General features: G+C 39.9%; 1 pseudogene; it reads right to left on the bottom strand.

Annotated features, from left to right (window-relative positions):
* Positions 1-16,617: 16,617 nt before the first annotated feature.
* Positions 16,618-49,595, bottom strand: LOC114301535 (histone-lysine N-methyltransferase, H3 lysine-9 specific SUVH5-like; annotated as a pseudogene).
* Between the last annotated feature and the right edge of the window lie 22,494 nt (positions 49,596-72,089).

Here is a 72,089-nt window from a genome sequence, read left to right as displayed (position 1 = left end):
ACTGTTGTCTCGGTTTACACCAATGGTAGAGTAGTTCAAGACATCATGTTCACTAATCAGCCAGTAAACCCGATCGTCTTTCACAAGGGAAGGTTCAAAGTCAAAAGCTACCTATCCTGTGCAGGATATTTTCAGTTTTGTACTCTCAGTGTCTGCATGTTGTTGCATTTTTTCGTTTTCAATTTCATTCATGTGGGGGATTGTTAGAGAAATGGATTTCACCATTAATTTCCGGTAAATTTGAGCTTTTATTAATATAGGTCCCACACCTCGATTTGGATGGGTCCAAGTGGCAACACGTTCCTTGCCATGTGGTGAACAAGAATATATACTCAGGTGGTCGAAACCATTTACGAGTGAATGAGAAATTGATACCGTAGTAAGCCTCATAAACATGGAATGTTTTGTGTGGTTCCCTTGAGTTGGTATCTAAAACCTTGTCCCACATAGGAAACTTAGGATAGTTTCAAAGTGTTTATAAGCTCTAAGTTGGAGACCTTGGGTTGGGCCCCAAGGGGTACCCAAGTTTTGTAGGAGGAGGAGTTATGGACAAACCCAAATCCATCACCACACGCGCGCGCCGCCGCCGCCGTCCGTCCGGCCGGGTCGGGGCGGGGCGGGCGCGGGTGTGGGTATGGGTCTAACCCGTCCTTTATTTTTACTCCGAAATTATTTGAATTTTTCCAAATAATTTTCAGCGGGAAAAGGAAGTATAAAACTGAAAGTTTGAATTTAAATTTTTCGGTTTCTCCTTCTCCAACAGTTGCGTCTCAACCTTGTGACGGTTCTTTCCAATGGGCATCTATTCCGGTTTAGGCACTTCCCTGCCTATATATATATCAATCCTCCATTCCAGATAAAAGATATATATATAGTTTTTCCCGTAACCAGTCTTCTCCTTTTTTTCCCTGTTTCATACATTCTTCATTTTGTATCTGGTGTGAGTTCGAAATACCACAGCCTGGTTCGCTGTACAATCAGTTTGCAGTGCTGCATCTGTTTGGGGTGATTGTTGAATCCTGGAGACAGGACGTCCGTAATTCTCAAGCACCTAGGAGAGGACGAATTTCTGTCTTAAAGACACAGTGTCCAAACACTGGCCTCAATCACAACATTTGATTTAAGTTTGATTCTGAAGAAAGTTGTAAGTGTTCACTAAGTCTTGTGTTTATTCATTATCTGTTTTGTTATTCTATTAAGATTATCTGTTCTGTTTTATTATTCTGTTAAATTAACTATTATTGAACTAATTTTTGGATAACATACTTTTCATAAATATTATTTTCTGTTATCGCTAATGAAAGTAAATATGAAGGATTAGAGTTTCACATGGGAATAATAGTAAGAAACATTTTTTTTAGTCTTGCATGTGATTCATGGTGGATACAAAGTGTGTTTTTCACAAACTAATGAACTTCCAGCAAAACAGATTTTTAGTCCGTTTTGAATAAACCCTAAACAAACTCATGAGAACACTTTCATAAAATCTGAAACTACTGGAGTTAGTTTAACATGTTTTCATGGTGCTAGAATGTTGAAGAAAATTATTTGACAACGTTTCATGGCTTGAATATATTTTTAACTTCATTGCTGTTTGGAGGCAACAGCAATGCTGACTTTACCAGGACACTGTTTATTCCACAGAATGAATTTTCAAGTGATTCAAATCGGCAAAGTTATATTTTAAGTTACCTTTCAAACGCCGCTATTTTCATAATTTTTTTATTAAGTATTGAGGGAGAAACGCCAATGTTTCCAAAATGTGACAGAATCTGTCCAGTTTTCTTATAAAAATTATTTGACCATCTTTGACTGGTTTTCAGTCTTCACAATATTCTGGAAATATGTTCTAAACTCAAAAAAAATGCAAACCGTTCTGACCATGCCTCTTTTTGACACTGTTTGAGGCCCCTTTTTATTTTTTGAACACAGAACACCTGTGCTGGAGGTTAATGTAACTCACTGTCCCAGAAAATTAGTTTTCTTCCAAATTTTTGTTCTCCATTTTAAAATCGTTTTTAGCCCTGGTATTCTCTTGAAATATTCTCCTAACTGGATGAACTAGCACTAGTTAAAATTTTATAATGGTTGAACTTCATTTGGTATGGCTTTCATATTTTTTTTGTCTGACCATACAGTGCTGATAGAAGAAGTGTATTAATTCTTAAGAAATCTTAGTGATGATTCCTAAGACATTCTATCACATTTATTTTGGTTGCCATATATGATTGTGTTGTGCTATATAAACCTTATATCACTGTGGTTATCAAGCTAAAACTCGCACATGCAAAAAAAGAAAAAAAGAAAAAAAAAGTGAATTCGACGAAGTAAACAAACATGAAATTGAACCGATGATATATTAAAAATTTAAAAGTGATGGGGTAAGCCCGGTTTAGAAGTTTGCGCCAGTGAGTTGCGAACCCTAACATGGCACGGGAAGGTATTTCAGCTCTTATCGGTGTAGGCAATATAAGGTTGGTGGTGTTGGTGTCACATCATAGACCGTTCCCTTGGGGCAAACCGTGATGTCACGACTCGGGTATGTAACCCCGGTGCGTGGGCATCATTGGAAGTTATAGCAAGTAACATTTGAATATTTGACAAGGGGGAGCCAGAATTGCCCATGGCCATTGCTTAGCGGTTGAGTGGAAATAGTGCTCCGCGGGGAGTTACTTAAATTTTTCTGATAAACTAAATCCATAAGAATTTAAAAAGAAAAGTGTGCATTTTCCTTATGATGAATTACTATTTCCGTTTGCCATTTTTTATTTATTTATCTATTGTTATTATTTTAACTGTTGGCATTCCTATTATGCTTATTAAATGCTACCTATTATTCTGTTACTACGCATTATTCATTAATTGTGAGTTTTATTATCGGGGTGGGTATTTTCGTGTTGTAGTATATTATTGAGCTCGTCGCTCATTGGCATTCTCGTTGCCCTGGCATTTTTTTCTAGGTACCGAAGAAAAATGTAGGAAACACCGAGGCCTTGAAAGGTGACATTCAGCCTTGGTTAGCTTGAAGAGTGCCCAAGTTCCACGAACCATTTCCTAAGTTTTCCTAGTTTTCTCTAGTTTTCTTTCATAGTTGTTTTATTTATTTTTATTGTACTAAGACTAAGTTTTAAGTTTTATTAGAATTGTAATTTGAAAACTTTCAATTTCTGGGTTGTTAATTAATGAATGTTAGTGATATTGGTGGCAACATTGATTTTAAGTTCTAAATCTTATTATGATGTCCTAAAAAATTTTTTTTTGGGGCGTCACAACATGGTATCAGAGCTCTAGGTTAGTGTCACACCACAAACTTGCTCCTGAAATTTCGGGCATGACCTAATCAGAAACAGACACTTATCCTGCTATATATAATATCCGGGGCCTGAACGGAAACGTTAATATAATAGAGTAACATGCGACACATCCATTGAGCCACTACAAATATGCCAGGATCACGACTCACAAATAGACATATAGGGAACATACATCTGAAATAAGGTACATAAATACATATACGTTTACAAGCCCAGCCCAGAAATTGGGCACATACAAAACATTTGATACAATTCAGCTTTGGCCGACATGGAGCGTGAGCCAACAAAATTTAGCAATAATGTACTAAGACACAAAAGGGCTTCTCCAAGTGCCTGGTCGTACTTAGGTTGACAAAGGTAGATGATAACGACGCTAGGACTGACCTCCAAGTTGGTTACCTACAGAATTAGACAAAAATTACAGAGTGAGACAAGCTCAGTGAATAACAGTACGTAAACAGTTTAATATTCAATTTAAATCATAATACAGAACAGTGCATACACAAAAGTGGATTCCAATTAGTTAGCCTGATGCTGTTTTATTTTCAGAACGGCCTTGGGCCTAGTTATAACAGAACGGCCTACTGGCCTAGAAATATACGGAATAGCCTTTCGGCCCAGAAATATCAGAAATGTACATAATTCTGTCAACCTTACATTGCTACCAAGTTCCAATCAATACATATGTTAATGTCGTGACTAACAGAAAACAGAATGGTAATAGCGGATATTAACGGTAAATAAATGTACATTTAGTGTACTATTACTCACAGTGTTGTTGTAGAGCGGTGGTTCCTCCTGTAGTGTGTCCTACACACATAGATAACACATATTAGTTCCTTTCTCTTTTTAAACCATTTCTTGCGTTATTACATTTCAATTGCAGGTACAATCATCAAAAGGTATCAAACACAAATTCCGAAAAGAGCTGAGGGTTAAGCACGTAATACGGAGTGAACGGGATTTCTGACCTGGGCCGCACGTGTAGCCACCCCCTCCGCACGTGCGGACATGGACTGCACGTGCAGTCCCTCTCCATCGCTCGAGCGGCCAAAAACAGTATGCTCTCCCATTTTTTTCCCTCTTCTCCGCACGTGCGGCCACGACCTCTGCACATGCGGTCTGGCCCCTGTTTGGCAGTCCGAAAATCATACAAAACCCCATGTTTGGTGATCAACAGCAAGGTCCAAATTAGATGCTTTAAATGCTAAAATATGGTGCAAAGATCATGTAATTAAGGGTACAAACACACAACCATTTGAATCATGGAAGATCAATTAATCATCACCACAACCTATGTCTCTTACATACACATATATACATATATAGCTATATATATACACATATGGGTTCCAACATGGTAATTCAAGAAACAAAATTAAGTTGACACAAGCAAGTAGTAGAATCATCTTACCAATAAATCAATACATCCAAAACCCTCATTACAACTCTAGGGTACACCATAACAAGCAATTCCTTCTCCAAATTAAAAAGAAAGGGTTGAATTTGGGAAACTTAGACTTACCTTGAACTTCACTATCTAGATCTCCCTTCAATCTCACAAGTCTCTACCTTCTTTGATGAGCTACTCCTCACAACCCATCTCTCAACTAAGTTCTTCCTCCAGGAGATATTTCAATAAGCTTCTAAGTCAAATTGATCCAAGAACTTTGATATATAGAGATATTTCTATAAGGGTGAATAAGACAAAAATTCAATCGTTTAAGCATTCCAAATTGAAATTCCACAGAAAATCCCATTATAGCTTAAAAATCATGCAGATTTCAAATGTCAAATCAATTTCAGAAAATTAAGTCTCTAAGGCGTCCAATTTCGGATTCAAACAGTTTAAGTGCAACAGATAATTTCCTTATTCAACAGATAGGAAGCCATATTTCCAAGTTTCACTTAATTCAACGTAATTTCACATAGAGTTTCACAATAAGCATTCAAAAGCACAAAATAGAGGGCTGAAAAGATACCAGAATCATGTATGAGGGTCGGGTTATTACAGTTAGAATACCTAGGGATGGCGGGAAGAGGTTTAACCTCAATTGAGGAGTAGTGTCATGTGTTAGAAAGAATAGAGTTATGTGACTCATAGTTTATGCGAGCTTTATGCTAATCATAGTAACTATCTTTGTTTGATCCTAACTGTACCTCTATCTTAACGCCAAATTTGTCAAATGCAAAATCATCACTTCTGTATCTTGATTGAACCTTTCCAATTTGGAAAAGTATTGCGTTAAGATGATCAATTGGCAAATTTTGAACCCTGATTATTTTATATTGAATGTTGTTCTCTTGAAAACCAGTTTACAGGGTGAAGAATCTTAGGTATTTCGTTTGAAATGTGTATGACCAAACGCAATTTGAATTCAAATATCTAGTTTGGTCACCAGCTCCATAATCTTAACCCTATTAAAAGTTCAAAACCATCATGTCATATGACTGTACCGTCTGTTCAAATTCCATTTGAATTCTTTTGTTAATTATGCTATTGTCATAGCCACGTCATACTCTTTATTCTCTATAACTGTGTGAATCTTGGGATTAGAGCTTGAATGATTAGAAACACCTATGAGTGTATCTTCACCGTTAGGAGGTCAAACTCGAGTAGATCTCGTATGCAAATCATGTGAACTAGAAGTCTCCTGTTTGCGTTTAACTTGTGACCTACGAGTCATGAAAATGTCAGACTTTGACGTTATCCTAGGAATGGACTGGTTATCAGCCCATAGAGCCACCATTAATTGCTATTGAAAGACGATGACTACCTACTCTTATGACGGAACACGATTCCAATTTAAGGGAGATAGACGAGATTCCCTATCACTGACACTTGGAAAGTCAAAGTGGCCCAATCACCTAGCTGGGTGACTAGCCAACTTAGTTTTGGAAGACAAGGATCGTATGGAACTAGGGCTACCTCGTGTGGTGTGAGAATATGTTGATGTATTCCTAGAGGAGTTACCAGGACTATCCCCAAAGCAAGAAGTAGACTTTACCATTGAACTACAGCCTAGTACATCATTGATCTCAATGGCACCACATCGTATGGCACTAGCTGAATTGAGAGAGCTAAAGACACAATTGCAAAAATTATTGGACAAGGAATTTATAAAGCCAAGCACATCCCCGTGTGGAGCACCAACCTTATTTGCTAAAAAGAAAGATGACACACTTAGGTTGTGCATTGATTATCGATAACTCAATAGAGTCGTCATTAAGAATCAATATCCACTACCTAGGATTGATGACCTTTTTGATCAGCTTAGAGGGGCAAAGAATTTCTCAAAGATAGACCTTAGGTCTGGGTATCACCAATTGCGTATTCGGGAAGAAGATATTCTTAAGATTGCGTTTCGAACCCGTTATGGCCACTATGAGTTCGTAGTGATGCAATTTGGCCTAACTAATGCACCAGGCGTGTTCATGAGCTTAATGAACAAAATATTCACACCGTACCTGGAGCAGTTTGTGGTAGTATTTACTGATGACATTAATTTACTCGCATGCCGAAGAGGAGGCTAAGAAACACTTAAGGATTGTACTGTAAGTTTTAAAAGAGAATCAATTGTATGCCAAGGCCAGTAAGTGTGAGTTCTGGCTAAAAGAGGTGAAATTCCTAGGTCATGTCGTCTCCAAGAATGGAAAATCAATGGACCCAACTAAAGTAGATGCAGTAACAAAAATGGAAGCAACCTAAGAACTCATTGAGATTTGTAGTTTTTTAGGATTGGCCGGTTACTATCAAAGATTCATTCAAGACTTCTAAAAATTAGCCAAACCAATGACACATTTGACTCAAAAGCGGGTTAAGTTTGAATGGAACGAGTCTTGTGAAAATTCATTCCAAGAACTCAAGAAAAGATTGATGAGTTCCCCTATTCTAATGGCACCAGAACGTGACGTTAGGTACAATGTATATTGTAATGCTTCCAAAGAAGGTCTGGAGTGCGTATTGATTCAAAATGGCAAGGATGTGGCATATGGATCAAGGCAATTAAAGAACCATGAGAAGAATTATCCCACTCATGACTTGGAGTTAGTAACCATAGTTCACGCACTCAAAATTTGGAGACAGTACTTGTTTGGTGAAAAGTTTGAGATATCCACTGATCACAAAAGTTTGAAGTATCTGTTCACCCAAAAGGACCTGAACATGCGTCAGAAATGCTAGATGGAGTTTCTCGAGGATTACCAATTTACCCTTTCCTATCATCCCGGCATGGCTAACGTGGTGGCAGATGCTCTAAGTCACAAGAATAGGGGGATTGTTGCTAGTTTAGCACTTAGGGAATGAAGTATGGTTGGAACGCTCAATGAATTTGGGGTACAAAGGGAGGTTCAAGATGAAAAGGCTTACCTTGGTGCTCAGATTGTTATGCCTAAAATTTTGAGTGAGATATTAGAATCACAAAAGTACGATCATGAGGCAGCATTCATCAAGGCACGAATGAAGTCTAGTGAAACCATGCCTGGTTGGGAAATTCACACAGATGAAAGTTTGAAATATCAAGGTTGAATGTTCGTGCCAAGCAACGACTCACTAAGAGAAAAGGTACTTAAGGAATTCCACCATTCAGTATTCGCAATACATCCAGGAGGTACTAAGATGTACCAAGACCTAAAACACTAATATTGGTGGGGCGGAATGAAAAGGGATGTAGCAAAGTTTGTGTCACTGTGCTTGACATGTCAACAAGTAAAGGCTGAACACCAAAGAGCGGCAGGGACACTTCAACCCTAACCAATCTCGGAGTGGAAATGGGAACACATAACCATGGATTTCGTGATAGGTTTGCCTCGATCACCACAAGGACATGACAGCGTGTGGTTAGTGGTGGATTGACTAACTAAGACAGCTGATTCTTACCTGTCGAATCATCAGATACGTTAGATTCACTCAGTAGATTGTTCATCAAAGAAGTGATCAGATTACACGGGGTACCAGTTAGCATCGTGTCTGATCGTGATCCTCGATTCGCTTCTCAATTTCAGCAGAGCTTGTAGAAGGCAATAGGAATGAACCTATGTTTTAGCACGACATTTCACCCGCAAACAGATGAGAAATCTGAAAGGACGATACAAACCTTGGAGGATTTTCTTTGAGCTTGCGTTATGGATTTTAAGGGAAGTTGGGAGAAACACCTACCTCTCGTTGAGTTCGATTACAGCAATGGTTTTCAGGCCAGTATTAGAATGGCACCATATGAAACACTTTATGGGCAACCTTGTCGATCATCAGTCTATTGGACTGAAGTAGGGGAAGCAACCTTGTTAAGACCAGACTTGGTTCAGGCGATCACTGAGAAGATAAAACTGATCAAACAATGATTAATCACAACCCAAAGTCGACAAAAGAGCTATGCGGATCAAAGGAGATGACCCTTAACTTTTGAGGTAGGGGATCGTGTCTTTCTCAAAGTTCGACCTCATCAAGGTACTACACGATTCGGGAAGAAACAAAAACTTGCACCTCATTATGTGGGACCAGTTGAAATTCTGAGCAAAGTAGGAGAAGTGACATACGGTTTAGCACTACCACCACAACTCGCAGTAGTGCACAATGTTTTTCACATCTTAATGTTACGAAAATATGAGCCACACCATTCCCATGTTATCAATTGGGGAGAGATTGATCTCAATGAAGATGCAAACTTTGAGGAAAGGCTTATAAAGATTATGGATCGACGAGAAAAGAACTTAAGAGGCAAAGTAATCCACTTGGTGTGGGTGTTGTGGAAGCATCGAGGAATGGAGGAGTCTACTTGGGAAAGAGAGGATGCAATACGAGCCAATTACCCTCAGTTGTTTGAAGATAAAGGTACACATTAAAATTTCGAGGATGAAATTATTTAAGGGGGATAGGTTGTGAGAACCTGAATTTTTAGACAACTAATTAGTTTGATTAATAATAATATTAAGTCAGTTAACAGTGATTATTAAATTATCGAATTATAATGTTAATAGCATCATGGTTAATACCAATATTAGATTCCTTTAAATAAAATTATTTATCTTTCTGTGAATTTTTTTTTGTATCTAAATATAGTTGTGGAAACTAAATGAGTTAAACAAATAATAACTAAGTTAGTAAGAGAATAGTAGAGAGCAAAATATCTAGTGACTAGGTTATATATATATTCAATTGATTTTTATTTTATACAAAAAAAAAAAGAAATCAAAATTTATTTTGGGCAGAGGAATTCGGCCCTAGCATGCCAATGCATGCCTTTGCTTACTGCCACACTCCATGCCTACATGCATAGATGGCAATTCCAAGCCTTTGTCAAGGCAGCCACGGTATGTAAACAAACTGTAAGCTATCCTATTAGATGATAGTTCCTAAGCTAAAAGAGAAATAAAGAAAAAATATAATAATAATAATAATTAGGCCCTCAAACTTCTATAATTAGGAGCACTATCCAGCCTTCCATTACACACACGTAACTGAGCAAAACAAAGAGAAAGAGAGGGAGAGAAAGCAAGAGGGAAATGAGAGAAGAGAGGGGAAGAAAGGCTCAACACTCAGGATTTTTTTTTTACTTCATTGAGGTAAAAAAATACTCAACCCCTATCCTCTCTTAAATGTTTTTCTTAACTAAATCTATACATTAAAAATATGTAAGAGTGTGTATTGATAATACACCAATGCTCAATGCATGTTACATTTGGATAGAATGATAATCTTATGATTATGTGATTTCTGTTCTTCTTACAAGTATGGATTAGGTGGTTTAGCTAATGATTTTGCTCCTTATGTGATCAAGTATTCTCCATTGTTGAATCAATCTTGCATGCTTATGAATTTGTGTTTACTCTTCATAAATATTATTTTCTGTTATCACTAATGAAAGTAAATATGAAGGATTAGAGTTTCACATGGGAATAATAGTAAGAAACCTTTTTTTTAGTCTTGCATGTGATTCATGGTGGATACAAAGTGTGTTTTTCGCAATCTAATGAACATCCAGCAAAACAGATTTTTAGTCCGTTTTGAATATGCCCTAAACAAACTCATGAGAACACTTTCATAAAATCTGAAACTACTGGAGTTAGTTTAACATTTTTTCATGGTGCTAGAATGTTGAAGAAAATTATTTGACAACGTTTCATGGCCTGAATATATTTTTAACTTCATTGCTGTTTGGAGGCAACAACAATGTTGACTTTACCAGGACACTGTTTATTCCACAGAATGAATTTTCAAGTGATTCAAATCGGCAAAGTTATATTTTTAAGTTACCTTTCAAACGCCTCTAGTTTCATAATTTTTTTATTAAGTATTGAGGGAGAAACGCCAATTTTTCCAAAATGTGACAGAATCTGTCCAGTTTTCTTATAAAAATTATTTGACCATCTTCGACTGGTTTTCAGTCTTCACACTATTCTGGAAATATGTTCTAAACTCAAAAAAATGAAAACCGTTCTGACCATGCCTCTTTTGGACACCGTTTGAGGCCCCTTTTTATTTTTCGAACACAGAACACCTGTGTTGGAGGTTAATGTAACTCACTGTCCCAGAAAACCAGTTTTCTTCCAAAAATTTTTTCACCATTTTAAAATCGTTTTTAGCCCTGGTATTCTTCTCAAAATATTCTTCTAACTCAATGAACTAGCACCAGTTAAAATATTATAATGGTTGAACTTCGTTTGGTATGGGTTTCATATGTTTTTGTCTGACCATACAGTGCTGATAGAAGAAGTGTATTAATTCTTAAGAAATCTTGTGATGATTCCTAAGACATTCTATCACATTTATTTTGGTTGCCATATATGATTGTGTTGTGCTATATAAACCTTATATCACTGTGGTTATCGAGCTAAAACTTGCACATGCAAAAAAAAAAAAATGTGAATTCAACGAAGTAAAGAAAGACGAAATTGAGCCAATGATACATTAAAAATTTAAAAGTGATGGGGTGAGCCCAGTTTAGAAGTTTGCGCCAGTGAGCTATGAACCCTAACATGGCACGGGAAGGTATTTTGGCTCTTATCGGTATAGGCGATATAAGGTTGGTGGTGCTGGTGTCACAACATAGATCGTTCCCTTGGGACAGACCGTGATATCACGACTCAGGTACGTAACCCTAGTGCGTGGGCATCATTGGTAGTTATAGCAAGTAACATTTGAATATTTTACCAAGGGGGAGTCAGAATTGCCCGTGGCCATTGCTTAGCGGTTGAGTGGAAATAGTGCTCTGCGGGGAGTTACTTAAATTTATCTGATAAACTAAATCCATGAGAATTTAAAAAGAAAAGTGTGCATTTTCCTTATGATGAATTACTATTTTCGTTTGCCATTATTTATTTATTTATTTATTTATCTATTGTTATTATTTTAACTGTTGGCATTCTTGCTATGCTTATTAAATGCTACTTGTTATTCTGTTACTACGTATTATTCATTAATTATGAGTAGTAACATTGGGGTGGGTATTTTCGGGTTGTAATATATTATTGAGCTCGTTGCTCATTGGCATTCTCATTGCCTGGCGTTTTATGCCAGGTACCGAAGAAAAATGAAGGAAACACCGAGGCCTTGAATGGTGACATTCAGCCTTGGTTAGCTTGAAGAGTGCCCAAGTTCCACGAACCATATCCTAAGTTTTTCTAGTTTTCTCTAGTTTTGTTTCGTAGTTGTTTTATTTATTTTTTTATTGTACTGAGACTAAGTTTTAAGTTTTATTAGAATTGTAATTTGAAAACTTTTAATTTCTGGGTTGTTAATTAATGGATGTTAGTGATATTTGTGGCAACATTGATTTTAAGTTCTAAATCTTATTATGATGTCCTAAAAAAAAAAAATTTGGGGCGTCACATAATCTTGCTAAAAACGTGTTTTTACAGGGGTTTCGAACCACCCCAAGTGTTAAATGGCCCTTAAGCCCTAGCTTTTCATTGCACTGCTCATCCTCTGGGATGAACATGGAGAGGTCTGGGTCAGACCAGGCAAACACCCATATTTTAATCCAAAATCACAACTATGCTGGGCAAACTTCTTGTTTCTCATATCTGAAAAAGAAATCGAGTTGTGAACCAAATAACTTAGAGGTCGAGCGATCGAGCTAAAATTTGTTTTACTCATATAATCGAGCTAGGACAAGGTCTGTTAGTAAGACCGAGCTAAAATCCATCCATCCGTATGTCTGAGCTACATTTCGGCTCATCCGAGCGACCGAGTTAAAATCCAGCTTGTTTGCTCAATTGAGATAGAACCCATCTCAAAAGCACGACCGAGCTAAAAACACCTCTTGTACTCAGCCAAGATAAAACACATCTTACCCGTGCGATTGAGCTAAAATCCAGCTTGTCCATGTAGCTGAGCTAAACCCAGCTCATTCATGAGACTGTGCTGCCATTCACACTTAATTTTGATTTTCCACCATGCAAAATCCTAGGAGACCAGGCACACCAACACAAGCGCTCTCAAAGACCGAGCAGTCACTACATAATTTGGCCAACACATTCTGCCAAGAAGATTACACCGGGCTATTTGGGGTGATATCGTTTCCTGGTAACACGTCGGATGCACTAGCTGAGTTCCGTAAGGAGTATGGCATTTCAGCCGACGTACACTTTGAGCTCGACAAGGAGGGAATCCTTCATTGGGGCAGACACCGTGCTATCCATCATAGAAGGAGGGCTTCACTTCTCGGTACAATCCCTGATGTGTGAGTTCTTAAGACATACCAGGCTGTGCTCCACACAAGTATCCATTATCACCTTCATAATAATCACCGAAGTTGCCGAGCTCAATCACCAGCTTGGTTTGAACCTAGGATTAGTCTAGATACTATGCCAATACACGCTTGGTTACACAAGTGATGGATTTAACTAATACTTAAAGATAAGATCGGGTAGAGAACGTTTAGTGGTTGGCACGTCGGATAAAGACCTTCACAATGACAACTTCTTCTGGGTAATCAGCAACTATGAAACTGCCGACGTGCTCGGTTGTTATATCAGTAAAGACAAGGGCTCAACAAGTAAGTCGAACTCCATAACCGATCAATCTATGTGGTCTTGTATTGTCGAGCTAACATATTTCTTTTGTAGATATCGCCGAGCTGCAAGCATTGTACCCTAATCCCAACGAAGAAGCAGTTAGCAACCATGTTGGCTTTGGCCTCCACCGTCGTCTCATTGAGCCACATAGAATCTCGCTGGGTTGGAAAAATGGCTCGCTCAACTGATTTTTCGGCCAAGTTCATGGCTGAGTTGAGCACTAAACAAGTTGCAGAGGTTGAGCCAGCTCCTACCTGACAACCGAAGTTAAACTACCAGGGCAAGGACATCCCGGCCGACGCTTCCATCAAGGGGGACAAGGTGAACCTCTTTGCCTTTGATTTGTCCAAGTCTCTGCTGCTGCGGGTTGACATGCTTGGAAATGACCACGTTCCAGACACCCAAATGGTCAAGTCCGCGGTGAAGTCCATGGTCAGGGTAAGTGTTCTTACAAAATTTGGTTAACTATTTGCTCGATTTTGCCTTCTAATCATTTTCATCTTGCAGGCGATCTAAAAGACCTAACTTGTGATGGACTGGGTTGTCAATTTTTGGTAGAAAGTGGCTGACACCACCACTCAAGGAAAGTTTTTTAAAGCTGAGCTGGGGCGAGCCAAAGCTTCACTTGAAATGGACAATGTTGACAAAGCGAAGCTCTTCGGCCAACTTGCTAGCACTGAGCAGGAGAGGGACACGGCACGCACCGAACTGGAGTAGCTGACAAAAGAAAAGGCTAAAGCCGAGAAAGGAGGTAAAGATAGGGGTTTCACAGAGACCGATGAAAGCTACATCAAGCAGGTCGAGGCCACCAAGGACATCTTCTTCTAGTCCGACTGGAAGGTGGCTTGCGAGAAACTTGGTCATGGTCATTCCACTGAGGTGTTCACCAGGCCCCTTCCACTTCCTGCTGAACTATCTGATCCTCTACGCTGAAAGTGTCTTTAATGCGTTGCAAAAGGAAGAGACTGAGGAGGTGATAAAAGTCACGCAGGCCGAACTCGGTGGGAAAGAAGCGGTTGTGGTGGTCGAGCAGAAGGGGGCTACTACTGGAGATGACTTTGTCGATTTGTCTCTCCTTGTTTAACTATTGTATTTTTCTCTTTTTTTTTTTAGCACTGTAACCGGCCTATTTGCCCCAATTTTTATGCTTAACTCCATTATTAATGAAAATTGCACAAGTTTTCTTGCCATCTCTTGAGTCCCAAATTGATGCATGCTATGACTATATGTCGAGCAGGCATACTTCGATTTTACCATAGTTGAATGAACCATCAACTTATATAGCCAAGTAGCATTAGCTCGGTCATAAACGTAGGTTTGAACAAATCATTAATTCATTAGGCCGAGCAAAATCATCTTGGTAAGAAACTTAGTTGAACAAGTCATCAACTTATCAGGTCGAGCAAGATCAACTCGTCAATAGTCTTGGAGCTGAACAAATCATCAACTCAATCTGCCAAGCAAAATCAGCTCGATAATAACTTTGGAGTTGAACAAATCATCAACTCAATCTGTCGAGCAACATCAGCTCGGTAATAACCTTAGAGTTGAACAAATCATCAACTCAATCTACCAAGTAAAATCAGCTCGATAATAACCTTGAGTTGAACAAATCATCAACTTAATCTGCTAAGTAAAATCAGCTCGGTGATAACCTTAGAGTTGGAACAAATCATCAACTCATTCTACCGAGCAAAATTAGCTCGGTAATAACCTTGGAGTTGAACAAATCATTAACTCAATACGCCGAGTAATGCCAGTTCAGCGGCTCATTTTCACTCCGGATGGTAGGCATGTTGATCTCAAGTGGGGTGACTACCTCCATATCGTAAGCCAAGAAAAAAGGCGTCTCCCTTGTCGATTGTCTAGGTGTTGTTCGGTAAGCCCAGAGGATGTTAGGAAGTTCCTTGGTTTGCTTTCTCGTTTCTTTCTCCAGTCTTTTCTTTATCTATCTAAAATAGTCTTGTTTGACACTTTGGCTTGGCCATTTGATTGAGGATAGGCCAGTGTTGAATTGTAGAATTCTATCTTCAGCTCCTCACAAAATTCTCTAAATAGCTTTCTATGAAACTGAGTGCCGTTGTTGGAAATTAAGGCTTTGGGGATTCCAAATCGCGTTATCACATTTCGCCAGATAAATTTCCTCACATCGTTCTCCTTAATGGTGGCCAGAGGCTTAGCTTCCACCCATTTGGTGAAGTAATTTGTCGTCATGATGAAGAACCTACGATTGCCTGGCGCAGTTGGGAGTGGTCCCACTATGTCTAGCCCCACATTGTGAATGGCCAAAGACTTGTAAGATGAAGGAGTTCTCTGGCCGACTGATAAATCTGGTGTGCAAACTTCTACATTTTTTACATTTTCTCATGTACTTCTGTACGTCAGCTTGCATGCACGACCACTAATACCCTTGTGAGATAGCGCGGCAAGCCAGAGATCTTCCGTCGATATGGCTTCTACACACTCCTTCATGGATTTCAAAAAGAAGGGCCTCGATTTTGCTTAGATGGACGCACTTCAAGTATGGCTTAGTGAAGGACTTCTTACACAAGTCGCCGGATAGAGAGAGCCAAAACCTTAGACTTTGTCTGTATTTTGTTCGCTTCTTTCCTGTTAGTTGGCATAACTTTGTCTTTCAAAAAGATTATGATGGGGTTTATCTAGGAGGGCCCTAGCTCGACACAAAGGACTTTTGCCACTTCTGGTTCTTCAATGCTGGGCCTAGGAAGGAATTCAATCAGCAAAGGGCCAGGTATCAATTTGCCCACCATGGAAGCCAAACAGGCCAGTTCGTTTGCCCGACTATTCGCCTCATGGCCAATTTGCTCACTGTAATTGCTTGAAAATTCTTGAGCTCTTTCCTTACAAGGGCCTGGTATTTGGCCATCACATCATCCTTGGCTTCGTACTCTCTAGATACTTGGTTGACAACGAGCTGGGAGTCTCTGTAAACCATTAGCTCGGCCGCTCTTAGCCGGAGTGCACTTTTCAGCCCTGCTAGCAATGCCTTATACTTAGTCTCGTTGTTAGATGCTGGGAAGCCAAGTGAGGTTGAATGCTCCGTAGCAAGACCATCTAGAGAGATCAGAACTATGCCCAGTTTGGCACTGTGCCTACTTGAAGCACCATCGATGAACAGTTTCCACATTTCTTCGATAAGCAGCTTCCAACATGTTGAGGGATCTTGAGATTCTTAAAGGATCAACCATTCTCTTTCTTTGCTCGATGGCAAAGCTATTTTCGTTTCAAGCACGCCCTTGTTGACAGCAATTTGCATGACCACTTCCCCTCATAGTGATGTGTTGCTGGATTTATCAAGTTGACCTGTTAATCTTAAACCCAACAACGCATTGCTAGGTCCCGGCCTCTCTTCAATTGGTGAGTTGAGGTCTGAGAGCACAACTTTCACCACGTCTTCCCCATTTTGTTGGGCTGTTAGGTTAGGATCAGTTGATGTAGGTTGTGCAATTTTCGCGGTGCCTACCCCCTTTTGTCCAATCATGTCAGCAAGATCCACTTGGAAAGTCGGGTGAGTCCTTGGTGAGAACTCAGCAATAAAGTTGGCCAATGCTTGGGTTTTGATGGCAGTTCTAGGTTAGAACTTTATATCGAACTGTCTCAATTTGATTGCCCACTTCAAGCTGTGATAGGAGAAGTCTACTCTCTCAAATAAGGCCTTTAATGAGAACTCAATCAATGCTATGATTATGTGAGCGTGGAAGTAGTACGCCAATTTCCTAGAGGCCATCACTAGTGCCATCACGAGCTCTTCCAGAGGCAAGTATCTTGTTTCTGCGAGGAGCAAAGTTTTGCTCACATAAAAGATCGGCAAGTGTTATATTTCTTCTGTCCAGACGAGCACTGCACTAACGGTGTGTTGTGACATGGTCAAGTAAAGGAAAAGCTCATCCCCAAGCTACGGAGTCACTAAGAGTAGAGGGGAGGATAGGTTTGTCTTCAAGTCCGCCAAAGCTTGATTGCATCCCTCGTTCCATAGGAATTTAGACTTTAAGGATTGAAAGAATGGCTTGCAATGATTTGACGACCAGCTAATAAATCTGTTTAGCGTGGCTACCATCCCGGTGAGATGTTGCACATCCTTTGTTGAGTTTGGGCACTCCAACTTTTGTATTGCCTTTATTCGCGAGGGATCCACCTCTATTCTTCGGTGGGTCGCCAAGAAGCCTAAGAATTTCTCCGATCCTACGTCGAACGCACACTTGGAATCGTTCAAGCGCAATTTGTGATGCTTAAGTACCTCGAACACTTCAGCAAGGTCTCCTAGATGGTCAGATTGATGTTTGCTTTTGACCACGATGTCGTTAATGTAGGCCTCCATTGTTCAACTAAGCAAAGGGGCAAACATTTTGGTGATCGTTCGCTGAAAGGTGGCCCCTGCATTCTTCAAATCGAAGGGCATGACCTGGTAACAGTATAGTCCTTTCGGGGTTGTAAAAGAGGCGGTCTCTTTGTCCGGCTCATACATGGTGATTTGGTGATATCCGTGGTATGTATCCAAGAAGCTGAACCTCATGTGGCCTGCCATGATGTCTACCAGCTAGTCCATCCTTGGCAGTGGAAAGCTATCTTTGGGGTAAACTTTGTTGACTATTTTGTAGTCGCCACACACTCACCACTTTCTAGTTTTCTTTGGCATTACCACTGTGTTAGAAATCCATTTGGGATAGTGCACTTCTTGGATCGCTCCTGCTCCCAGCAAACTTTCTACCTCATTTGCGATAACTTTGGCTTGGTGAAAGGCTGATCATCAAGCTTGCTGTATGATAGGACGGGCATTTGGAAAGACATTCAACTGATGGCAGATGAAGCTTAGATCTACGCCAGGCATATCATAAGGCGTCCAAGCGAATACTTCCAAGTTAGCAACCAGGAAATCCATAATTTCCAGCCACTCTCCACTGGATGGGGATGAACCCAGCAAAAAGAACTTGCTTGGGTTGTCATTGTCGATTCGAACTTCCACCAAATCCTCTACAGCTTTCTCCTTGGCCTGCTTTCTGACATCGTCAAAGACTTCTTGGTCTTCTCAACCTTTCCCTATCTAGATAAAGCCTTTGGTAGCACAACTGCCATTTACCGCCACAAAGCATTGCTTGGACATCACTTGGTCACCCCCGACTTCTTCGATTGCTTTTGCAACAGAGGGGAAACGCATCACCTGGTGGTAGGTTGGCGCCACCACTTTCATGGCATGTAACCATCTTTGCCCCAAGGTCAAGTTGTAAGTGGAAGGCACTTTCAGCACATAGAACCCGACCAGTTTGGTGACCGACCTCGTTTTAACCGGCAATATGATCTTGCCTAGAGGCCATTCTAGCTATGAATTGAAGTCAACCAAGGGAGAAGTTGCGTGCGCTAAGTCTTTGTCCTCTAGATTCAACTATTTGAACGCATCATAATACATTATCCCAACCGAACTCCCTTGGTCAATCAAGATCTTTTTGATGTCGAAGTCTTTGATGCGCAAAGTGACGACTAGCATATAATTGTGGGGAGTTTGGATTCTCCTAAGATCCTTGCTCGAGAAGGTCATGATGTCCTTTACCTCAGCTTTTCCATTTTCGACTATAGATTGAATGGACAACACTTTCATCATGTGTTCTGCTCTTTTTATCATCTCCCTAAGCTCGCATACCTATGCCGTCTTAATGATGCCATGAATTACATTAATAACTCCCTAGGGTAGGGCGTCTATGGCACCCAATCCATTAGGCTCGGCTTGCCTTAGAGGTATCGCCCTGACGCCTCCATCGATGTATCAATCGTGATGCCCTGCAGCTACCAATTCTTTTAAATGTTGCTTTGAAGGCATGCAATCTTCCGTGCAATGTCCCCTTTCATTGTGGAAGGTGTAGCGGAACCTTAGATTGAACCTTCATTGAGTATCACCCAATCGGGTTGGCCACCGGATGCATGGTTCGTCGTGAATTTCACTTAAGATGTGGTAGATTGGTATTTTGAAGACTGTAGTGATGCCCATTCGAGCCTTTAGTCTCCTCTCGCCCTCTTCCTCTTTGTCCTGAGGGTTGTGAGCTCAGTTATCATGACCCAAACCCGCCCCTATAGGTTTAGAGTCATGACCAGTCAGTAACCCTAACTTACTTTCAGCCTCAAAGACAAAATTTTAAAATTTTTAAAATCATATCGGGGCCTAAAGGGGAAGCAAAACAAAAATAATAATGTCCATTGAGCTTGTCCCTACATGATACAATAATAATTTATATACATGTACAAATCTTATATATCTCACACACATGTACATTTAAGACTCAGCAAAATACCGAACTTTGACAAAGCTAAGGGGTTGATTTTCTTGGCTCTACTCGAGTCTAACTTGCTCCATTACAAAAGCTCTTCAAAGGCTGACATAGGTAGACTCCAAGACTTTCTCTATCATTGTTGCTCAGTTTGCTCACCTACATATACATATAAATAGTGAGCTAAAGTAGGGATGGCAATTTGAACCCGGCCCGATGGGGACCCAACCCCCCGACCCTGATTTGAGTTGTTTTTTCTCACAAAATACCCCCAACGGGACGAGGATGGTATTTAAAAATCAATCCCAGATCAATTTCGGGTCGGGGATGGGGATAAGTGTCCAAGGCTCGTACCCAACCTAGCCCTGTCCCCGTCTCTGTTCTCGACCAGGTTTGTTCCCGAAGTAAAATGACCATTTTACCCTCTCTATATATACATATATAAAACTAAATCCTAAAACATTACACAATCACACTCACACACAGAGACGACCACTTCTCTCTCTCTCTCTAAAACCCTCCCATCATCGCCGATTCCCTCTGTTAGCTGTCTTCCTCTCAACAGAGATGACTACCTCTCATTTTCTCTCTTTCGGTTTCTCTCTTCCCTCTCTCTCTTTCAGTAGATCGAGCAGCAGCGGTAACGAAGGGATTCTATCTAGGGTTTCAAGCGCGGTGTCACAGTCTCCGATCGTCGAAACCTCGTGGATGGTCGGAACCACCTTCATCATCCTCGTTGTCCCCCTCATTATCGAGATAGACCGCGAGCAACAACTCAGCGATCTAGAGTTGTAGCAAGCCAGCCTCCTCGGCATCACTCCCCTCGGCATTGCCGCCGCCGCCCCACAGAAGTGAGGTAACTTCGATTGATTATTGAAGCTACCTATCTGGAGCTTAAAGTTAGGGTTTTTCTTGATTTCTATGAGTGATTCTGTTTTATTTATTTATTTATTTTTGCAGATTTCAAATTGTTGATGATGATGATGAAAGCAGATTTTTTTTTTTCCAGATTTCAGATTTCAGATTTTTTGTTGATGATGATGATGAAAATAGATGAAGTGATTCTCTTCAAGTTCGGATTTTTTTAAATTTTTTTTAAGTTAATGATTGTTGATAATAATGATGAAAACAAATTAATTTTTTTTTTGTTGTTCTTGTGTTGTGTTGAACAAAATTCAAAAAAAAAAAAAAAAGGATCGGGGATATTTTGGGGTCGGGGAAACCTGATCCTCGATCGGGGCGGGGGGGTAATGGGCTCCCTGCAGGGGATCGGAGGTGGGGACAGGGAATTTATCACTTTTGAGGATCGGGGATGGGGAGTGTAGTCCCCGGCCCCACCCCGTTGTCATTCCTAAGCTAAAGTCCACCGAGTAATAACAGAATAAAAAGGTTAAATGAATGAAGTTTGAAAATAATAGAAAAAAAACTTGTCTTACAATTTCGAAAAGAATCTTAAATCATTTTCAAAATCAGGCATTTGCCATATTATATCAAATTTATAACAAAACATTTTCCATATCAAATCCCTTATCAAAACATATATTTTATTTCCCAAAACAATTTATTTCAATAGGCAAATCAATTCGATTAGCCATCATATCAATCCATTGCAATAATAAAAACCATTGTTCAATAGCATTTTCGATACAATTTCGATTTCAATTCAATTCTCAATGATCCATGTTATCCCAATAGCAATACTCATTCAACGACAATTTACGTGGTACATCCAATAGAGTAACAATATTTCAATAACAATGGACCACAAGAGTCATACAATGGACCACGATGGGTCAATCCAATGGACCACGTTGGGTCAATCAATAATCCAATGGACCACGATGGGTCTAACACTAGAGATCTCTGTGTTTTAACCAATCCTATAGCCTTGGTATTGTTTCCCCAGGCAAGGGCCAATAATCAATGGCCGTGGTATTATTTCCCCTAGGCAAGGGCCTCACTAAAGGATGCCGCGAATACATTTCGAAAATGAACTTCATTCATCATTACAAAATAAATTTTCAATAAACCATTCAATCAATCACATAACGATTTCGAAAACAGTAATCATTTTGAAAATAAATATAATTTGAATATATCTTTATAAAGTTACTACTCACAGTGGGTTAAGTTAATATAAGGCCTCAGACATCCACCTATACAAATCACATAACAAAGATACAATAGAAACACCGTTCAATATTCATTTCATTTTAATTCAACTTTCTTTTTGTGTTTCTAGCTTATTCCATGACTATGTGAGTCCAATGGTGTCGTCTCTTTAACGATCATGGAATAGCTTACATTTCATTTCCTACTGTGTTTGCAAGTCCTATTAAACTGGGGTTTTTTATGACACAACCATTCAGCTTACTTAAGCCCTATTAAACTCCTAATCCCAATGAAGACAAATATATCTTAGTATATGCAGAATAGGAGCTGCTTATTAATTATTTCCTAGTAGTTTTGATTAAGTGATTAAAGTTATGTTTGTCTATGGTGTTAGTGCTAGTGCTTTTCATGTTTCTCAATAAAGAATCAGATTGTGTACTATGTGTATTTTACATGCAAATAATGCAAATTAAAGAGTGTGGACTAAACTAACTCTGAGCCCTATCCAAACTCTTGGTGATAGTTCGAACACTACAATTTTATGGTTAAAAATAAGAGTTAACAACCTTTTAAATAAAAAGTTTCAAAGGCCAGCTCACAATCAAGCTAATTTGCAAAAGAAACTAAACAAAATGCCGATCTTATATAAGAGTAAAGGGTATTGATATTGCAAGCAATTTGTTACTCCTAAGTAACCATCACCTTAAACAAATATGAGAAACATAAAGTTGCAATGCAGAAACACTACAAAAAAAAGTCACTTGCGTCATAACTCTTCCACAAAATTCACATATACAAATTCCAAATCATGCAAAATCAGCAAAACATGAAAAAAGTGCCATCATTCGAAACTATATTTGGGTGGTGGGGGGGGGGGGGTTTGCAGGTTAGTGCTTCAAAATTTTCTCCCCAAAATCACTATTATCAGAAAACTTGACTGCTTGAGAAACCGCTGTAAAAAAACTGATGTATAGACTAACGTTTGAGCTGCCACTACCTCAGAATATGATACGAACGAACCAACTATTTTAACCCTTCTTTCAATTCTCATCTTATCTGCTTCCATCAAAAGCAAGGCTTGCCCATCTAAACAAGAACCATAAGCAAATCCCTAAAAATTAAGGGATGAGATGTAAAGTTTTTGCATTCATGAATTAGATTCCATATTACTTTAAGCATGAAGAAAATTTTATGATTTGTGAGGGCGCAGCCAGTTCAAGCAAATAGAGCTGAAGTTATTTCTATACCATTCCTCCCCAGAGGTTTGCGCCACTTTGTGAATTGGCCAGAAGTAATATCATTTCATATCTATAAAATATGATCATAAATAAAAACCAGTGACAACATGATTTTGGCAAACTATCATAATGATAATGACATAATTACATAACTGTTCGAAGTGTCTACATCAAGAAAACATGATCACAGATGAGAGACATAAAAATGCTAGAAGAAATAACCTCAAAGTTACAACATGCAAAAATCAAGACATAATATGTTTTAGTTTGATTGAAATAACTAATAATTTCAGAAACAAGGAAGAGGAAGATGATTCACACAGCCAAGTCCCATGGCAAAGTTACAGTGCTGCAGGAGTACAGTAGCCTGTAGCCTGTAGCCAGTGACAACCGCCCACAGCAACCTCTCAACCAAGGTTACCTCTAACCCAAATGACAATTTGGAGGTGCAAAGTATGAGTTACATGTGAGTCAATCACAACTCACATACATACCAACAAGCACAGGGAGATATTGTAAAACATTGTATATTGTAATCTGTTAAGGTCCTGTAATCTTTGTTTATGTAACTTTATATCATCTTGAAAAGTTTAGTAGTGTTGGGATGTGTTTCAGTTCATGAAAATGATATTTGTTTGTATGTGTCCATCCATGTCTTCTTGTTTCTGTTGAGGCATCCCAAGTATATGCTGAAATTAATTCAATATACAGCCTAGCACAGAGAGTAGATAATACATCAAGTTCCACAACAAAGTAGTCAACGAGAACTTACATACACAGGGAATCTCTACTTCTAGAAAACCCCAAACTTTGTTCCCTGCATTAATACATCCTTGTAGACACCCCATTTTTGACCGACCTTGAGACTCAGACGTCACCAGTTGAGCACTTGGTGATATTGCATGTTGTGCTTGTTCAGAAGTCTCAGAGTCGCGGCTGCGAGCCCTGCCTTCGGACTTCCGAACCCTCTTCTGTGCCTTGCCTCGGTTTGCGAACCAGACTCGGTTTTCTTGGTTTCTTTTCCTGAGGGAAGGGAGGGGTCCAGTAGACCATCTCTCAGTGGCCGTGGGCTACATTTTGTGGCCGCAGGCCATTTTGCCCATTTCGGAGTCCGGTTTCCGGTTTTTCGGGACCGTTGGCCGTGTGCCTCGGTTCGGGACCGCTTAACCATCTCCGTTTACTCTAAATTTTGGCATACATCTTATTTTCTCCCTTTTGAGGGACACTGGGGTCTGAGAAACCCACTTCGTGGCCGAACGCCACTTTTGGTGCTTAACAGCCCATTTTCGGGACCTCGAACTGCGTGTTTCGGCCCCCGAGCATTCGTTTTGCATCGGCTTTCGTTCATTTTTGGCAGATGCCTCTATTTCATCACCAGGGAGGTCACTGGAGGGTGGGAGGCCAGCAATTATCTTGGCAACCAGTTATGTTCCATTTTCGCCCCCCGACACCCGTTTTTCGCACTTCCGGGCCAATGTTGAACACCTTGGAGCCATTTTCTTCAAACCCAAACCACATATTTGTGATGTACACGCATGGGAGGACCCTAAAAGTTCATGGCCGGCCACTAATGTTTCTTGACCCTTTTGAACCCCTCCTTCCGAGCCAATGTTGAACACCCTTGGGCCACTTTCTTGAACTTTGAACCACATATTTGTGATGTACACACATGGGAGGACCCTAAAAGTTTATGGCCGGCCATTAATTCCATTTGAACCTTTTGAACCCCTCCTCAAAATGGCTTGTTCTCTCTCCTGTTTTAGAGTTTCCAAATTCGAACCACAGGGTTGTGAAGAGGGGACCCGGGAGGCCACCTTTTTGTGGTGGCCTGCCACTATTTGAGCTTGGCCTTTTTGACCCTTAGCCGGCCGGCTAGGGGTGGTGGCCGGCCGGCCACCTGAAACAAAAATAATGGGCCAGGCATGTTCCTCTCTCTGCACACTTTACAGCTGTACGGCTGTTTCCCCCAGAAAATATCTATATCCGGGGGATATTTTGTGGGGGAACAAGAGCCTCAATTCCCTCCACTTTGGCCTAGAGTCTTCTCTCCCTCTCTTGCATTTTTTGCTGGCCTCCCAACTCAAGAAAAGAGGGTTAGAAGGATTGGTTGGAGCATATACATACATATCACCCCATTTCCTTCAAGTTTTGGGCTCCATTTCTTCATCATCATCAAGCTCCATCACCACTACTCCATTCCAGCAGCAAGGGGAGGAATTCCAGCAGCTTAAAGTCATCAAAGTTGGTCCAAGAAGCAATAAAAGCATTGGTCTTCAAGGGTGAGTAGCATTTCCCCCTTTTTGGTCCATTTCTTGCACCTTTTGTAAGCCATACATGCTTATTGATTTGAGCTCCGACCAAAACTGAAAAGGTCATTTTTTTGAGCTCATTTTCTTGTTTCATTAAGGGCTCAACCCGGTTTGAGCCCTTCATATTGCACTTGCTTCAATATCCTCCTTGAATGCTATTTTCTTGCATGCTTTGGAAGCCTATCATGCTTCTGTTTTTGGTCTTTTTACAGGCCTAGAAATAGTCTTATTTTGACCTTCTTAACATGTTTCATTAAGGGTCTTTGGCTGTTTGGTGAATATTTTGTAGACTTTGTGTTATAGCCTCTTTTGAGCCTCATTTTTGCATTGCATTTCTAGCATGTTTGTATACTGTTTTGGAGTTTTTATAGTTCTGTAAATATGCATATTTTTTGTCCCTCTTCAATGTTGTAGAAGGGAATTTTTCATTTTGGGCTTTGCATATACCACTTGCCTCTTTGGCCACCTTTTGGCCCTTTTTCTTGCATAAGAGCTTAGCCATATCTATGCTTGTTTTTAGGGTTTTTACAGTTCTGTAAAGTGGCTTATTTTTGGCCCCTCTTCAATGTTGTTGAAGGGCCCTAACCTATTTGGAGTTAGCAGCTGTGAGTTGCTTCATAATCTCATGTTTAGGGCCATTTTTGCATGCCATTGTTGCCCTATCTTTGCTTGCTGTTTGGCCATGATTTGTACTGGTAAAATGCTTATTTTGGGGCTGCCTTGCTTCTGTCTTTTCATTCCATGTACCAATTATGCATGCTTTGTATAGCTGTAGTTCATTCTATGTGCCTAATTTTGCATTTCGGGAGAGATTCCATGCATCGGGTGTGTTTTCGCCTCATTTCGGGGCTGTTTTCCCCCACATTTCATTGTTGAAAATCCATTAACATGTTTTCATGCCATTTCCATGTCATTGCATTGCATATACCATTGCCTCGGTTTGCGTGCCCGTGTGCACGCATTTCGAGGCACTTCATTTTCATCCATCGGCCTCTTATGTGAGTGCGGCTGAGGCTCTCTCATGTTAGTATAAGTCCATGTTGCATTTTCCATGCCATTTTAGCCATAGTGCATTGCATATACCATTGCCTCGGTTTGCGTGCCCGTGTGCACGCATTTCGAGGCACTTCATCTTCATCTACCGGCCTCTTATGTGAGTGTGGCTGAGGCTCTCTCATGTTAGTGTAAGCCCATATCACATTTCCATGTCATTTACATTGCATATGCCATTGCCTCGGTTTGCGTGCCCGTGTGCACGCATTTCGAGGCATCTCATTTTTACAGCATAGTGCATACTAGGTTGTATCTTAGATCGCATTCTGTCATTTTCTCAGTTTGCGTGCCCGTGTGCACGTATTTCGAGGCATGTCATTCCATAGCATTGTGTATGTTAGGATTGTATCTTAGTTGCATTTCATGCATGTCATGCATATTACATCGTGTTCGGAATAGGAGTTAGCCCGGGCACGGGAAACGAGGTGCATTTCGTACTCCGAGTGACGGAATGTATCTCAATTTCCCAGTCACCGACACTCCGGATTATCCATGATGGAGTTAGGTTTTAGCTGTGTTTTCATGTGCATTCATCCTATATTGAATTGTGCATTTCGACTCCTCGGCCATCATGCCTCAGTATGCGTGATTGGTGGCACGAGGATCGAGACATGCATATATCTGTGAAAATACATTGCTATGCCCCTTTCCTGCTCTCTGTTGCAGCAAAATGAAGAATCAGCAACTTTTCGAGACTTGGCACGCGTTTCAAGAATAACTGCTAAACAGAGGCTAATTGGGGCATCCCGGTGGATTTCCGCGCAAGACAACCCGGACATGCATCATCCATCAGAAGCAAGGCAGTCCCTGGCTTGCATGCCAGTTTTATTTATTTTCTTAGTTGATTTGTTAATTAATTAGGAATTTGTATATTATTTGGACTGTAATATTTGGACTGTAACATTCTTTTATTCGGAACTGTATTATTTATTCGGACCCTCTGCGCGAGGGCACAACTGTAATAAGTGTGCGTGTGTGTGTTGTATGTCTCCCAACCCCACGTCTTTCTCCATTTTATTTATCCGCTTATGATGGTTAGATTAGGGCATGTTTAAATTAGCATACAGTATGACAGCATGTTTGCATCATTCATCTGTATTGCATGCACCGGGCTCGACGCATCATACTAACTGCATTGTATTTTTCAATTCTAAATTGAATACATGATAGTTGTAGCATCTCATAGGCCATGTTTAGAATAGCCGAGCCTGCTATAGTTGCATTTTGCATGTGTTGCATTAGGCATTTCTGTATACTTAGAATTCATGCATGATTTCTAATGAGTTTCTGTTTTGGCTTGGAGTACCCGGTAAGTTTTATGCTTTAGCATCCTTGCATGCGTGTGAGTGACTGCCATGAATAGCATGCTTACCATGAGGCTATGCGCTTATATGATATAACTGCCTGAATGCCTGTGGGTGAAGGTTGGGTTACTTGAATTGGAATAAATCATCAACTATTTGTTTTAAGCCCACTAGATAGTGGCAAAACCATCTTTTCTAAGCCCACCTGAGGGTGGCAAAATCTGTATTTTAAGCCTACTTGCGAGTAGCAAACCATCTTTCAAATAAACAAACATGAAATGTTTTGTTCCAATTCAGGCGATCCAGTCTATACTTGTGTGCTGTGCGCATCACATAGTAACCTAGGCTAATAACTGGAATAAGAACTCACAATGTTTTCAAAAATAGATATCATGGTTAGTAGAGGCCGATCTTTGATCGGGCGAGCGGGGGTGCTCACGAAGTGACCTTCCCCAATCGTACCCAAGTTCCCGAGCCGAGGCAACTTTGGTGATGACGGACACGTGGCCTTTGGCACCGAGTCAGGGTTTCCTAAATTTCCCATTAAAAAAACATTTAGGTGGCGACTCTGTATCTGGCAAAGCAGTCCATGTTTGGTATTTCTTTCAAAAATCTGTTTTTCTCAAAACGATTTGCCGGATTTGGAATCTTTGGTTCAGACTTAGAACCGTGACAAAATTGAGAGTCCTGAGCTGTAGTGACCCCAAAAATGAACAGAACGGGAGCTCGTTCCTCCCGGGGCGTTCGGGGACGTCTACAGTTTCTGGCGACTCCGCTGGGGATTTAGAGAACTTGACTCGAACTCGTGATATCTGTTTTTGACTACACTTGTGTGATTCTTTGCATTGCATTTGCATTGGTGCGCCTAGGACACCGTGTTTGCCATTTGCTATTCCTGAACGGTTTGCCGGAGGCTTGTCTTGTCAAGGCATGACCATAAGGCTGACCGGTTGTGGGCTCTGCCAGTATGGGAACACAAACCCCGGTTTTACCGGGGCAACCTCTTTGACCATTCGACCTAGTGCATATTCGGATCCATAGTAACCATTCCAAACTAGGACAGGTTGCTTACCCGTTTATAGGTTGTTTGAAACCGCTGCGTGCGTAGTGAAACCCTAGCTCCTGACAAAATAGGACAGGGAAACCCTACTCCTTTATAGGGGTGTTTTGGCTCTCACTTATCTGTTATGTGCTTTAGAGTGCGTCTCTACAGGAATGCATGTATCAGTGTATGAGTTTGGGCATCAGGCCTGCGGGCATTACTATCAGTATTTGGTAGTCAGCTTTACCCGTGGGTATCAGACTCAATTTAGGGCAGAATTTTGGGGCAGAATTCAGTAGAGAGCACACTCATTCAAATAGGCTCATATCTATTCAGGTGGAATCAGGCTGAGGTGCTGTCTGTTTTCTCTTTTGCTAGGTAGTCTTGGAACCATAGCTTCAGAAGGCTTCGATATCCCCCGGGTACATTGGACTCGTGCTGATAGACTTTGTCAGGTCAGAGATTCAGTTCAAGGGTAATCAGTGTTCTTTCGCTGAGGCAAGGTAAAGAAAAGCCGGTCAGGGCTCATCTGTTCATCTAATCCGTCAGTCGCCAGTCACATCACCTTTGTTCAGACTCAGCAGACCGTGATGGCACAAGGCTCGGAAGAATTTGCGGCTGTGACAGCAGCGCTAAATCAGGGAACTGCCATGCAGGCTGAGACCAGTATTGAAACGCAGTGCCCATCTGGGGCATCTGCCTCACATCCAGCTTTGGGACCCCAGCCGAACTTTGACCCAATTCCGCCAGTTGAAGATTTGCAGTGTCTGAATCCTCAAGAAGGGTTGGCTCAAGCTCAGGTGCTCAGACCCCTGGTGCAGCCTAATGAGAGAACTCAACCCTTTCATGTTGATGAGTTCAATCTGACTGCAGTGAAAATTACAAACCTTGAGAAGCAATTCAAAAAGGCATAGGGCCTTAACTCCATTCCTGGCATTGAGGATGGGCACATCGAGGCTTCCATCCGGCTCCCAGACAGATTCAAAATGCCATATATCGACCGTTTCGACGGGTCTGGAGATCCAATGGTACATATCCGACTTTTCTTAGATGTCCTGAAGCCGATGGGTCTGACTAAGCCACAGAAACTCTCTCTGTATGGAAGAACCCTGTCGGGTGTAGCAGCTACTTGGTATACCAAATTGGAGGATACAGTGAAGCAAAACTGGGAAGAACTGGCTGAGGCCTTTGTCGATCAGTATTCCTACAATACCCAAGTTGAAATGACCATCTAAGAGCTTGAAGCAACCCGCCAGAACCCAACAGAGCCTTTTGTGGAATTCGTTGCAAGGTGGAGAGCAAAGGCAGCACAAATGACAGATCGTCGCCCTTCTGAGAAGGATCAAGTGCAGATGATGGTCCGAAATCTCGAGCATGATATGTTGCAAAAGTTGATAGTTGCTCCACTATTCACTTTCAAAAGTTTGCATGAACTGGGGGTTCAAGTCGAGAATGCGTTCAACAGCGGGATCATTCCCAGGACAAGGGAACTGACAAGGAAGGTGATTTCAGGGAGTACCAACGCTGGTAGTAGCGCTATTCCCAAACCCACCGAAATCAATACAGTCGCCACAGCCGACCCTTTTGCCAAACCAAGCCTACAAACAGCTGGCCCAGCCCGAGCTCAGGGTAGAACTTTCACCCCCCTCTATATGAGCCTGACTAGCACACTGAAAGCCTTGATGGAAAAAGGGCATCTCAAACCCCTCGATCCTCAACCTCTTCCCAACCCACTCCCAGCCAGACATAACCCCGCCAAGTACTGTGTGTACCACCAGCAGCGCGGTCATGGCACCGACAGTTGCTACCGCCTTCGTCATGAGGTCCAAAATCTCATCGACAACCGGACGATAGCTCCACCTTCAGACCCCAATGACCAAACATCTTCTGCCTACCTCAATCACATCCACATACTGCCATCCACCTTTGACCCCAGCATATACATCACCCCGGCCCATCTACCCAAGCCTGAGGTGTTTATCCCAGAAAGCATGGACTTATGCATGATGGGTGCACCTGAACCTCAACCATCTCAAACCCGTGAACCCACTACTTCTGAGTTGATGGGAATGATTAAAGATCTTCAAAAAACCGTGACAGATCTGGCCTCCGGGACATTGGCTCCATCATCGACCACACCACATACCGGGAACTTCATGTCAAGAGACTCCCCGATGTTGGGACGAGCTGCATTTGAGGAAAGCCAATCCCTTGGCAGAATGGAGGTGAGTGGGAGGAACAAGATAGGGGCGGACATGGATCCCAATGAACATCTTCTGTTGGCTGTTGAGGCTTTGAAAGCCGAGGGACTGAACAAAGAGCAAGTCCTCGCAGTTGTTGCAAAAGCTGTGGATGACACTTTCGCTACTCAGGTTGGAGGCAGTCCGAATCAAAGGGAACATCGGGGGAAGGGCTATCATACCAGAGACGATCCTGTTATCTCTAATCCTCCACTCGGAAGAGATCGGCAAACTAGGCCAGCACCTGCCAATCCCTTTGCTGGTGCGCCCAGTAAAAATCCACAAGCCTTGAAGTACCAACCCCGAGGTCAGAGGGTCTTCCATGCCCTCTATATGCCTTTGTCCAAAGCTCTCCAAATCCTTGTTGGACAAGGCCATCTCAAACCCCTTGAGCCTCGGCCTCTCCCGAACCCTCTTCCGGCTACACATGATACTACCCAGTACTGCGCGTACCATCAACAAACTGGCCATACTACCAACGCCTGCTTCCGTCTTCGCCATGAAGTACAGGATCTATTTGACAATGGAGTCATCCCCGCACCAGGTCCTGCAAAGTCTATCGGCACTTGATCAGTGAACTTGTAGGGGATAATGTGATGTGATCGAGGGATGAACCACCTGCGGGCGGCGTTCAGTTTATTTCAGATATGGTGTATGGCACGCACTGTTTTGAGCATTTGTGAATGCTGGTTTTTGTACTGTCTGACTTCGGTATTGAGTCAGTCTTGTTGTTTTGTACAGAGTCAGTCTTTTCTTACTGAGTCAGTAGGGTCTGTCTTGTTGTATCGAGTCAGTCCTGTTGTACAGAAGTCGGATGATTCTGGGGGTGTTACCTCGGATATCATTATTTTGTTTTGCGTCTGTCTTTTCGCTTCCTTGTGAGTCTGTTTCTGCCTTGGAGCTAGTTGTACCAACAGATTTGAATGAAACAGCAGTGGTTTTTCACGCTCTTGTGTTTGCCTCGGCCATGTGCCAATTGTGCCAGAAACTTTGAATGAAACAGCAGTACTTTTCGTCTACTCTTCTGCACCCCAAAATCATTGCATTGACCTAAGTTTTTCAAAACTTTTCGAATACTGCGGTGAAAACGAAGAGGAAGGAATTCCTCGGGTTTTGCAAATTTTGATCAATTGAGAGAAAGAGAGGCATGCTAAACCCTTAATGAATGAAATCATGATTGTTAACGTGAGTACTGGGAAGGATCCTGGCTTGATCCAGATTGGTTCTACACTATCTTCAGCGCGAGCGATTTGTCGCTTTCTTAAAAATTTTCAAAAACAAAATGTTTTGCGCGGTCCTGTGAAGACTTGTGTGGAATCACTCTTGAGATCGTACAGCTTAGGATCGTTCTCAGCCTCGAGACTCGAGCTCTTGCTTTCAAACCTTGGGCCCATTTAGAACGTTCAACGGTCAACTACAAATGTGAAGCCCGTGTGGCCGGATTTGAAGCAGCCCTCGAACATGAGGCAAGAAAGTCAGATCAAGAAGATCAGATATCATCAGAAGAAGCTTGCGAAGCTAGAACAGAAACACCCCTCGAACTAGAGGCGAAAATGTCTGATGTGCTCGAAGAGCCGAAGATGGATCCTTCTGCAAATCGATACAACAGCCACTCTCTTGGATACAGATGACTTCGAAATCCTAAAACCATTAGGCATGGACTTGTCACACTTTTACCCTTGAGAGGCTCGCTGGGCCGAAAACCCGGAAGGGCGACCCAGGCAAAAGTTAGAGCAAGAGAAAAATACAAAAAAGAAGCAATACAAAAAATGCAAAAGAACAAAAAAAGGAGAAAGAAATGGAAAGAATTGAAAAGAAAAGAAGAACAAAGCTCGCAAGGTTGAAAACCCGCAACGGGCGCCTTGGCAAAAGTTAGAGCCTAAAAAGGAGAGGTTAATACCCGAGTGTACCTTAACCCCGAACTACGTAAGGCTTGATTCCCATCCTTGGGATACGTAGGCAACTTCATTCTGAAGTCCAGTCCTAAAACACTTCAAATTCGATCATGTCCATGTAATGGTTCTGATAATCTTTGCCTTTTCTGTATCCGAGTGTTCGGTTGCAATCATCACTTCGAGGACTGATTATAATGCGCTGCGGTGCCATTCAGACAAGGGGCAACTTTCCGTTGCCGTTCAACGCGCCGCGGTGCCATTCAGACAAGGGGCAACTTTCCGTTGCCATTCAACGCACCGCGATGCCGTTCAAACAAGGGGCAACTTTCTGTTGCCATTCAATGCGCCGCGGCGCCTTTCAAACAAGGGGCAACTTTCCGTTGCCATGCAGCTCTCTTCGAGCAAGGGGGCAATTTTCGTCCAAATCCGAGGTTGTACGTCTCAAGAGTAAGTTCTGCGCTTGTTAAGCATCGGCCGTTTGCGAAAATAGTCTTTGAGAATTTTTATTGAGGTTGACTGATTTTCTCGAAAATTGTTTCATCTTTTCCAAAAACTGGACCATTTCTTGGACCAAAAAAGGAAAATTTTCAGTGCTCATAGCCTGACTTGCATGATTTTCAAATCAAAAATTGAACAAGCATGTTAATCTAACTTTCATGTTGGTCAAAATTGTTTTAAAACCAAAATAAAAATGGTCAAAATGATGAAATAGGGGCACAATTGAGTCAGATGTCCTGTCTTCCTCCTGTTGTCAACTTACTTGCCAGAAAGGGAACTCTACTTGCCAAAAGGGCACTCTACCCGCCAGAAAAGGGGATAACTGAAGTTAACGACAAAGGGTTGAAAGCTCTTGCATCCTTCAAGCAGCGAGGTATCAAGCCGAGTGCGAAGCACGAATTGGAATGGATCGAGATGCCCCATTCCCTTATCCGACGCATCGACAGATGTCACTAGAGGAAATAGCCGCGAGCTAATTATGTTGGGTGTGAGCCCGCAACTTCTTGTTCATCCATCAACCACCCAGGGGAGGGATAAAAAATGAGAGATTAAAGAATAGAGAGATGTGCGATGAGAGAAAAAGTGAGAAGAGGGCTTTTTCAGAAAAATAGAGCTTGAGGGCCGAGTGATGTGAGGGTCACAAATAAGAAAGGGTGGGAAACAATACCCGGGGAAACAGGCTCCATGTGCGCATTTGAGTCTTGTGTTTTATTTTGTCTGTCTCGATTCTTGTTGTGAGTCGCTTCGAGTGTTAATCGATGTGTTTAGGTTGTTTACCTTTTTGTTTTCTGTTGCTGAGTCTTTTTCACTGTGTGCAGTCGTAGGCTCAATACCCGGTTAAGAACTCATTTCCCAATTTCCAAAAATCTTTTTTGTGCCCAGAGTGCTGTGCCATTCTCCACATTTGTACAAAACAAGATTTGTTCTTTCATAAAACCGCAGGGTCCACCCCCGATAAGTGTGAACGGTAAAACAAGGACCTATCTGAAGCTATATAAGTTTCGGACTACGCAGCAAAAGAAAATAGGGAAAATTTTGAGCATCTGAGTGTGTTTCACCTTCAGAAAATTCTGCGATTGCATTCCATATGTACCTCTTCAGGCCTTGCCAGTGCCCTGAAGAATGAGCGTGCCTCTACTCCAAGCTTAAGCATGCTTCAAGCCAGAACGGCAATTAAAGCAGCAGTAGCAGATGTTATCTCTCGCCAATATGAACAGGGTGTGCCCTTTTTGAGCTGAGTGTGTTGCAAAGTCCTCTCAGAGATAAATCAGAGGCACCAGGGTACATGTTTGATGCTCCTCTACTACATAGAATGTGCACTTTCGTATACACTTCTGTGGCATGCGTGCCGCGCATCGTTGTGATTCATACATAGAATATGCTTGCTTTCGATTCCGCATAGAATATGCTTTCCTTGTTTCATGCATAGAATATGCTTGCTTTCAATATTGCATAGAAAATGCACTCTTCCATACTTGCATAGAAAATGCACCTCATTTGCATAGAACATGCATTCACTCGCACTATCTTGCGCACTTACACTTTGTATCTCACTAGCACTGTCTTGTGCATCTTGTGGTTGTATCTCACTCGCACTATTTTGTGCATTGCATTTCAATCGCGCTGTTTAGCGTATCGCACTGTTTAGTGCATTTCAATCGCGCTGTTTAGCGTATCGCACTGTCTTGTGCATTTCAAAATCAATCCTGTTGTTTAGCGTATCGCACTGTTTAGTGCATTTCAAATCAATCGCGCTGTTTAGCGTATCGCACTGTTTTGTGCATTGCATTTCAATCGCCCTGTTTAGCGTATCGCACTGTTTAGTGCATTTCAGTCGCGCTGTTTAGCGTATCGCACTGTCTTGTGCATTTCAAAATCAATCACGCTGTTTAGCGTATCTGTAACAAGCCCGCGGGGGACCTCGCTACAGCTCGGACTCGACTTTGTAGTCACGGTTCTAAGTCTGAACCAAAGAGTCCAAATCCGGCAAATCGTTTTGAGAAACTGATTTTTGAAAAAGTAGTGCCAAATATGGACTGCTTTGCCAGATACAGAGTCGCCACCTAAATATTTTATTTTGGGAAATTTAGGAAACCCTGACTCGGTGCCAAAAGGCCACGTGTCCGTCATCACCAAAGTTGCCTCGGCTCGGGAACTTGGGTACGATTGGGGAAGGTCACTTCGTGAGCACCCCCGCTCGCCCGGTCATAGACCGGCCTCTACTAACCATGATATCAATTTTTAAAAACATTGTGAGTTCTTATTCCGGTTGTTAGCCTAGGTTACTATGTGATGCTCACAACATACAAATATAGACTGGATCGCCTGAATTGGAACAAAACATTTCATGCTTGTTTTTGAAAATGGTTTGCTACCCGCAGGTAGGCTTTAAAACATTTGATGATTTATTCCAATTCAGATAACCCAACCTTCACCCACAGGCATTCAGGCAGTTATATCACATAAGCACATAGCCTCATGGTAAGCATGCTATTCATGGCAGCACTCACACGCGTGCAAGGATGCTAAAGCATAAAACTTACCGGGTACTCCAAGCCAAAATAGAAACTTATTAGAAATCGTGCATGATCCTAATTATACAGAAATGCCTAATACAACACATGCAAAATGTAACTATAGTAGGCTCGGCTATTCTAAACATGGCATATGAAATGCTACAGCTAACATGTATTCAATTCAGAATTGAAAGTACAATGCAGTTAGTATGATGCGCCGAGCCCGGTGCATGCGATACAGATGAATGATGCAAACATGCTGTCATACTGTATGCTAATTTAAATATGCCCTAATCTAACCATCATAAGCGGACAAATAAAAGGGAGAAAGACGTGGGGTTGGAAGACATACATCACACTCACCCACACTTATTACAGTTGTGCCCTCACTCGGAGGGTCCGAATAAATAATACAGTCCCAATATTACAGTCCCGAATAAAAGAATATTACAGTCCAAAATATTACAAAATTCTAATTAATTAATGAATTAACTAAGAAAGCAAATAAAACTGGCGTGCAGGCCAGGGACTGCCTTGCTTCTGATGGATGATGCATGTCCGGATTGTCTTGCGCAGAAATCCACCGGAATGCCCCAATTAGCCTCTGTTTACACCTGTTCTTGAAATGCGTGCCAAGCCCCAAAAGGTTGCTGATTCTGCGTTTTGCTGCAACAGAGAGCAGGAAAGGGGCATAGCAATGTATTTGCACAGATATATGCATGTCGCGATCCTCGTGCCACCAATCACGCATACCGAGGCATGATGGTCGAGGAGTCGAAATGCACAACTAAATATAGGATGAATGCACATGAAACTACAGCTAAAACCTAACTCCATCATGGATAATCCGGAGTGTCGGCGATTGGGGGAATTGAGACACATTCCGTCACTCGGAGTACGAAATGTACCTCGTTTCCCGTGCCCGGGCTAACTCCTATTCCGGACACGATGCAATATGCATGATATGCATGAAATGCAGCTAAGATGCAATCCTAACATACACAATGCTATGAAGATGAGATGTCTCGAAATGCGTGCACACGGGCACGCCAACCGAGAAGATGACAGAATGCTATGAAAATGAGGTGCCTCGAAATACGTGCATGCGGGGCACGCAAACCGAGGCGATGATATGTGTCTCGAAATGCGTGCACGCGGGCACGCAAATCGAGGTAATGATATGTGTCTCGAAATACGTGCACGCGGGCACGTAAACCGAGGCGATGATATGTGTCTCGAAATACGTGCATGTGGGCACGCAAACCGAGGCGATGATATGTGTCTCAAAATACGTGCACGCGGGCACGCAAACCGAGGCGATGATATGATGTGATGAAATAACATGGAAATGACAAATGGGCTTACACCAACATGGGTGAACCTCAGCCACACTCACATAGGATGCCGGCAGATAAAAAAATGAAGTGCCTCGAAATGCGTGCACACAGGCACGCAAACCGAGGCAATGATGGAATGCGATGAAATGACATGGAAATGACAAATGGGCTTATACCAACATGATTGAGCCTCAGCCACACTCACATAGGATGCCGACGGGTAAAAAATGAAGTGCCTCGAAATGCGTGCACACGGGCACGCAAACCGAGGCGATGATAAAATGTGATGAAATGGCATGAAATGACAAATGGGCTTATACCAACATGAGTGAGCCTCAGCCACACTCACATAGGATGTCGGTGGATAAAAATGAAGTGCCTCGAAATGCGTGCACACGGGCACGCAAACTGAGGCGATGATAAAATGCAATGAAAATGACATGAAATGACAAATGGGCTTATACCAACATGAGTGAGCCTCAGCCACACTCACATAGGATGCCGGTGGATAAAAATGAAGTGCCTCGAAATGCGTGCACACGGGCACGCAAACCGAGGCGATGATAAAATGCAATGAAAATGACATGAAATGACAAATGGGCTTATACCAACATGAGTGAGCCTCAGCCACACTCACATAGGATGCCTGTGGATAAAAATGGAGTGCCTCGAAATGCGTGCACACGGGCACGCAAACTGAGGCGATGACGGAATGCGATGAAATGGCATGGAAATGACAAATGGGCTTATACCAACATGAGTGAGCCTCAGCCACACTCACATAGGATGCCTGCGGATAAAAATGGAGTGCCTCGAAATGCGTGCACACGGGCACGCAAACCGAGGCAATGCCAAAATGCGATGAAACATGGCAAAAATGATATGCAAGCATACTAATGGAATTTCAGCATTAAAATATGGGGGAAAACAGTCCCGAAATGAAGCGAAATGACATGAAATGCAAGGAAATGTCCCGAAATGCAACATTAGGCACCCGAAATGGCCTATAGCTATGCCAAACATGCACAATATGGACATGCAATGCAAAGACAGAAGCTAGACAGTCCCAAAAGATGCACTTTCACAGTTATAAACATGGCCAAACAGCAAGTATAGGTATGGCAAAAATAGCATGTAAGAATAGGGGTCAAAAGAGGGGTAATGAAGCAAGTGATATAAGAAAAACTCAAACTGAAAAACTTCCTTCTACAACACTGAAGATGGACCAAAAATATGAACATTTACAGTATATGGCAGCCTCAAAATCAGTATACAAATATGCTAAAAATGTGATGCAAAATAAGGCTCAAAAGGTGCTATAACATGAAGTATACAAAATAATCACCAAACAGAAAAAAAGTGTGAATGAAACATGAAGTATAGGCCAAAATAAGGCCACTTTCAGTTCGGTCCAAGGTCCAAAAACAGAAGCAAAGAGGGCTGCCAATTTATGCAAAAATGGGACCAAATAAGGGATATAACTACAAGTGACACATGGAAGTACCAAAAAATGTTGAGCCCTTCTCCAATGTTTAAGAGGGGCTCAAAATAAGCCTAATATCAGTTTACAACATGCTCGAAAACAGATTGCTCATGGGTCAAAAATAGCATGCAAAACTATGACATACAAGAGGATCAATGAAGCAAGTGTGCCATGGAGGGCTCAAACAGGGTTGAGCCCTTAATGAAAAGTGAAGATGAGCTCAAAAGATGGCCCTTTTCAGTTAGGGCCAGAGCTTGAAACAAAAAGGAAGTGAGGCTTAGAAATAGATCAAGAAAAAGGGTCAAAAGGGTAAAAGTATTACTTACCCTTGAAGACTCAAACTTTTGTTGCTTCTTGGATGGATTTGTAGCTTCTTTGACCTTTGGGAAACCTTCCTTGTTGCTGGAAATGAGATGGTGGTGGTAGAGCGTGGTGGTGTAGAAGGAATAATGGTTAGGGACTTAGGGTTTTTTGAAGAATTGGAAGCTATGGAGATGGAGTTGGCTATGGAAGCTTGAAGGAGAGTTTTTCTAACCCCAAAAGAGGAGGCCACCAGCTGGTTATAAGGGTTCAAAAGGGGGTGTAAAGGTGGGGGAAAAGGAGAGCAAACTTCCCCCACAAAATATCCCCCGGATAAATATCTTGTCTGGGGGATATTGCCCAACAGTTGTAAAGTGCACAGTGCAAGGAACACGGCCGACCTCTCACTTTTGTTGGAGGTGGCCGGCCGGCCACACCCCCTAGCCGGCCGGCTAGGGGTCAAAAGGTTCAATGAGATTTTCTGGCCGGCCAGCTACTGGGGAGGTACTCCTATGTGTGTACAACACAGCCATGTGGTTAAAATTCCAAGAAAGTGGGTCTAAGGGGTTCAACATTAGCTCGGAAAGAGGGGTTCAAAAGGGTCAAGTTGAATTACTGGCCGGCCATAAACTTTTAGGGGCCTCTCATGTGTGTAGATCACAGATATGTGGTTCAAAGTTCAAGAAAAAAGGTCCAAGAGGTTCAACATTAGCCCGGAAGAAAGGGGTCAAAAGGGTCAGGTAACCTTAATGGCCGGCCACCAACTTTTAGGGGCCTCTCATGTGTGTACATCACAAATATGTGGTTGAAAGTTGGCAACACTAACCCTAGGGTGTTCAACATTAGCCCGGAAGTTGAAAAACGGGCGCCGGGAGGCTCCGGAGGAGAGATAACTGGTTGCTGCAACAATTGCTGGCCTCCCACCCTTCAGTGACCTTCCTGGTGATAAAACAGAGGTACCTGCCAAAAATGAACGAAAACCGTTGCAAAACGAATGCTCGGGGACCAAAACACGCAGTTCGGGATCCCGAAAATGGGCTGTTAAGCACCGAAAATGGCGTTCGGCCACGAAGTGGGTTTCCGGGACCCCAGTGTCCCTCAAAAGGGATTAAATGAGATGTATGCCAAAAATCAGAGCAATAGGAGATGGTTAAGCGGTCCCGAACCGAGGCACACGGCCTACGGTCCCGAAAACCGGGAACCGGACTCCGAAATGGGCAAAATGGCCTACGGCCACCAAATGTAGCCTACAGACATTGAGAGATGGTCTACGGGACCTCTCCCTCCCCTCAGGAAAAGAAACAGAGAAAACCGAGTTTGGTTCGCAAACCGAGACAAGGCACAGAAGAGGGTTCGGAAGTCCGGAGGCAGGGCTCACGGCTGCGACTCGGAAACTTCTGAACGAGCACATTATGCAACATCACCAAGCGCTCAATCGGTGACGTCTGAGTCTCAAGGTCGGTCAAAAATGGGGTGTCTACAGTATCGCACTGTTTAGTGCATTTCAAATCCATCACGCTGTTTAGCGTATCGCACTGTTTAGTGCATTTCAAATCAATCGCGCTGTTTAGCGTATCGCAGTGTTTAGTGCATTTCAATCGCGCTGTTTAGCGTATCGCACTGTCTTGTGCATTTCAAAATCAATCGCGCTGTTTAGCGTATCGCACTGTTTAGTGCATTTCAAATCAATCGCGCTGTTTAGCATATCGCACTGTTTAGTGCATTTCAATCGCGCTGTTTAGCGTATCGCACTGTCTTGTGCATTTCAAAATCAATCGCGCTGTTTAGCGTATCGCACTGTTTAGTGCATTTCAAATCAATCGCGCTGTTTAGCGTATCGCACTGTTTTGTGCATTGCATTTCAATCGCCCTGTTTAGCGTATCGCACTGTTTAGTGCATTTCAGTCGTGCTGTTTAGCGTATCGCACTGTCTTGTGCATTTCAAAATCAATCGCGTTGTTTAGCGTATCGCACTGTTTAGTGCATTTCAAATCAATCGCGCTGTTTAGCGTATCGCACTGTTTAGTGCATTTCAAATCAATCGCGCTGTTTAGCGTATCGCACTGTTTAGTGCATTTCAATCGCGCTGTTTAGCGTATCGCACTGTCTTGTGCATTTCAAAATCAATCGCGCTGTTTAGCGTATCGCACTGTTTAGTGCATTTCAAATCAATCGAGCTGTTTAGCGTATCGCACTGTTTAGTGCATTTTAAATCAATCGCGCTGTTTAGCGTATCGCACTGTTTAGTGCATTTCAAATCAATCGCGCTGTTTAGCGTATTGCACTGTTTAGTGCATTTCAATCGCGCTGTTTAGCGTATCGCACTGTCTTGTGCATTTCAAAATCAATCGCGCTGTTTAGCATATCGCACTGTTTAGTGCATTTCAAATCAATCGCGCTGTTTAGCGTATCGCACTGTTTAGTGCATTTCAAATCAATCGCGCTGTTTAGCGTATCGCACTGTTTAGTGCATTTCAATCGCGCTGTTTAGCGTATCGCACTGTCTAGTGCATTTCAAAATCAATCGCGCTATTTAGCGTATCGCACTGTTTAGTGCATTTCAATCGCGCTGTTTAGCGTATCGCACTGTTTAGTGCATTTCAAAATCACTCGCGCCATTTTGGGCATCGCACTGTTTTGTGCAGTTTACATTCCGCTCTATTTTACGCATCTCAATCGCACTCTCTTGTGCATTTCGAATCACTCGCACTGTCTTGTGTATTTCAAATCACTCGCGCTTTCTTGCGCATTGCACTGTTTTGTGCGCCTTACTTGCATTTTGCATGCATTCCATCGCGCTATCTTGCGCATCTTACCTGTACTTGTTAGTGCATTGTATCGCGCTATCTCGCGCACCTTATCTGTTTAGCACTATTTTGTGCATTCACTCTGCATTGCACTGTCTTGTGCACTCCCCGGTCTAGGAGACCTTAAATCCTCTAAAAGTGCAATTCCTTTGGTGTTTGTCGTGCCCGAACGACTTCCGGTGGTCTGGTATAGCCACCTGCCTGTGTTCGCGGTGAGTTCCTAGGAGACCAACTGAGACGGTGGAAACTAGAGTTCGAATGGCTTATGCCTAGAACCCAAAGGTTCGGGATTTTCGAGACTAAAGTCTGGTTTAAATACCCATAGGCGTGTCCTCGGCTTGAAATCTGTATGGAAGCCCCATAGGTTGAGATAGCGTGTATGCACCTCAATTCTGGATACTGAACCAACCTAGTCTGTCACCCCGTTGGAGAATAGGGAAAGCTGCGACCTTGGTTAGGAAGAAAAGTAGTACCTGCAGTTCAACCAAGAAGAAGCGAAAGATCCCCAGCAGCATGAGGTAAGTCATTGCCAGTTGCCCCTGTAAGGTACCTTTACCTCTTAGCCATTATATTGCATTTTAGCCACTACATTACAGTGCATTGCATGAATCCTCAACTTTCAAAACCGGCTTCGCGTAGCGTATAAGTCCAACTTTCAAAACCGGCTTCGCGTAGCGTATAAGTCCAACTTTCAAAACTGGCTTCGCGTAGCGTATAAGTCCAACTTTCAAAACCGGCTTCGTGTAGCGTATAAGTCCAACTTTCAAAACCGGCTTCGCGTAGCGTATAAGTCCAACTTTCAAAACCGGCTTCGCGTAGCGTATAAGTCCAACTTTCAAAACTAGCTTCGCGTAGCGTATAAGTCCAACTTTCAAAATCGGCTTCGCGTAGCGTATAAGTCCAACTTTCAAAACCGGCCTCGCGTAGCGTATAAGTCCAACTTTCAAAACCGGCTTCGCGTAGCGTATAAGTCCAACTTTCAAAACCGGCCTCGCGTAGCGTATAAGTCCAATCTTCAAAATCTTCTTGCATATCATTTGCATTTTGCCCCTGCCTGCGGGCACATCTTTGTCTATCTTGTCTGCTTTGTCTAAGTCTTCGGCCTTGTCAAAAATGGGTCGTCTCTGGGCTTTGACATTCACTCCCGTCATTCTTATGACTTCCGAGTTCTGTCAAAGAGGGGCAACTGTAGACACCCCATTTTTGACCGACCTTGAGACTCAGACGTCACCAGTTGAGCACTTGGTGATATTGCATGTAGTGCTTGTTCAGAAGTCTCAGAGTCGCGGCTGCGAGCCCTGCCTCCGGACTTCCGAACCCTCTTCTGTGCCTTGCCTCGGTTTGCGAACCAGACTCGGTTTTCTCGATTTCTTTTCCTGAGGGAAGGGAGGGGTCCAGTAGACCATCTCTCAGTGGCCGTGGGCTACATTTTGTGGCCGCAGGCCATTTTGCCCATTTCGGAGTCCGGTTTCCGGTTTTTCGGGACCGTTGGTCGTGTGCCTCGGTTCGGGACCGCTTAACCATCTCCGTTTACTCTAAATTTTGGCATACATCTTATTTTCTCCCTTTTGAGGGACACTGGGGTCTGAGAAACCCACTTCGTGGCCGAACGCCACTTTCGGTGCTTAACAGCCCATTTTCGGGACCCCAAACTGCGTGTTTTGGCCCCCGAGCATTCGTTTTGCATCGGTTTTCGTTCATTTTTGGCAGATGCCTCTGTTTCATCACCAGGGAGGTCACTGGAGGGTGGGAGGGCAGCAATTATCTTGGAAACCAGTTATGTTCCATTTTCGCCCTCCGACACCCGTTTTTCGCACTTCCGGGCCAATGTTGAACACCTTGGAGCCATTTTCTTCAAACCCAAACCACATATTTGTGATGTACACGCATGGGAGGACCCTAAAAGTTCATGGCCGGCCACTAATGTTTCTTGACCCTTTTGAACCCCTCCTTCCGAGCCAATGTTGAACACCCTTGGGCCACTTTCTTGAACTTTGAACCACATATTTGTGATGTACACACATGGGAGGACCCTAAAAGTTTATGGCCGGCCATTAATTCCATTTGAACCTTTTGAACCCCTCCTCAAAATGGCTTGTTCTCTCTCCTGTTTTAGAGTTTCCAAATTCGAACCACAGGGTTGTGAAGAGGGGACACGGGAGGCCACCTTTTTGTGGTGGCCGACCACTATTTGAACTTGGCCTTTTTGACCCCTAGCCGGCCGGCTAGGGGTGGTGGCCGGCCGGCCACCTGAAACAAAAATAATGGGCCGGCCATGTTCCTCTCTCTGCACACTTTACAGCTGTACGGCTGTTTTCCCCAGAAAATATCTATATCCGGGGGATATTTTGTGGGGGAACAAGAGCCTCAATTCCCTCCACTTTGGCCTAGAGTCTTCTCTCCCTCTCTTGCATTTTTTGCTGGCCTCCCAACTCAAGAAAAGAGGGTTAGAAGGATTGGTTGGAGCATATACATACATATCACCCCATTTCCTTCAAGTTTTGGGCTCCATTTCTTCATCATCATCAAGCTCCATCACCACTACTCCATTCCAGCAGCAAGGGGAGGAATTCCAGCAGCTTAAAGTCATCAAAGTTGGTCCAAGAAGCAACAAAAGCATTGGTCTTCAAGGGTGAGTAGCATTTCCCCCTTTTTGGTCCATTTCTTGCACCTTTTGTAAGCCATACATGCTTATTGATTTGAGCTCCGACCAAAACTGAAAAGGTCATTTTTTTGAGCTCATTTTCTTGTTTCATTAAGGGCTCAACCCGGTTTGAGCCCTTCATATTGCACTTGCTTCAATATCCTCCTTGAATGCTATTTTCTTGCATGCTTTGGCAGCCTATCATGCTTCTGTTTTTGGTCTTTTTACAGGCCTAGAAATAGTCTTATTTTGACCTTATTAACATGTTTCATTAAGGGTCTTTGGCTGTTTGGTGAATATTTTGTAGACTTTGTGTTATAGCCTCTTTTGAGCCTCATTTTTGTATTGCATTTCTAGCATGTTTGTATACTGTTTTGGAGTTTTTACAGTTCTGTAAATATGCATATTTTTGGTCCCTCTTCAATGTTTTAGAAGGGAATTTTTCAGTTTGGGCTTTGCATATACCACTTGCCTCTTTGGCCACCTTTTGGCCCTTTTTCTTGCATAAGAGCTTAGCCATATCTATGTTTGTTTTTAGGGTTTTTACAGTTCTGTAAAGTGGCTTATTTTTGGCCCCTCTTCAATGTTGTTGAAGGGCCCTAACCTATTTGGAGTTAGCAGCTGTGAGTTGCTTCATAATCTCATGTTTAGGGCCATTTTTGCATGCCATTGTTGCCCTATCTTTGCTTGCTGTTTGGCCATGATTTGTACTGGTAAAATGCTTATTTTGGGGCTACCTTGCTTCTGTCTTTTCATTCCATGTACCAATTATGCATGCTTTGTATAGCTGTAGTTCATTCTATGTGCCTAATTTTGCATTTCGGGAGAGATTCCATGCATCGGGTGTGTTTTCGCCTCATTTCGGGGCTGTTTTCCCCCACATTTCATTGCTGAAAATCCATTAACATGTTTGCATGCCATTTCCATGCCATTGCATTGCATATACCATTGCCTCGGTTTGCGTGCCCGTGTGCACGCATTTCGAGGCACTTCATTTTCATCCATCGGCCTCTTATGTGAGTGCGGCTGAGGCTCTCTCATGTTAGTATAAGTCCATGTTGCATTTTCCATGCCATTTTAGCCATAGTGCATTGCATATACCATTGCCTCGGTTTGCGTGCCCGTGTGCACGCATTTCGAGGCACTTCATCTTCATCTACCGGCCTCTTATGTGAGTGTGGCTGAGGCTCTCTCATGTTAGTGTAAGCCCATATCACATTTCCATGTCATTTACATTGCATATGCCATTGCCTCGGTTTGCGTGCCCGTGTGCACGCATTTCGAGGCATCTCATTTTTACAGGATAGTGCATACTAGGTTGTATCTTAGATCGCATTCTGTCATTTTCTCGATTTGCGTGCCCGTGTGCACGTATTTCGAGGCATGTCATTCCATAGCATTGTGTATGTTAGGATTGTATCTTAGTTGCATTTCATGCATGTCATGCATATTGCATCGTGTTCGGAATAGGAGTTAGCCCGGGCACGGGAAACGAGGAGCATTTCGTACTCCGAGTGACGGAATGTATCTCAATTTCCTAGTCACCGACACTCCGGATTATCCATGATGGAGTTAGGTTTTAGCTGTGTTTTCATGTGCATTCATCCTATATTGAATTGTGCATTTCGACTCCTCGGCCATCATGCCTCGGTATGCGTGATTGGTGGCACGAGGATCGAGACATGCATATATCTGTGAAAATACATTGCTATGCCCCTTTCCTGCTCTCTGTTGCAGCAAAATGAAGAATCAGCAACTTTTCGGGACTTGGCACGCGTTTCAAGAATAACTGCTAAACAGAGGCTAATTGGGGCATCCCGGTGGATTTCCGCGCAAGACAACCCGGACATGCATCATCCATCAGAAGCAAGGCAGTCCCTGGCTTGCATGCCAGTTTTATTTATTTTCTTAGTTGATTTGTTAATTAATTAGGAATTTGTATATTATTTGGACTGTAATATTTGGACTGTAACATTCTTTTATTCGGAACTGTATTATTTATTCGGACCCTCTGCGCGAGGGCACAACTGTAATAAGTGTGCGTGTGTGTGTTGTATGTCTCCCAACCCCACGTCTTTCTCCATTTTATTTATCCGCTTATGATGGTTAGATTAGGGCATGTTTAAATTAGCATACAGTATGACAGCATGTTTGCATCATTCATCTGTATTGCATGCACCGGGCTCGGCGCATCATACTAACTGCATTGTATTTTTCAATTCTAAATTGAATACATGATAGTTGTAGCATCTCATATGCCATGTTTAGAATAGCCGAGCCTGCTATAGTTGCATTTTGCATGTGTTGCATTAGGCATTTCTGTATACTTAGGATTCATGCATGATTTCTAATGAGTTTCTGTTTTGGCTTGGAGTACCCGGTAAGTTTTATGCTTTAACATCCTTGCATGCGTGTGAGTGACTGCCATGAATAGCATGCTTACCATGAGGCTATGTGCTTATATGATATAACTGCCTGAATGCCTGTGGGTGAAGGTTGGGTTACTTGAATTGGAATAAATCATCAACTATTTGTTTTAAGCCCACTAGATAGTGGCAAAACCATCTTTTCTAAGCCCACCTGAGGGTGGCAAAATCTGCATTTTAAGCCTACTTGCGAGTAGCAAACCATCTTTCAAATAAACAAACATGAAATGTTTTGTTCTAATTCAGGCGATCCAGTCTATACTTGTGTGCTGTGCGCATCACATAGTAACCTAGGCTAATAACCGGAATAAGAACTCACAATGTTTTCAAAAATAGATATCATGGTTAGTAGAGGCCGATCTTTGATCGGGCGAGCGGGGGTGCTCACGAAGTGACCTTCCCCAATCGTACCCAAGTTCCCGAGCCGAGGCAACTTTGTTGATGACGGACACGTGGCCTTTGGCACCGAGTCAGGGTTTCCTAAATTTCACATTAAAAAAACATTTAGGTGACGACTCTGTATCTGGAAAAGCAGTCCATGTTTGGCACTTCTTTCAAAAATCTGTTTTTCTCAAAACGATTTGCCGGATTTGGACTCTTTGGTTCAGACTTAGAACCGTGACAAAATTGAGAGTCCTGAGCTGTAGTGACCCCAAAAATGAACAGAACGGGAGCTCGTTCCTCCCGGGGTGTTCGGGGACGTCTACAATCCTGCCAGTGCACTCTACAGCACCACAATAGCAACTCTTCATCTTAATATTTCCATTCGAATCTCGAACCTGATTGACTAAGTAATTATAGTGATAAGTCAGCTCCTTCAAGGGAGGAATGTTTTCTGCAGCAAAGAGCATTATGTGGGGTTTACTTTGTCCTCGTGATCATAAAGGACATTCTGAGCATAAAGGTTAGGGGAACAACTATGGTTGATGAACCTCCCCACATTCCCACACTGTTCTGCATCGACCGTGAAACGCTCATCCTCCACAACTTCACTAGAACTTGACTGTACAACAGGCTTGAGAGTCAAAAGTCCACCAATAGAGAACAATCACTGAAATTGTGTCCACTATCAAACAAGTATTCATCATTTTGTGTTTTTTCAGCTTCCTTGTCTTCAAGAAGCTCCCCAATATACTCGCATATAAAACTTCTTGAAGGAGTAGAAGTTAAGGATCTAACACCCCAGCCCCTTGACTTCGTTTTGAAGATTTCAAGCTGTATTTTCATGCCATGCTGACTGACTTTATTATAGCAAGAAGGAGGGCATTTGCAAGAAGGACGACACTCATATACCAGAGGCTTTGCTTCAACGATAGCCCCTTTGCAGTTGTATGGAATCTTTCCTCCGTTATTGAACATACATGAGCATTTTTTAGAGTCCAAGCATCCACCAATACAATCACAACCCTTGGGAGTAGTAGGGCAGTACCAATCAGGATATTTCATCTTAGTTATATAATTGAATTTGGGTGGTCTCTTATTGTTTATGGTGTTCACAGCACAAATGGGAAATAACTCTTTCCCTCTTGATATATCACCAACACAAAGACCCTCCCAAATTTTAAATCTTTTTGATTTCTTCACTTCTTTCCAAGCAAGCTCTGGTTGGCCTGAAATTCTCTTTAACTTGAACTTAAAAACCAGCTTACCATGTGGCCCTACATCATGTGTGTACCTCTCTACTGTATACAAGCCATCATATGTATATGTCAGAACAATCTTGGCTCTTGCATTCAAGGTAGATAATTTTGTCTCTTTAGAACCACGGATTACCCGAACAGGATTCTTTGCTGATATACTATTTTTGAGAGCCAAGTTTCCTCTTTCAAGTTTCTAGTCTTTTGGTTGTTGTTTATCCCGACCAGTTATATTTCCTCCATGACCAAAGTATATTAAAACATCAGGGTTGTCCAAATCATCTGCATAACCACCTGAGGCAACAATGCTTGTTGCAATGATCATCCCGCCATGTTTCATGTAATCAATACCAGCCTGATAGAGACGATGCATGCCAACAAGAGCAAGCTCCACCCAGTATTGAAACTCATCACCTACATCGACTCCCGACACTGATCCTATTATCTGTTTTCCTATGTTAACTTTTTTTTTCCTATAGCTCTGATAATTTGTGCTGCTTTCAGATCAGGCCTTCTACTCAAGTATCCTTGTTTCTTCAACTTTGCTTCTTCTCCTTGCAAGAGCTTCCTACAAATAGCTTGGAATAGATGTTATATTTCCCTCACTTTGTTACACACATTACCATGACTTGAGCTATCAGGACCAAAAGGAGGCAAGATCACCTAAAAATCATGTGGACTCTGACCTGCAGGAGAATCTTCATCTTGCTCACATATGGAAAAATCTCCCTTATCCTTGACAACCTGTGCACCTTTATTTTCATATAAAGCGTTTCCAGAAGGAAGCAATTTCTTCTTCATATCCCTCTTTTTGGCATTTCTATCTCGAACATGCCTATCCAATTCTTCAATGCCAGTCCTTGCTGTCTTTCTCACTAGACTGCATTCCTCTTTAGCTCTCACTGTCACTCTTGACAGCGAACCCTGCACAGCAGCCTCAACTGGAGCAATTGAAGTCTTGTTTCCCAAGACAATTCTCAGATGCTCTTCTTTAGTCGGACAAATAACATTAATTCCACAAAAATGAGGGAATTCACGAATAGTTCTAACCCTTCTCCTAAAATATTTAGCTTTCAGGTTAGTCTCTTTCGAAACATTGCCATCACGAATAGGCCACTCTGGAGGAAACCATGTTTTTGCACTACCATCCCATCAACCATAAAAATAATCTCCAATACAATTTTGCTTTATGGTGCACACTCACTCTTCACCACAGCCTGAACTTCCACTTCGTGCAACTCTTTTGACAATTCTAGTGCATTATTTTCTAAAGCTTTTGGCAAGCCACTTCCTAGAGGCTTAACAATAGGGGACAATTCAGCTCCATTGACCTTCCCAGCCGCAACAACCACCTTCCCCAACAAATCATTCAATATGTTGGGCAATTCCAACTTCACCGGACTTTCCGCTAATTGATGAGATGATGATTCACTCCCAATTTCAGAAGCTTTGACACAATCACCCTCTGGAACTTTCACCATCTTTTAATCACCCACCAAATTCTCTTTATCACCTAATGATGCTACTACCTCAGTATCCTGGGGCATCAGATTGATAAATAAAGCATTCTGTCCACACCCATGTGGAAAATGGCGAACAACATAAACCTTTTGCTTCTTATACTTAAGCGAAACACCAGAAGAGGTGCAATAACCATTGTACAATGACCTCTTGTTAGAACTCCCATCAAATAAATCACCATTTGACAAGGAACCAATCCTCCTCAATAACTAGCAAGCAAACTGGCTCTTTGTTGTTGTCAAGAAAAAATGCAGCAAATAGAAGAATATGTGATGAAAAAAAATACAACAAATATAAATTAGTGCAGACAAGCTAATGAATATGCATATGAACAGGAAAGAGAAAATAGACAAAATTCATGAGATGTATCTATGCATTAAAGGTACGAGAAGCTGTGAAACTAAACAAATTAGAGTTGAAATGTAACCAACGATAAATATAGAACACCTAATATGTTAGAAGTTGCAGTTCTGGTCAAGAGAACATAAACTGATTAGAAAGGACACCAATCAACACAAACTGATTTGTGTACGTGACAGTAGTTGAATGGAGAGAGTTCTTGCATACTTTCATTATTTTTGGTAATAGTGGAAATTTCAAATTTGGCTCGTGGTTTTCCTCTCTTTCATTGAAGGGTTTTCCACATAATGTTTGGTGTTCTATGTGGTTATGTATTTTTTCTTGTCTCCTTAATCCATTGTAGCATTCTTCAGTTCACACTTGCTAGGGGCTGGAAGTGTATTTTCCTTAGAGCCAGCCAAACCCAAAACCGAATTGATCTTGGTTGGTTCTCAGTTTTAGACCCAAAATCGAACCAACCTAACCCGAGCAAATTTCGGTTGGATCAGATTGGCCTCGTACGTCTAATTGTGTTGTATAAAGCTTGACCTACTCATTGTTTTATTTTATTACTACAATGAAAAACGATAGAGACCTATCTAGTGTCCGCATGAGACTTGGTGATAACTAATAACATTCTATTATATAAAACATACAACTCATTTGGTATGAACTTTTATCATACAATTTTGATTACCAAAAAACTACAGCAACCCTGTATTTCGTTCCAAATATTTACTTTTTCCTAGCGGTTATTGTATTGACTAAAAAGTAAAATCAATTGCTACCCACTACACAAACATAGACTCTCTCTTCACTCTTACCCACCCATAATCTCCATATTGACAGTTTCAAGTGCATGCGGTGTGCCCAATCAAACTATAAAACTTATAAAATTTTGTAGAAGCTTTTCAAAGGATCGGTTCACGGGTTAGTTCGAGTTACTAGTCACCAACCCCACACAAAGCCAAACCGAATTGGTTGAATTTGAAATTTTTTGGCATATAACTGAATAGAAACCAATGCTAGAACTGTAGAACTAAACCAAACCAACCCATGAAGGTAGGACTGGTTCGGTTCACAGTTTATTTGGTTCTTTTGTCCCAGATGTGAAATAAAACCAATTGGGGTTCAAATACAACAAAATAAATTACGTTTGGAATTTACCAAACAATAAGAAGATGCCCACCCATTCTAAGAAACAGTTGAAATGCTTTCTAAGGAGACTAAAATACTGTCAGCTAGGGCACCATTTGACATTGACAGCATTCCCAACAATTAAAGACAAAAAATTGATTGTTTCGGTAGGGGTATAAATGAGTCGAGTGGAGCCAAACAATAAGTTGTTCAAGTTTGACTTGAACTTAAAAATTTTCAAAAATTGTTCTAGCTTGATATGTTAACCTTTGAGCTTTTAATTGAACTGGTAATGAGCTAAGTATGAATCGGTTGGTTTTTGTAGTATATAACTAAGGCATCGTTTGGGAAGTTGGTTATTTTAGTTTTTGACTATTTTAGTAGGCTAAAATATTTGTATTTGGGAAGATGGTTAGATTTTTTTTAGTTGAATGTGATGTTTGTAAGAGAAAAAGTGAAATTATCATAGGTTTGATGTGACATTTTATCTTATTAGTTATTTTAGTCTATTTTATCTTTTTGTGGATTTTAGCCCAAAAGCAAAAAATAGCCTTTTCCAAACAAAGCCTAAGCCAAGACGGTTAGTAGGTTATTCAATTTCGACTTAAAAACTTAATGAGTTTTAAAATATATTCCAAATAGACTTGCTTCTGTAAGGAGTCAATCTCAAATGGAAATTGACAAACCGAATATGAGTCGAGCTCAGAGTAGCTCGATTCATATTATGGCCTACGTTTTGGTGGCTTAAAAAAGTGAATAAATTAATTTTTTTTAAATGAAAAAGGAAATTTATAAATATAAATTATTATTTAAAAAAAAAAAAGGAAAATGGTGTTGAGAAACAAGTGATTTACACGAAAACAACAATGGCAAAGAGAACCGAGACAATTCATGCCCAGTATTGATGCATCCTAAGTAAGTGAAGACGCAAATTTAAGAATATCCAGTTCCAACCTAACTTGAAATGACTCATAACCCATCAAATAGACCACCAATCAACAATAAACATGAGAAATTAACTATTTGGAAGCTGAGAGAGTAAAGAAAACTTAAAGTAACGCTAAAATCAGGCAAACCAAGTAGAACGCGAAAGAAAACGAGAAATGTGAAGTGATTCAAATTTAATAATATCCAGTTCCAACCTAACTAAAAATGACTCATAACCCATCAGATAGACCTCCAATCAACAATAAACAGAAGAAATTAACTGTTTGGCAACCAAGAAATACTAACGAAAAAAGAAAATGGATGAAAAAGTAAGAAAAAGCTAAAATTAGCACTAAAAATCAACTAATTATGTAGAAACGTGCAAGAAATTGAGAAATGTGAAGTGATTCAAACAAAGATTAAAATTAAAACAAATCACAGTTAGAAATGTAAAAAAAATAAGGTTTAAATCAACCTGATTTTGAGAAGAAGACCAAGAGATTCTTTGAAGGACCTAATGGTGATTCGTTGGTGGACTTGTGCAGAGAGTTGGGATCGAAAATTTAGGGTTTCTTGGTGGAAAATTTATAAGCGTTTCTGGAAAGAACTCCATAAGAGAGTGAAGGAAAAGTTTATGCTTTATATGGAAAATGGGAATTGAAAGAAGTTAATTTTCATTTGACCATGTGGCACGAAATGAAAACGGGATTATTCTTGAAGCGGTTAGATGTGTGTTACTGAAAAACCGTTGCGACATTTCAGCAAGACATCGTCGATCAAGCCCGATTACGCGACTAATTGGTTTTAATTAAAAATTTAATTAATTATAAATTGTATTTTGTTTAGAACACTCAGCTAGAACTTCTATGGGCTTAATCTTAGATATTTTTGGTTAAAAATATATTATTTGTCCAAAATTTATCCATCTATTTATCTATTCAAATGTCATATATTTATATATATATATATATATCACATATTAATTCAATTATTTGTTTAAATGTTAACGATCTGTATTCGTGTCACTTATCTATTTATATATTTGTTTAATATCATCAATCTATCCACCTCATTATCACCAACCGCCGCTGACCACTACCACCACTGACCACTACCACCACCATCAACCATTGGTGACTTTCAGATGACTTTTCTAGCCAATTTTTCAACACCCTCAGAGATTATAGAAGAATGGGAGAATTCTTTGGCTCAAGATTGCTTACCATTCAAAGTGAACTAGTAGGTCTTATATAGACAACTTGTCTCACTTCTTCATGTAGTGCGCATTATCCCCATTGTCTTGGGGCAAGGACATTTTGTTCCGTTATTTCCTTACACGTATGCACTTGTTAGAAACACCACTAACTTGGAAAGGTCACTAGTTGTCCCCCACAAACCATTGGGGCATGAAAAGCACTCAACCAAGCATCCATTGGCCGAGCTACCAGTAGCTCGGTTAAGCCTCTGATCTTCGCCCATGAGTCCTATGCCGTGTTGCCACTGGAACAAGGAAACAACTCTGCTCAGTCCTACACAGTGTGGTTGGCTTGGCTTGATTCTCACAAAGGACATCTCGGCTGGTAAAAGGGAGGTCGACTAGATCTGTAAAGAAGTCTCAAGTCCATCTTTAGTGTGGCCCATCTAATCAGAAAGCAGTGGGCTGAGCTCAGCCTTTTTAGCATGGCACAAACTCCCCTCTCATTATACATAAGAAGTAATACATGATGAGGATTATGTCGATCGTGTGTAAGTATATCTTTCTCTTTCTCGACGTATTATTGCTTTTACTTTATATGGTAAAGTATTATCATCGTATTTGAAGTTGCCATGTTTTCCCTTAATGTGGTTGCACAAGGTATTTGCTGTAGAGTTATCTTCTCTATGAATAAAAATGATTTTGTAGCGAAACTTGCTTTTTCTTTGGCGAATTCTACTAATGAGATGTCGTACATTGCTTGGATAATCTCTTTATGTTTTGTATAGAATTGTGTCAATTAGGAATTTGGCATCTTCTTCTACCCATAACTTTCCCCACTCATTTTCTTCGGCGATTTGTAATCCACAACATAAAACTGATGCTTCGGCGTATTCTGAAGATTTCATTGGTATTGTATCTACAAAAGCATAAATGCAAATTCCTTTGTGATCTCTTAATATTCTTGCACAAATGGCATCTACTTCATTTGGATCTTTGTCGTTTGGGTAGGTTCCTCCATCAAAGTTTAATTTGATCCAATCTTTTTTTGGTGGGCACCAATGTATGAGATGTTGTTGTTGTGCGGTATTAGTATGTGTTGTTGAAAGAGTGTTTGTTTGAAAAGGATTAATTGTGGCCTCAATTATGTTTTGAGAACTACTTTATGTTATGTTTGTTGGGAATTGTAAGTCATAAGAGATATATGTTTCTGGGTGGTTGTAATAATATTGTGGGTTAGAATAAAAAATGGTAGGTGTGTTTGGGTTATAGTAATAGTGATGTGAATCAATATAGTTGGTTGGTTGGGCATGTGAGAGAATTGTGATTGGATAGTAATTGTTGTAAGTTTGAGATGATAAAATGTAATGTTGGTTGTAAGGTTGGGAGTCTTCATAGTTAAGAAGAGCATTCCATACTGCATTCATATTGAATGTTGTAGAGTCATTGTCATCCATATTGAAAGGTGTGTATTTTTATTTTTATTTAGTCTTTTTTTGGGTTGTTGAAGTCAATTTAAGGCTAGAATACATCTTATATATAGAGGAATTTTTAGGACAAAATTTATAATTTGTAACAGGTTTGCTACATGTGAATAGGTGTTGTTATATATGCAAATACCATTGTATAGCATATGGTAATGCTTGTGGATTTTTTGTTTGTATGTATTGTTGAAGGCTTTTTGGGGGTGTGTATTGTAGGTAGAAGTGTATGTTGCCTTGTTTAGAATGAGTTTGCAATCACATGCATATTATTGGTATATCTGAAAGTTTTTAGATGAGGAGTCATATGTAATGAGTTTGGCTGTATATTTGATTTTTATTCTTGTTATAATTTATTATGGAAATTCTATTTTTACATAAAAGTTATTAAAAAAATTCTACAAGAATGATATGATAAAGTTATTATTGTAAATAAATTAATGTTTAATAGTGTTTTATTTTGAAATAAAATAACAACAATGAGTCACATCATTGCAACTGATGTTCATTGCTAGTAATATTTCGATGTGGGTCTGCATGTAAAATGCAATATTATTTTGTTAGTTTATAATATGTGGGTTTGATGGGCTCTCAGTTTTTTTGTTTTTTGGGTAAACTACCAATAGGTCTTAAGGTAGAATTTAAATTTTTATTAGTGCAATTAATGTGTGCGTATAAAAAATACCGCGTTAATTTGAGTACATTAATAATTGAAGACAATTTTTTCTATAAACATTGTGAAATAAAATACTCCATAAAATTAATAGTATTGACTAAAATATGAAATAATTAGAAGAGTAGAACTACATTTCCCTAATTTAGCCCTTCTAATTCCACTCCCAATTACTTGGCCCACCCCTATGTGAAGCGATTCCACACCCCTCTCTCTGTGTCTTATCTTCAGCATCTCTAATTTCACATCATTGGGAGTGAAATTTAAGGAGCAAAATTAGGGGTTATTATAATTAGAAATCATTTTATACATGGTGAAATGCAAAAAAAAAAAAAAGAAAAAAGAAAAAAAAGAAGCAAAAGTTAGTAAAATTAACTTTTGTAAAATTAATGATAAAAAAAGGAGTGGCAAAACTAGACAGAAAACTGAAATTGGATAATTATCGCTATAAGAGATTCAATTATTTGGTCATTAAGGAGCACAAAAGAAAAGGATAAAAAGAAGGCTGATTGACAAAAATGAAAAAAATTTACAAGATAATGATCTATCTAGACCTAAAGGATCAATTCCAACAAATATTGGACTCAACAATAAGTCTGGGAACCTAGACCTAGCCACTTAGATTTTTCTGGGTGGGTGGTTGTGTGGTGGAAATTAAATTTGTGGTGTAGAGTTCATATGTAGAATAAATTTAAACAACAAGACGATAATTCTAGGTAATTTCTGGATTCGTAGTATTACTGTTAACTTAAACCATATATGTTTATTTGCTAAATATTAAGTTTTTTTAATGTAAACAATGTTTGCTTAATATTATAATTTTGCTTAATTGGTGAATGTAATGAGAGTAGTTTCTTTGATGGCATGTTATTATTATTTTTAAAATTTATGATAAGTTGAATTTTTTTGATAGTGTTATATGACTTTTCTTAAGAATAGATTATATGAAATCGTAGTTTCAAACATAAACAAATTGTGTTTAAATGGTTTGGTTCAAATTGGTTCAATAATTTTAATGGTTTGGTTTGATTACAATTTTTTTAGAATTGTAGACAGTGAATTGATTCTGATTTCATTTCAAATCCATCCAAACGGGATCATGCTTACCTCTAGTGGTGAGCTTTTGTCAGCTCTCCTTCACCAGTTGGCTGGATAATGCAAAGACAAATTATTCAAGTCAAGATGAGCAACAAATAGAATGAATTTATGGCCATACATACTGCATTGGTGTATGTTGTAACGCCCCAAAATAAAAGACAATAAACCATCCACCATATTCATTAAATACCAATACATGAATATGTAATTATCTCCCATTAGTTCCAACTGATTTTACAAAAGAGTAACATATGCAGATATACATTCACAAGCCTTATCTTGAATCTATAGCATATGTTACATAATAGAGAAATAGAATGAAAGTTGAACAAATAAGAAACGCCCTAAAGCCTTACAGCTTTCCAAGACAGTGCTTGGTTACAACAAAATGGATTTAAATCCAACATAGTTAAAGCCCAAGGCTTGTACAAAATATGTGACGCCCCGAAATAACTTGCTGGAACACACCATAATTATACACGATACAATAGAATAAAGTCCTCTTCCTCATTGAACTACATTCAAAATGTACAATTCCCATGATTACACATTATACTCAATTCAGGTACATAGGTAAGTTCAACGAGCTAGAAGGCTATACAAAAGAACTTGCCACTAAGACACACAAGGATGTTCCAGTATCAATCTAATATAGCAAAACGTATATACATTATTGATACAAAACTCTACACTTCTATGATCTTGGGTCCAACTTCCCAATCAAACAAGGCACGAACTCCCTTGTTACTGCGGTGGTACATCACTAGTTCTTGAAAAACCAGATAGGGTTGAGCTATATGCCCAGTAGGAATACATTTAACCAAGTATCTAATCGTTTGAACAAGTCTAAGGTACTATTGGAGCTACACAACATAATAAATAAGAAGACAATCAATTAATTAATAAATAAGGAAAATAAATCACATTGCCTTCTATAGCTGGTTTTTTGCGCTCCTCAGAGGGGTTAGTCTCCTCAGGTACGATAGCCTTATAGTTCGAACTCCCGTGGTTCTGAATCTGGTTTCATAAGTGCAATGTGAAATAGAAAAAAGAATTAGAGTCCAAGTCCGACAAATCTTAGAAAATCCATTAATCATCAGAGATGCCAAAAATAGACTACATTGCCATGTTTCAGAGTTTCCACCTAAATATTTTTTAGAAATTTAGGAAACCCGTGACTCATGCCAAAGGCCACTTGTCTGTCATAACCAAAGTGTCTCGGCTCGAGAACTTAGATATGAGAGAAGAAGGTCATGAAGTGAGCACCACACTCACCTGATCAAAGATTGACCTCTACTAATCATGATGTGATTTTTATATACATTATATGCTCTCATTCTGATTATTATGCTAACTTACTATGTGAGGCAAACAAGTATAGACCACGTCACTTACTTTGGAATGTTTTGATTTCATGTTTGTTTGAAAAGAGTTTTGACTATGTGCTACTTGAATGAAAAGCAAACTCATATGTACATTTATCAAAGTCGTTCCAACTTAAACGAAATAGCTTTTATCCACAAGCATTCAAAGAGGTATTTCAAATAAGCACGTAGCTTCATGGTAGTATGCTTGACATGGAAACACAAACGCACATGTAATATGGTAAAGCAAAAATGCTCACCTAGTATTACGAGGCAAGCCAAAGAAAAAGAAAGCAATTTTGAAACATACTTGATCCTATATGCAAAATGGCTAATGTAACACATATAATATGCAACTAATAAATTCAGCTACTAAAATGTCATGTGAAGTAACTCAAAGCATGAGGTCGTGCACATAATCATCTAGGAATTGGTAAGAGCATTATACATGATGAGCCAAATTTTAGTGTATGCAAAAATGGATACAAGGCATGGTAATGATATGAAACAAAAAACATGATGATATAAAAACAAAAAGGAGAAAGAAATGAGGGTTAGAAGACATACAAATACTACAAGTTTGCCCTCACACTAGAGAGTCCGGATGAATGTCCTAATTAACTAATTATTACAACACAATTGAATGAATGAATGAATGAATTAATTAATTATTACAAATTCGAATGAAACCAAAGCAACTAATTAATTACAACATACAAATGTAAAAGCTACTAATCTAATGGACTTGAACGGGAGGCGAGGAACCGCATGCGCACAACCGAACACCCTCCGAAAACCTCTCTGTTTGCTGCTAGAACCTGCTCTGTTTACAGTCAGAAAATTGTTCTGTTTTGGCCTTAAGATCTACTCTATTCTGTTGTAAAAATACCATTGCCTGTACAAAAATTGGTGGTCGGCCGGCCTAAGAGAGTGGTCGGCCGTATAGAATGATGGCCGGCCGGCCATTGCTTCTGGGGAATACCTTGCTACGACAGAGTTGAAATAGAGCAAAATAGAGTGTTTCCACGAGATGTTTATCCTTTCTGCCCTTCCCTATCATAAAGATGATCAAGTGAGGAGTAGATTCGATTCTCAAATCATCAATCATCGCAAATTTGTTACATGATGATCTTAGAAACGATAGGACAAGAGCTCAATAAATGAAACAAAAGATAGACAATATCTCCTCCCTATTATGGAGTTACCTCAAGGGAGGGGGTAGACTTGCTTCATGAATCATCGAACATCACTGAAATAGTATGCGATGATTCAAGACGCAATAGCTTCAATATAACGGTTAAGCCAAAGCAATAGAGAATAGAAAGCATAACTTGACCTGAGAAATGAACTTTTCGAGCCCTTTTCTACGGGGGAAACTACAAAGGAGGAATCAAACTCATTTAGAAGTGATAATGAATTCGAAGTCAATGCCGAAATGAGCGATAATGACTCCAAATCCAAACTTGATAATGAGCTATAATGAATCTGTCACGACCCAAACCCGCCCCTAAAAGTTTGGATCATGACCGGCCAGTAACCTTAGATTACCTTCGGCCCCAAAAACAAAATTTCATAATATTCAAATCATATCGGGGCTTTAAGTGGAAGAAGAACAAAAATAATATATGTCCATTAAGCTGTGCATACATGATAACTTGAAATGATTAAACCATTTAACTACACTTTCCATATTTACATGTACAATAACATAACTTATACAAATCTCACACGCTATATGAAAGACTTCAAAATAAAACTAGACTTGGAAAAATAACACTACGCCTCTACACGGAGGCACTTCATGGGTGGCTTGACGGAGAGGCGGACTTTGGGATAAACTCTACTGCTGATCCTTCGATTGCTCACCTACATACATATCTATACAAAAAAAAAAAGAGAAAAAGAGTGAGCTAGAGCCTAGTGAGTAATATCAAAATAAAGAGGTTAATGAATGGTGTCCACCACATTATGTAAACATGGCTTACAATTGCGAAATATATATCTTAAATTATTTCCAACTATCATTTTCATAACAAACACGTATCGTATCAAAATCCGTTCAAATACAAAGAGCCCGAAGGCGTATCAAAGGGACCACAAGAGTCAAGCAAAGGGTCAGGATCACATTTCAAAAAACGACATCGATTCATTCATATAAAATAACATTTCATAAACATTAGTCATATGACAATTTACAAACATCTCTATTCACACTTATAGAACGGCCTCAGGCCCACATAAAACAGAACGACCTTGGGCCCAATATAATAACAGAATAGCCTCAGGCCCAACATATTAGCAGAACGACCTCGGGCCCATCATAATAACAGAATGGCCTCAGGCCCAACATAATAGTAGAACAGCCTTATGCCCAGCATAATAACATAACGGCCTCACACCCAATATAATAGCAGAATGGCCTCAGGCCCAACATAATAACAGAACGGCCTCAGGCCTAATTTAATAGCAGAACGGCTTTAGGCCTAACATAATAATAGAACGGCCTTAGGCCCAACATATTAGCAGAACAACCTCAGGCCCATCATAATAACAGAACAGCCTCAGGCCTAACATAATAGCAGAACGGCCTTAGGCCCAACATAATAGCAGAACGGCTTCAAGCCCAATATATAGCAAAAACAACCTCGGGCCCAACATAATAATTTAGTTCATGAAATTCACTCATGTTGAATAAATACGATCTTCAGAAAGTATAACAATTATGAATAGTTAAATAAATAAATAGAACACATCCTTATAAAGGTATTCTCACAGTGGTTTCCAGAAATTGTTAACCGGCCTTGAATCTTGACCTACAGTCACAATGCATATAGCACAACATATCAAAATATAGAATTACTCTCTTGATCAAATTTACTTCTTTTAATCTTTTCTTAATCCAATAAACCGATTCCTTACTTTGCTTCTTAATCAATTCTTTATGTTGGTTCTAAACTTATTAGTTCTCAATGAGTCATAATCCGTGTCTAGGCAAATAGAAAGAAACGAAAGGAAACCAAGTTAGGAGAATAAATAGCATGAAGCGGTTAGAAAGAAAGTGAATAGCCTTCACTAATTTGAACATATCTATTTGTGTACTTAAAATTTGGATATGATACCCATTGGAAACTAGATTTCCGGGGCTTGAATTTAGGCTCAAGAATCGTCTAAAATGGAGTCCGGATGAGGGGTTAATGCTTATTTAAAGTTGGCTGAAATAGGATAATCCGCACGTGCGGAAATCCAAACTACACGTGTGGTTCTGGGCTTCCAGCAGCAGGTCTGAAATTTTAGTATGTTCTAAAATGGTTTCCTTGCATGTTCTTGGGCTAAGGCTCATTGAAACTCAACATAAACTTCATAAATTCATTGATAAACATGAGAATAAGATTGTTTTCCAAATCAAAAGCATCAAGACTTGGTTTAACTCAAGAATCAAGAATCTTTAACAAGAATTGATAAACTCTATTTTTGTTACAAAACCTAACATTTCTTCCAAATTCATATAGATCTTTATTTCATATGTAATTTTATGAGTTCAAACCATACAAAACCTCAAGATTGAGGCTCAACTTCTCACAATCAACTTCAAGATAAGCAAATATAAGGGAATTAACTCTCAAATCTAACAAATGCAAGGAATCCATGTTTAATTTCAAGATTATAATTTGCTCCAGCTTATGAGTTACAACCCTAACTCATCTCTAATTTAAGTCTTGATTTTACACAGCTAAAGAGGTATTCCAAGAGTTTTAGTTGGTTTACACATACCTTGAATTAAATTCTTGAATTCCCTTACAATTCCTTCAATTTCTCCATGTTCCTTCTTCAATCTTGAGCTTTTTCTTCTTTCTCTCATGCTTCTCTCTCTTCTCTCCGGATTTTTCTTTCCTTTCTTTTGTTGAGTCTTTCTCAACTAAGGTCCATATATCTATACATTAATATAAGGTATACTATTTAATAAAATCAATTTAATTCATTCTGAATTAGATTTTTACAAAATTTCATATTATGTTCTAAAAATCATGCTAATCATATATATGCGGTTGGTTTCGGTTTATCACGCCTCTAAGGCTTTCAATTTTCAGTCTAAAGGCCCAAATTTCAATAGATTTTCTTATAACCGACAGAGACAACTTCAAATCCTTATAATTCATATCTTAGACATGCAATTCCATAACAACCATAGAATTACACTAATCATGACTAATCACAAATCCTACATAATTTAAATAACCTAATTTGACTTCCATTAGAGCTCAATTAATTATATTTAAATTATCAGTTTGAATCAGAATTTTTTAATCAAACTTCCAAAAGGTTCCAAATATTAAATTGAACTTATTATCATTATCAATTTCGGTTTTGTAAATCACTAAGGCTTTCAATTTCAAATCAAACCCAAAATCCTTGTCAATAAATTTCATATTCAAATTGGATACCTCATAAATAGATTTAATTCGCAATAATCTTAATTCCCACTCTTCATAACGTAATTAACATCAAATCTCAATTTTACAAATCTAAATCAAATATTTAATTAAACCTCCATATGGTCTGATACTCGAAATTAAAATAATTCAACTCACTAATTATTCTTTCTTGAGCCAATTAGGCTTTCAATGACTAATTCCAAATAAATCTTCAATAGAATTGTATACAAATCAGTCTCCATAATTTTCATAATTCCTATATTAAATGAGAATAGTAGGCAATTAAAATTCAAATCTCTGTCACTAATTAAATATAAAGTATTACACGATGGGGTTATTACAGAATCTTTCCTTTATGATTTCCAAGGGTCTAACTAGAAAATTAGTCCCTTAAAAGTAATGTACCGGCGATAAAGGGAAGTGTCAAACAAAAGATCATGCTTAGCATAAGAGAGGTGTAATGCCCTGGTAATGAACCTCCGAAGAGATTAAATCATTTAGCATGAGGGGTCTCTTTCTTATGCCTTGAATGACAATCTTTTGTTTGATACAACTCTTAATGAAAAGAAACAAAGAAATGAGGGAGATTGCAAAGTGCCAATGAAAAGGTGGATGATACAATGACATGAATATATATATATATATATATATGATAGCTATAAAAAAATGAAAGAAAAGACTATCAACTCAAATGGATTGGAAGCTATGGCCCATACACCAAATCCATGAGGACTTACAACAACACAACTATAATATTCAAAGCATAAATTAAATAAACACATTAAATAGCCCCTAAACTCCAAAAATAGTTTCCAAAACTAAAAGAAATAAAGTGGAAAAAGGCAAAGCAACAAGCTATGAAACAAGGCCAAAGGAATGGTGGCTAACCCCTCCTCTTTTTGTGACTTGAAATCACATTTTAAAGCTTAAAATAGCTTTGAAATCAGTATGAAAATACAAGAAAAAGAGAGAGAAAAAATGGGTAAAGAGTTCAAATATTACCCTTTTCAAGAGAGGGTGTTCTTCTTGGTTGACAAACCAAAAGCTTAACACTCTTTAGGATATGAAATTATCTTCAAGAACCTCAGCAAAAGCCTTAAGTTTAAGCTTAGAAGGTGTATGTATAGTGTATGTATATTGCAAGAGAGGAGGGAAGTGTGTTGGACAAATTATGGCTCTTGGAAAAATTTTCTAACCCCAAACCATGAGGGGGGCCTTGTATTTATAGAAAAATAACATCTCAGGTCGGAAATATTTGAAAGAGAATAACTAGCTTGAAGATCATGCATGGAAGCAGCTGCAGCTGTCAAAATATTTGCTCTTGATAAACATGGTCGGCTGGCCAATTTATTGTACGGCCTGCTCATAAATTGGTAGGCCAGCCAATTATTTTGGCCCTGCTGCTCACTGAGTGGTTAGGCTAAAAAGGGTTTTGGTCTAAATGTGGTGGAAGGTTTGGGTTTGAAGCTCGAAACTGAATTCTTTTGCTGAAGATTCGAACAATTTGCATAATGTAACTTTCATCATCGAGTGTTCGGATTGAAGTGCCCCAGTCTTAAGGGCAGTCAAAATAGGGTGTCTACACCTTCTCATACCAAACCATTATCAACAATGGAGAGCAAATCAAACCATGAGTCCTTTTAAAAGAGTCCAAAATCACAAACACGAATCATTTTCATTTAAAATCACCCCCACATTCACTGATTATTACACAGCAGGACGTGGGCACCCAAAAATATTTAATACGATCTCCACATTTATCGACTATTATACGGCAGGACGAGGGCACCCAAAATCATCTATTTTTCCACTTTTACCTACTATAATACGGCAGGACCAGTGGACACCCAAAAATATTTTCCCATATTCGTCCAGCGATAAGCTTAGACAAGGCAATTGGGCACCTTAACTTTCCGCGCGAGTACCAACACGACACAACCTCATCAAAACCGATTCTTAACCCGAACTCATACTCAATGTACCACTTTACCAACTTTCAATTAATTAATGAGTATTCAACATTGTATGAGATAAAATACAAACATTACATTCAAGAAAAATCAATTCCCAAACCACAATGCCCTACCACAACAGTGTCCATATGTTTCACCTTTTTGTTGTTTCTCAATATTCCAAGAATTTATGAAAATTCCAATCCAAATACCATTTTCTACTCAATTTAGAAATTAGGGTTTTATCAAAGTTGGGGCTTTCTCCCCTTCTTCATATATAGGTATTTCTTTAAGATTAATATACACATTTTATGAAAAGGTTTGGAGACATTTTAATTAAAGTTGGGTAATATGTTCCCTTATGTATGAAATAGAAGTTTAATCCAATTTAATCATCATATCAAGTCTCAAGTCACAACAATACCACAGATACATCTTCAAGACAAAGAAATACTAGGTTAAAAGTAACCATACCTCAAGCTATGAGCAAAAGAACCAAGCTTCTTGATGAGCTCCTCACCAAACAAAAATCCAATCGGTAGCAAGGATGTTCTTTACATGTACTCCACTCCTTGCAAGTAATTTCAACTAGATCTTAGAGGAATGAGGAGTATTTTGGGTAAGAAACTTAGGGTTTTTCCGGTTTGAGACAAGGAGGAGGAAGAGAAAAAGGAAAAGTGGAGAGAATAATCCAGAAGGTACTTTTTAAATTACTGGGTTCATGCAGATCGCTCGAACGCAACTTCTTTCGCTTGAGCGGACAACACAGTTACACAAGGATCGCTTGAGCGACAATTCCATCGTTCCAAAGAAAAATGAAAAATCCTAGAATTTTTGCAGAGCAACAGTGAAACTATTGGGAGCTCACATTCTACGCTCGAGCGCAACTTCCTACACTCGAGCGGCCTCGCCTGTAAACTTGCGAGATACTTAAAGCAGCAATTCTCCGCTCGAGCGACACTTTCTTCGCTCGAGCAGTCACCTGGAACAAGATGTCACAAAATAAATACAACAAAATAAAAAAAATGAAGTTCTTGTTTCCAAGTCCTCCCAAGCTATTGCCTTGGCGAAGACATATCATCAGCACTTGAAAATGTTTTTCCCACAAAGGGTGAGCCAAAGCCCAGTAGAAATAATCCAACACAGTATATAAATCTTAACAAAGATATAAGGTGATATTCATATGCAATGCTCGTCCCAAAACATTTTTATATCACTTTCCCAAAACCATGCTATGCTAGGATTATCACAATTATGAAATCATTTCCTTTATGATAGAAAACAAGGCAGTGAATCACAATCTCTGGGAATGTCAAAACAAATACAACCTTTCATGAAAATTTCGTCCGTAGGAAATCGTAGATCGGCGCCCATGTAAATGTAGGCTATACAAGCACTACTATTGCCATTTCACGAAAATTTTGTCCATGGGATCGGTACCCATGTATACGCGTAATTTTTAGGACTTTTACCATGGACACACAGGTCAACTTATTTCAACGAGGTAACACTTACTTCCTAAATTCACCCATTTTTCTCAAAACAATGCACATTTTCAATGTAGTAAATATGCAACAATGCTCAATGCAAAAGGATGAAAAATTAGTTTCAATTTTCTATTCTCATGCAATTTCTACAACAATCATAGATATCCTCCACCGATAGCCCAAACAGATATTTCTAAACAGATAAACAATTTTTAATAAAGATGAACTTTCCAAATTTCAAGATGTGAGTGATAATACATATCCAACTCTACCATCCTCATTAATATCAACCCAATTCCACATTTCCAACATCAATTTCATTTATCCTTTCAAAATCAACATTTAATACATTTAGGGTAAAACCCTCATTTCTTTATAAACCAATTTCAAAAGTAAAAATCTACTAATTCATCATAACTCAACAATGAATACATCCTTTTAATCATTTCCAACAAAGCATTTAAAAACCCTTATTTTGAAATCAAACTAAACCCTAGGTTTGTCCAAAATTACACCAAATCAAAATGTTGTTTTATAAAGACAAATATCTAAGTTAAAAATCATAAGAAAGTGCGGAAAATCCCTACCTCAAGCTTAGAAGATGAGGGAAAGAGTGAAGGAACTTCAACAATGCCCAAACCACTTTGTTCGGATCAAAAGGAAGCCCACGATGTACTCTATCTTTTTAATAAAGGGACATGGGTGAAGAACTCAACGGATCTAGGTGTATTTGTAGAGAGAACTAGAGTTTTAGAGAGAAAGAGAGAGGATGTAGATCTAGGGTTTTTAGAATGTTTAGAGAGAGAGATATGAAAAAGTGATCTAAAAAGTGACTTTATAGACTGATATACGTGCAGACCACTTGAGCACAAGAAATGTCGCTCAAGCGACCAGACACAATAAGTGTCATCGCTCGAGTGCAAGAAGTGACTGCTCAAGCGAATAACACAAACTCCCAGAAGTTTTACAGGCAAACAACCATCGCTCGAGCTCAAGAAGGACCGCTCGAACCAACACCGCTGTAGCTCGACTTTTTCGCACCCCCTTTCGGAAGTTCGAAATAAGCTCTACAGTTCGGACTTCTGAATCTAATTTCACAAGTGCAATGTAAAATTGATAAACACCAAGGAGTCCAAATCCGGCAAATCTTTTGGAAAATCAATTTTGAATCAAATTACCAAAAATGGACTGTTTTGTCAGATACAGAGTCGCCACCTAAATATTTTTGGAAAATTTAGGAAACCCATGACTCATGCCAAAGGCCACGTGTCCGTCATCACCAAGATTGTCTCGGTTCGAGAACTTAGGTATGAGAGGGGAAGGTCATGAATTGAGCACCCCCGCTCGCCCGATCAAAGATCGGTCTCTACTAATCATGATATGAATTTTATGTACATTATATGCTCTTGTTCCGATTTATTAGGCTAGCATTACTATGTGATGCGCACACACAAGTATAGACTAGCTTGCAAGATTTGGAACATCTCGAGTCATGTTTGTTTTGAAAATTGTTTCGAATATGTATCACTTGAAAAAATGATTGCATATAAACAATGCTCAAATTATTTCAATTCAAGCAATAAGCCTTCATCCACCATTATACAAGCAGTTTATCATTTAAGCACTTAGCCTCATGGTAAGCATGCGAAACATGGCAACATCAACACTCATGCAATATGCTAAAGCTAATAAAAACTTACCTAGTACTTCAAGCCAAAAAAGAGAAATGAGTTAGAAAAATGCATGATTCCTAACTATGCAATATGACTAATGCAACGCATGCAATATGCAATTAATTAGCTCGGCTACTAATACGGCATATGAATCAATGACATAGCATACGGTCTAAGTACGTATTCAAAGAAGTGTAAGCGATAACAATGTAGTTAGAATGATGAACAAAGCCTCGGTGCATGCGATACAAATGGATGCAAACATGAAGTATGCTTAATTGAAACATGATGCCCCTAAACTAAACATCGTAAGCAATCAAATAAAAGGGAGAAAGACATGAGGTTGGAAGACATACACATTATTACATTGCGCTCTCATGAAGTAGAGTCCGTATGAATAAACTAGCTAATTAACTAACTAATTAAAGCTAAGCTAATTAAGATAATTAATACAAAACAAATGAAATTAGCTAAACTACTTAACTAATTATTACAAATAAATATAAATTAACTAACTATTCTAGTTAACTAACTAATTACAAAATGAAATTGAATAAGTAATTAACTAACTAATTAGTTACAACACATTTAACTAGCTACAACTAATTAATTACAACAAGATTGATTTACAAATATGATAACGAATGAAACAATTAATTACATTCGACAAAATGTGTAAGTGAAGATGGATGAAGGTTGCATGCACAGCGCCTAAGAGCTACTCTGTCTGTCCAAGCCTACTTTGTTTCACCTTCAGCCACTGCCTCTCTTTTCCTACAAAACTGCATTGCTGGCCAAACACTGAGGGCTGGCCGTGCATCATTGATGGCCCGTCGGGCATCAATTTGGTGCAAAACTCTGTTTTTGTGTTCTGAGGTGAACCAGTGCAGATAGAGTGTCCTCAAGCTCTGTTTGTCCCTCTCTTCCTCTTCTGTCATGGGAAAACCTCAAGAAAAGGTTGCAATTGGTTCCAAAGCCATCAATGAGTAAATTGATTACTTGATGATCTCGGATACAATTTTGGACAAAAATCAATGAAATGCAAAGAATAAGATCACCATTCCCTCTTATCATGGTATGAACTCAGAGAGGGAGGTTGCAACGCTTCAAGAATCATCAAAATGCCATGAATTAGTATGTGATGACTCTTGACACAAGGAACTTGGCATAACGTTCGGCCAAGTTGGAGCAATTCTAAGCCATTTTCTTTATATGGGTTGATCCAAGTTTTAAGCCAATTTTATGAAGCCTTGCCATTCTTTAATCCATTTGTCCATAGTGATGTTAAAGTCCTCTAAACAAGAAGTAATGTCAAACGAGAGGTTCTTCTAAAGCATGAGAGAGAGAGACCACACTGTTGGTAATAAATCTTCGAAAAGATTAAGCCATTAAGTAAGAGTCTCTCTTACATGTCTTGACCAACCTCAATCGGCTGAAATCATTCTCAAGAATGAAAGAGATGGATGGTGGATTGATTGTTAAAACTAAACTTTTAAACATGGAAAAAAGTAGAGAAATGCTTAGAACAACATGCAACAAGTTTTGTATGCCAACTTTATAAGACAACAAGCAAACCAATCAAAGCATGAACTAATTAAATAAATTAAAACAGCCTCTAAAGTGTAAAAAAAATAGTAGCTAAGATGGTTTTAAAAGAGCACAAAACAAAGCCAAAAGTAAGGAGGCACAAAGCTAGCAAGCAAAGCTAAGGAGTGGTAGCTAACCCCTCCACTTTTAGGACTTCTAAACCATATTTTAGCCTCTGAAAATAGTCCAAATAGTTCAAAAATAGCCCCAAAACAGTGGCTAAAAGAAGAGAAATAAGTGGAAAACACAAGGATATAAGCTTGGAATAAGGTTCAAGGAAGTATGTTTAAAGAGCACAAAAAGATAAACAAAAGCAAGAGATATAAAGCTAGTAAGTAAAATCAAGGAGAGGTGGCTAATCCCTCAACTTTTGAGACATCTAAACTATGTTTTTCAACCTTTACAAACTCTGAAAATCAATATATAAAGACAAGAAAAATAGAAGAAAAGAGTAGAAGAAGATTAAAAAAGAAAGTGCAAAATTATACCTTTTGAAAAGAGAGGCAAGCTTTTAGTTAATAAACTTGATTCCAACAAGTTTATGAAATTAGCTTTAAAAGTTCAACAAAAAGCTTCAAGAACAAGCTTTAATGGTGTATGGAGGGTGAAAGTTGATTTGGAGAAGAAAAGAGGCTTGAAGGTTCAAGGAGGTTCAAGGATAGCTCCTCAATGTCTAAGCCTCTTGGAAGGTTTTTCTAACCTTAAAATCTGAAGTGGGAGGTCCTATTTATAGAATTTGAGCTAATTTGGTCCAAAAAAATCTTCAAACAAAGATATTTGTTCAATTCCCATCAACTGTTTGTTTGATGCCATCGAGGCTCGGCTGGGCCTCAAAACACATGGTCGGGCCTCAATAATTCATGGCCGAGCTTCAATAAACAAGGAAAGGTAAAAAAAAACACTCTGGAGAAATTTTCATTGAGGCCTGGCCGGGCCTCAATGAGGCGCGGCTGGTTCTCAATGACTGCACTTTAGGCCCGACTTCAAATGAGCATATCTCCTTCATCTGGACTCGGTTTTAGGTCATTCGTGAGTCTAAATTGAAGCCCTGAAAGTCTACTTTCCAATGGTGGCAGCCTCACATCTAAATTCTAAGTGGTCAGAGAGATATACCTATTTTAGTACAGGTTTCTCATTTCTATCTTAACCAAATTGATGCCTAACCTCTAACAACCACATCTCCGCCATCCGAACTTGGTTTTAGATGATTCTTGAGTTCAAAGTAAAGCCCCAGAAGTATAATTTCCAATGGTGGTTGCCTCACAACTAAAGTCTAAGTGTGCAAAGAGATAGACTTGGTTTGTGAAGGCTACTCAGTTCTTTCTCAATGGTTTGATGCTCACATTTCCTAAACTAGTTTTCTTCCAACCCCTCCTATTTTCTTTAACTCCAAACCTATAAATAAGAAGTTTTAAAAGATTTTTTTAAAGAGTTCACATCTCTTCCATTCATTTCCACTTTGTTCCTACTCAGTTTACCGAAAAGTGCAATTTTTAACGAAATGCGAGCCTCATAGAAGCATTTGGAAAAAATATTTTGAAAAGAGGGCTTTAAGGTCTAAAATAGTTTGGCCAAGATGGGGTGCAAGGTTTGGGATTAGAGCTTGAATCCGAATTTCTTCGCCAAGAATTCAAAAGATTGAACAGTATAACTCTCATTATTGGGTGTTCGGAATCAAGTGCCCAAGTCTTAAGGGCAGTTAAAAATGGGGTGTCTACAACTGCTCGAGCGCAAGAATGACCGCTCGAGCGAAGAATGCCAACTCCTAGTAGTTTTGCAGACCTGTAAAAGTATTGAGAGTTCACAAAGACCGCTCGAGCGCAGGAAGTGTCGCTCGAGCGAAGAAGAAAAATTCTGGGTAACAACAGTTTGAAAAACAACCTACCAACCTATTCCAAATGCAACTAACACATCCCAATAGGCAAACTCAAAGAGAAATAAGGGAAAACAAGATATGAACAACTATATAAGACAATGAAACCCGGATCCAAAACATCAAATGGGTCGGGTCTAAACCAGAATCACTATATATATTCTATCAGCTGGAATAACTTGCAAAAATTGAGGTGACCACCGCTATGCCAAGGCTATGTGGCTTGATATGTAGCAGAGTCATACGTCATCATTTCCATACCAAATGGCCCACCACAATGGTAGGTTATAATATTAATTTGCTGAAAGGACATTTTTGGTAATTCGAATGTAAGACTCAACTTAATGTTTTGCAACTTTTTATATATGCCACCAAAGGCAGAATTTAAAATTTTATTTGTGGAATGAAAGTGTGTACAAAAAATATTGAGTTAATCCGAGTACATTAATAATTGAACATAATTTCTTTTATAAACATTGTGAAAATATTATTTTACGAGATAAATAAATTAATCTAGTATGTATTTTTTTTATTTTTGAAAATATATATAACATTTAATTTTTAACATTTAAAAAAAATAACATATACCTCTTGTATTAATAAAATACTCAATAAAATTGATATATTGAGAGTAGTTTGTTTGATAGATATGTTATTATTATTGTTAAAATTTATGATAAACTAATTTTTTTTGAAAATGTTATGAATAGATTATGTGTAGTGAACCAATCTTGGGAGTAAAGCATGATGAATTCTTCCTCAACATCAAGTTCAGCGACTGCACAGAAAATGGTTCCGTCCATAGGAAACTTAATACTAATATGATATGTGCGATTGGCCATTAGATACTAATAACGTTTTGACGTTTAAGATGTACTTATATGAAATAAAAATATTGGAAT

Source organism: Camellia sinensis, chromosome 11 (genome assembly GCF_055761805.1).
Source record: "Camellia sinensis isolate YWXY chromosome 11, ASM5576180v1, whole genome shotgun sequence".
Lineage (NCBI taxonomy): Eukaryota > Viridiplantae > Streptophyta > Magnoliopsida > Ericales > Theaceae > Camellia > Camellia sinensis.
The sequence above is the reverse complement of the archived record's forward strand: the minus strand, read 5'-3'. Positions and strand labels throughout refer to the sequence as shown.